The 72,089-nt window shown below is 40.7% G+C and overlaps 2 pseudogenes across 1 annotated transcript; both read left to right on the forward strand.

The window, feature by feature from the left end:
* The first annotated feature begins 23,528 nt into the window (after positions 1 to 23,528).
* On the forward strand, positions 23,529 to 24,688 carry LOC147632282 (uncharacterized; annotated as a pseudogene).
* Positions 24,689 to 68,050: 43,362 nt separating this feature from the next.
* LOC147632283 (uncharacterized) lies at positions 68,051 to 72,080 on the forward strand (annotated as a pseudogene). Its single transcript, XR_015267184.1, has one exon. The product of XR_015267184.1 is annotated as an uncharacterized LOC147632283 (transcript).
* The last annotated feature ends 9 nt before the right edge of the window (positions 72,081 to 72,089 follow it).

Below are 72,089 nucleotides of genomic sequence, written 5' to 3' on the forward strand. Positions count from 1 at the left end.
AATCTATGTCTGTTCTTTCAGCGCATCTCTACTCCTTACTAAGCATATGTCTGTTCCTCTAGCTATGTGTGTCTGTATATGTCCGTACCTTCTTGAAGAGAACACCCGTACCTTACCTCACATATGTTCGTACCTTTATAAAAAACTAAAATTGTCTAGAGGGAGATTCAACACCATCACTTTCCACCTTCATGCACCTACGCTCAGAGAAATTGGTGTGAAACAAAACCCTCCATTCGACGACGTAGAGCCTTCCTATTCTCAATTATCGGTGAGATCAGACCCTTCAATCAACAGAGTGTCTAGTCAAACAATGTTAGTCCTTGACAGCACCAGTGAGAGCGAGGAGCATCCTAACACGGGACGCACTACCCCTGACCTAGAGGCAAGAGGGTTGGTAGCCCAATGCATGGACACACCACTGACCCCCCTCAAGCAAGACCCAGAATCCCCTACACATTTTTCGTTCCCTTCCAAGGCGAATGCCCGTTTAAAAAAATTATCTTGGGAAATGCATAATCAAACAATCCATATCCCAGGGACAGGGGCATGGAACGTCAACCAAAAAGAGAGTCCACACCGCCACTAGACCATAGACCTGAGATAGGATGACAGAGTGAAAGTAACCTGATCTAGACTAATCCAACAATCTGGGGGGGCATGCCTACCACTTGGATGGTAGACTCATACGAAGATCATAGGTATATGCCCAACCTAGGACAAGAACCCACTCACCAGAGACTAGAAACCTCACCTTGAACAATTCTATCAACATGTAGCACCTAGGTACCAGTAATACCCACCTCACGGAATGTATCCCGGATATCATATGGGACCCTGTGAAGTTCAAACTAGTTCACCATTGAGGCAAGGACCACCAATGGTATACTATCCACCCAGACCATATCCCCCACCTATCTTACCCCAACTCGCACCAACCCCAACCATGGCAGGATTGACTCCGGAAATGTTGGAGATAGCCATGGAAATAGGGAGAGGGTAGCTGCAAGATTAACACCACCAGCACCCACTCAGCCGGCACAAGGGCCTAGACATGAAAGAAATAAACGTGCCCCATCTCTAAATTGATCACCAAGTTTGATGGATCTGGAGATCCCATACTACACCTAGAAACGTTCAATCAAATTTGTGAAGCATTTGGCCATGTGGATGACCAGGTTAAGGTGAGTGACTTTGGCCTCACCCTAGATGGAAAAGTTGGGCAATGGTTTCTATCACTGAAGGTAGAGGATAAAGCCACCTTTGAAGCCTTGAAAGAGGCTTTCAAAGTGGGATACTCAGGCAAGGAACCTGATGGAGCCCAATCAAACAATTACACAACGTAAGATAAAAGGATGGAGAATCCATCTGGAATTATATCAATCGGGTGAGATACCTCCATTCTCACTGTAATGATAGAGACAAGTTCTCAAATGAAAGGTTGATTGGGAGGTTCCTTGAGGGCCTCAAAGATGTACCGTTGCACAACTCCTTATATGCTCTAGCCCACACCTCCTTTGAGCAATGTTGTAGGAGTGCTATGGACTTTGAGGATAATTTCAAGGGAACTCATTCCCAAGAAGTGCATGAGGGCACATTTGAGGCATCCTTCAAAACTACCAGGACAAGATCTGAAGGGAAAGGGAAAGAGACATCTTAAGGACAATAGGTGGAGTAGCTGGCAGTAGCCTTGATGCAGCAAATGGCCCAACATTGGAGAACAAGCCAAGGTCAGGATCGAGACAGACAACCCCATATTTACCCAAAGAGGGAGTTAGTATGGTGCTTGATTTATGAAGCTAACAGTACTACCATGGAGTGTCCACATTTGAGACCTCAACCCACTCTCTACTGCGCTTTACGGCCAAAGGTGGGGCAATCTTCATGTCTTTGAAATCCTCCAATTAGTGAAAGTGAGCTTTACAATCCAGTCAAGTGACTTGGTAAAACAATACAAAAATGTAGCATGTGCCATCTTCTTCCATGGACATTGCAATCATAATACAAAAATTTACCTTATTCCTCCATCACTGTTGCGAATGCACCTCTGTTGTCCTCAACAATCCAACTCACGAACCTGGTATTATAGGATTAAGGCTAAGGAAGTTCTTGAGACCATTGAAAATCATAACAAGGTAACATGGAATTCTGATCCAAAGCAAAAAATTTAAACACGTGAAAGTGCAGAAAATCATTCACGACATGAACAGTTTTCTGACATTTCACACCGTGAATTGTTCTCTGCAATCTCACGGTCTCAGAAACGAGTCAATAGTATCTGACCAAAATTTAATTGGGGTAGAAAAATAGCTTATCAAATCATATTCACATGCACTTAAGGTCTAGAAAGCTCATCAGAGACAACCTCACTCCTAACGATAGTGCATCAAATCACCTAGGATCTTCCTATCAAAAGAGTGTGGGTTTAGGCCACTCAGTAAGCACTCAATTGAGTGTCTTAAGGAATTTGACCACCATCGAAACTAGTAGTGAAGAATCCATGGAAGAAGGGTTGCGATATTCTGGGTTTGGGGAAGAGGAGAAACCACCCTCCCCTACTACCAGATCTAGCGGTATCATTGATATAGCCCGCATATTTTTTGGTCTCCAAACCAACAATGATGAAAAGGCATAATCTGCGATGGGCATGGGTCCGTCAACTAGCGTTGGACTTGGTCCAAGCAAGAAGTATCTATCCAAATTTCAAATTCAAGGCTGTCAAACACTGGCACCCCCCGAATGAAAAGAGATATGGAAAGCACAGCCAAGACTAGTTAGGTATTCTTCCCAACCTTAGAGGAAGTGGAATTAGATCTGAAAAGGATTGAGGTAGAACGGCAGCTACAATACTTGAGCTTAAGGAAACAAGAGCTCGATACTCAAAGGGCTAGAGCCAAACAAAAGGATATGGGAGGTGTAAACTTATTTCATCATAGGGTAAAGAGCCGGAGATAGTCATGGGTAAGAGTGAGGAAGAAATTCCAAACTTAGAACCCATTCCAAACTTTGTAACCCTAGATGAAGGGGATAGGGAAGTGTAAACTTATTTCATCATAGGGTAAAGAGCCGGAGATAGTCATGGGTAAGAGTGAGGAAGAAATTCCAAACTTAGAACCCATTCCAAACTTTGTAACCGTAGATGAAGGGGATAATCTACCAAGAGAAGTGGGGGTGAAGTGGAAGACCGCCTATACACCAAAAAGGACATCAAGTAGATGATCAATCATCCCATGTTCCTACAGAACATGGAACTCTTAATTCTACAAAGGTGTACAGAGGCGACTAATGATGAGCCATTCCAAAATAAAGTGGCCGGACCATCCCATAGACCAGAAATGCCTAGAAGAGCCAACATAGGAAGAGGACGAGGTCTAGGTAGGGGGGAAGCATTTCCTCAAAGACCAAGGGCGGATCCAACCATAGATCTTAATGCAGCCACAAGGATGGATTTGTTGAATATGGCTACGGAAATGGGCCGAGGAATGGTCAGGGAACTAGGCATAGTCAATGATGTAACAATGATTCATGCTTTCTCACTGACCCTAGAAAGAAAAGCGCATCAATGGTTCCGAACCCTCAAACCTGAAGATAAGGTTAATTTCACACAGCTCAAGAATGTGTTTGTGCCCAGCTTTTCCAGAAGTGGTGACAAATGGAGTCCTATGGCACAGCTGCACAACATCAAACAAAAGGAAATGGAGTCGATGCGAGACTATGTATCTCGGCTAAAGCAATTAAATTCAAGGTGCAAACTACGAGAAAGGCTAACTGATGATGATCAGTTATTGCCTTGCTTTTGGAGAGGAGTTAGAGACCACAAGATGCATGATTATAGCCCGACCAGCTACTCTGGATGCATGTTGTAAACTAGCAATTGAATATGAAGACAATATGTTGGAATTGCCAAACCGGAAGATGTCAAAATATCTTTGGCAGCAACGACTTCACGTGTTTCGAGTCACCAAGAGATTAGAACTCAGAGCAAGCAAGCCAGAAACATGACTGTGGATGAACTCAGTAATGCAATATTGGAAAATTGAAGGTAAAGGATGGAAGAGAAACATTTGGGCATGGACATACCCATCTTTACCCCCACTGAGAGAATTTGTGTGGTGCTCTATGTGTAGGTTGAATCACACTACTGTGCTGAATGCCCACAGTTAAGAGCAAGTCCACTACTCTATTGTGCACACTGTGTAAAATTAGGGAATCATGAAACCTCCATGTGCTGCAGATATCCAAGGTTCCAAATAGTAGCACAGCTACCGGCACCTAGAGCTCCGTTGACCTTACCAGCACCACCTATGTAAATCATTGCAACTGCAGGATAGCCAAACTCTTCCTATTTACCTAGGGGGATGTTTTGGTGGGTATAGGACACTTAACCTCTGCCGCCACCTGTTCTATCACCACAACCACCATAGGATAAAATCAACCAAGTATTGATTCAAGAGCCATCACAGAAGATATGGATATGGTGCGTGAAGTAGAACTTAATGGAGAGTACTATGAGGAAGCTACGGAGATTGCACCAGAATTCTATGTTGAAAAGATGCAGGGGGGGAGAGAGCTTGAGCTCTTGCAAGCACACACACACTCACAAAACCCTAGTAGAGAACACACAAGGTGAGAGGCTGGAAATCTTCTTCTTCTTCACTCAACACTCAACACACCATATACAAAGATAAGAGTACACACAATATGAAAGGTACTCAACCAATACATACACGGGTTCTCTATAGTGTGAACCCAACTAAATGAGCTGGCGCTATAACTATGCCAGTCTCTAGAATGGCTGTCACATAGCCTGTCATCCCACTGGCCGCATATCACCCAAGATCTCACCAACCATGCCAGTGGTGTAAGTGTGGGGCCTATCCCCCAGGCGGGTCATCAGTGTCCACCGCCTCACTAGACGAGCTCGATATCTCAACACTCCCCCTCGAGCTCAACTCCATCTCATATACCCCAAGCGAAGCCCTGAATCTGCAGAGCTTCTCTGTACCCAATGCTTTGGTGAAGATGTCAGCTACCTGATCCTCTGTGCTGACATAAACAAGGTCAAGGTCTCCTGCCAAGACCTTCTCTCTGACGAAATGGTAGTGAACCTCTATGTGCTTCGTACGAGCATGAAAGATTGGGTTCCTGGCCAACTGTATACTGCTAATGTTGTCATAGAAAATGACAACTTGTCTATCCACACTGATAGACCCAAATCTGCAAGTAGCTTCCTCAACCAAGCTACCTCACATGCTGCCATAGCAGCTCCTCTGTACTCAGCCTCTGTACTCGATAGAGCAACCGTAGGCTGCTTCTTGCTGCTCCAAGTCACAGCAGCACTCCCCAAAGAAAACATGAATCCACTGGTAGATCTTCTGTCTGAGATACTACCAGCCCAATCAGCATCTCTGTACCCATATACACATATCTCTGTCCCAGTCTCATAGAATAGTCCACAATGTAAAGTAGACCTCACATACCTCAGTATGCGTCTCAATGCATCCAAATGTGGTTTCCGTGGAACCTGCATAAACTGACTCACCAACCCAACAGCATAGCTCAAATCTGGCCTGGTGATCGTCATGTATATCAAGCTTCCTACTATGCGCCTATACATAGTAGGATCCTCCAAAATCTCTCCTAAATCTGCACTCAACTTGCCATTCTGATCCAATGGCACAGAAATAGGCTTACAGCCTGTCATACCATACTTGGACATGTCCAAGCCATACTCTCTGCAGTAATCCAATACCATGTGGTGACCTAATCACCTCTATGCCCAAGAAATATCTGAGCTCCCCTAGATCCTTCATCTCAAACTTCTGTCTAAGCAAGATCTTTACATCAAAGATCTCTGCATCATGGTCCCCCGTAATCATCAAGTCATCTACATAGATAACAACAAGCACAACCCCTCTATCACCATGTCTCACATACAACGAGAAATCTGCATTGGCTACATGAAAGCTAATAGTGACAAGATATTCTGAAATCTTATCAGACCATGCTCTTGGTGCTTGTTTTAAGCCATACAAGGCTTTCTTCAACCTGCAAACATGCTCGGGGTGACTCACATCCTCATAACCAGGTGGCTGCAACATATACACCTCTTCTTGCAAATCCCCATGCAAGAATGCATTCTTTACATCCATCTGATGTAAAGACCATTGCTTTGACGTAGCCACTGCTATCACAACTCTCATTGTTGCCATCTTGGCAACTGGGCTAAAAGTTTTCTCATAATCAATGCCATATGTCTGTGCATATCCTTTGGCTACCAATCTAGCCTTGTACCTGTTTATGCTTCCATCACTGTTATGTTTTACTTTGTACACCCACTTGCATCCAATGGCTTTCTTGCCTTCAGGCAATTGCACTAAATCATCCCAAGTTTCATTTCCATATAGTGCATCCATCTCCTCATCCATGGCTTTCTCCCAACACACATTTCCAACAGCCTCATCAATGCATGTGGGCTCTACAACCTGCACAACCTTTGCCATATATGCATAGTGATGTGCCACATAACCATCATAGGTAAACTTCTGCACAAGATTTTTTACTCTCCCAGATCTTCGCAGCTTTTCATTCATGGCTTCCATAGCCTTCTTTACACCAGGTGTTCTCATAGCTAGGATCCCAAGCTCCTCATCAAGGCTCATATCTGAGCCACTAGACTCTCCATCAACATGAGAATGCCCTGCAGAAATGTCAGGCATACCAAGGGGCTCAACCACTTTCTCTTTTCCTTTACATGATGTACTAATCACATTTGCAAGACTGGTATTATGACGCAGCCTGCCACTCCATGGTCTATCAATAGACCCACTAGATGAGGACTCTCCTGGTCCACTCAAAGACAGTGATTGCTGACCTGCATTCTGTGCAACCACACTTCCACTCACATCAGCCCCAACAGCTTCTTTTTCAGCAACATACCAGCTGCTCATCTCATCAAAGACAATATCCCTGCTTACCCTCAACTCACGTGTAGCAGGGTTATAACACCTGTATCCCTTTTGCTCAAGGGAATATCCAATAAACACACATTTTTCAACTTTTGGATCCAGCTTAGTTCTCAGCTCATCTGGCACATGCACATATGCAATGCATCCCAAAGACTTTCAGATGAGACAAATCTGGTTTTCTGCCAGTAAACCTCTCCTCTGGAGTTACATCATGTATGGCTACACTTGGAGTCCTGTTCATGATGTATACTGCTGTAGAAACGGCCTCAGCCCAATAGCTATGCGGCATATTCTTCTCTTCCATCAATGCTCGCGCAATCTCAGCAATGTGCCTGTTTTTCCGCTCAGCAACTCCATTTTGCTGCGGAGTGTATCTGCATGTAAACTGTCTCTGAATACCATTCTGCTTCAAAAATTCAAAGAACTCATTGGAGAAGTACTCTCCCCCTCCATCTGACCTTAGGCACTTTACATATTTTCCTGTTTGCTTTTCAACCAAAACTTTGAAATTCTGAAAGTGAGTGAACACCTCACTCTTTTCCTTCATGAAATATACCCACACTTTCCTTGTATGGTCATCAATAAATGTCACATAATATCTGCAGCCTCCCATAGACATGGTCTTCGTAGGACCCCATACATCTGAATGCACAACATCTAGTGCATTTCTGCTCACATATCTATTACGTGGAAATACATGCTTTGTTTGCTTTCCAAATTGGCATGCTTCACATATTCTCTGCATACCTTCCACTTTAAACTTTGGCAGCCCTGTCATAATTCCTTTAGTCTACATAGACTTCATTCGCTGCACATTCACATGTCCAATTCTTTTATGCCAAATGTTTGTGTCTGCAACAATTCTTGAACCATTTGCAAACATCGCAGCACTCATTTTAGGCATGTCTACATTTAACGTAAACATTCTGTCCACTCTGTTGCCTTTTGCAACCAACCTGCACTTGTCTTTAAAGTCTTCAACATAACAACCATCATGGTTAAACCGAACCTGCAAACCCTGCTCAATCATCTGGCCAACTGAAACCAGACTCTTTGTTATGTTCGGAACGTGAAGTACATCTGCAAGGTACTTCACTTTGCCATCCTGCATAGACAATCCTGCATAGACAATGGCACATCTCCAACATGGGCAATTGGATGAGCAGTGTCATCTCCTGTTTCCACAAAACCTGGTCTTTCAAGGTTTTTCATCTCCTTGAACCACTCCCCATGACTTGTCATGTGGTTCGAAGCACCTGAATCCACATACCATACATCATCTTTTTTTGCACCTGAATCCACATACCATACATCATCTTTTTTTGCTGCTTTAACATTTTCAGACATGGCATTCACGACATGCTGCATAACAAACAACCTTTCATTATCCTCATTATTTCTGCTTGAGGATGCATAGTTGTTTTGCTACACTTTCCCATTTTGCATGTCAGCCTGCTTCTTATAACATTCTGCCTGCACATGTCCAGGCTTACCACAATAATACCATTCACGTGCATCATTATACTGCCTTTGCCAATTTCCACGGCCTCTTTGACTCCTCCTGCCTCTGAATTTGCCTCTTCCACCTGTGTGTTGTTGTTGTTGTTGTTGTGTATTCTGGGACTGTTGTTGTTGCTGCTGCTGGCCATAATTCTGATTACCTATTTGGCCACCTCCTTGACCGCATCCACGGCCTCCTCTACCTCGTCCTCTTCCTGAACTTGTGTAGAAGGCATGTTGCTCTGAACTGTTTTTGTTTTGTGAAGACTGTTGGTCTTCACCCAAGCTCTTCTCTTCTATAATCAGCATAGACACCAAATCTGTAAAGTTGAGAATGTTTTCCCGAGTCTGAATAGACGTCTTGAATGCCTTGTATTGTGGCTCGAGACCACGTAGACAGACTTCCACCTTATCATCATCATCTAGTGACACACTAATAGATGCAAGGGATTCCAAAATACCCTTTATCTTCAATGCATAGTCATTCACAGACATGCTCTTTTTCTCCACAGTATGAAGTTCGTTCTTCAACTGTATCTTGCGTGCCTTGGTATTTGTTTTATAGAGTTTAACCAAGGTGTCCCACGCCTCCTTGGGGGACTTGGCATCCTGAATGTGCCCAATCATGGTGTCCTGTATACTAATGGAGAGCCAATACATAACCTTCCTGGCTCCTTGGTTCCAGTCTTTAAACTCTTTCACATCTGCAGCAGCCGGTATCTCCGGGTGCCTCTTCATGCTCACCTTCTATGTAGTCCCAATAGCCCTTTCCCATCAGGAAATTCGTCAACCTGAACCTCCAAGCATGGAAGTTATTCTTGTCAAGCTTCTCAGCCACAATCTGTGTTATGCCATCATTTGACATCTTGCCAGACACACAATTTTACCAGAACCAGCACTCTGGTTTGTCCTGCACAAACTGCTATATTTCTGCAGCGGTACTGTAGTACTCTCAAATGTCACACCTAGTGACTTCAATATGCATACATACACCCAATGGCAACTGTTGACCTCTTTGCAGCACCCACAGTGTCTGCACAGTCAATCTATCTTCCTCCAGTTCTTAAAACAAAGTTCTGTAGAGAATCGATGACGTACCCGGCCGCAGTGCTTGAAATCGCCTGCTTTCTGAAAAACGGAGGTCCAGACGTGCCCGAAACACGTTTTCGGCCGAAAATTCTGTCTGATAGGACGTTATAGTTGCCCTATAGCTTTACTCCCATGAAGAAAGCTCCTCAATCAGAGATCGTTTGCCGGTGTCTCCCATAGAGCTCCCGCGACAAGGGTGTAGTCACCAACACAAATAGGGAAGAGTAGTTGAAGCTCTTACCCTCGTACTGCTTCCCGCGACAAGGGTGTAGTCACCAACACAAATAGGGAAGAGTAGTTGAAGCTCTTACGCTCGTACTGCTTCCTGTGGTTCTCTTGCTTGCAACTCAACCCTTAGCACGAACCAGGCTCTGATATCATGAAAAGATGCAGGGGGGAAGAGAGCTTGAGCTCTTGCAAGCACACACACACTCACAAAACCCTAGTAGAGAACACACAAGGTGAGAGGCTGGAAATCTTCTTCTTCTTCACTCAACACTCAACACACCATATACAAAGATAAGAGTACACACAATATGAAAGATACTCAACCAATACATACACGGGTTCTCTATAGTGTGAACCCAACTAAATGAGCTGGCGCTATAACTATGCCAGTCTCTAGAATGGCTGTCACATAGCCTGTCATCCCACTGGCCGCATATCACCCAAGATCTCACCAACCATGCCAGTGGTGTAAGTGTGGGGCCTATCCCCCAGGCGGGTCATCAGTGTCCACCGCCTCACTAGACGAGCTCGATATCTCAACATATGTCCTATAGAATAACTCTTCAGTACCTGTGTTTCAAACCACGGTACAGTGGAAGGGCAAGGACATAAATTTAAACATGAGGAGAGGACCGCTACAATGTTTTGGTTTGCGTGGGGGACCGCATCGAATCTGAATGTCCAAACAAGAATATGGTTCATACGCACCGAACCCAATAATTGACTGCTCCACCCACCAATGACATGCCAGTACTTATACTAAATGTGGGATTGATCATTTGATCAAAGATTGTCCATATCGCGCAAGTGGGATTGATCATTTAATCAAAGATTGTCCATATCGCGCAAGTGGGATTGATCATTTGATCAAAGATTGTCCATATCGCACAAGTGGTTTGAATTCCACTTCTAACTAGGCCATTGTCCGGACCATTAGTGTGCAACCTAGAAATATCATGCCACTCAATGTCCTCACACAAGCCTAGGCCCCATTGGGGGACAAAGGGAAGAACCCAATAGATGCAACCACTTCCAGAATTGGATGGAAAAGGAGGGTGAAAAAAGTGGGTAAGGGTGACACCACGGTCACAATCCAAGATGGATCCGAAGAAGATACGATTGACACCAGATCCACCCAATCAAGAGAAGAAGGGGATCAAGCGATCAAACAAAAAGAGCCTGACCTAGAGATGCAAGGGAAAAGACCATCAACCCCTAAAGGAGTTAGTGAATACCCAAATGCCGAAGATGAGATAAGGAAGCTCGAAGAAGACAAGGACCTAGTAGAAGAGTGTCAACGACTTCATGAACCCAAGTTAAGAGCTAATCGGGTCAGTGATATAATGTATCCAAGAAATGAACCAACAATGGAAAGGGAATTGGACGTAACTACTCCAATTCCATAAGATATGGAAGAGGGATCTCAAGGAAACACAATGTCAAGAATGTTTGAGGAAGATGCGCAGGATGAGTCCATCCATTCAATCCCTAGGGATGGATACAAGACACACACATGGAAGGAACCCTCGATTTCCAGAGAACCCAAACACATAGGGGGCCTTGGGACCATACTGTCCACTTCTGTGCAAATGCCATTGGGACAACTGCTACTACGTAGTTCACCAACATTATGGGAAAACATATAAAGGAATGGGTAGAAGGCGGACTAAGGCCAACTGACACTATAGAGGATGTTTTGTCACCGCTAGTAGAAAGAGCCTTAAAACACACAAGGGAAAGAACAACTAGAGTCATCAATCAAGATACCGGTTAATCAATTGGGGCACTATTACAAAAGTGACGACACTAATGCTACAATCCCAATTCATCATAACGGGTACCAGGCACTGGCTATCCTGGATGGTGGGGTGGGGGTTAGCATCCTCACAAAACGGTGTTGGGAAAACTGTTGGGAAAACTCAATCTAAAAAGAGCAGATCTTATCATTAAAATGGAAAATAGAACATCTTCAAGGCCCATTGGGATTTTAGAGAATGTGAGACTCAAACTCTTTACGTTTTGCTACCATCATATATTTATAGTAATGAACTTTCTATGCCAACCAGACTTTTACGTTTTGCTACCATCATACATTTGTAGTAATGACTTTCTATGCCAACCAAACTTATATGACATAATATTGGGGAGACCCTTCATGAGGGAATCCCAATTGGTGCATGATTGGGCATTAGATCATGTGTATGTGCATAGGGATTCACAAATTCTAAAGATAGATCTAAGAACATGGAAAGCACACCCCATGGAAGCGCAACTGTTCGGTAATGATTCAATCACAAGCGAGCGGACCACATCCATACAAATGTGCCAACCCATGGTGGAGAATTCCAAAGTGGAAGAGGAAACGAAAATGTATGCATCACTTCCTCCTCTGGATTTTAGTGAAAACTGGATGCATGTACTAGCTACCATAGATGTGAGGCAACACTGAGGAAAGAATATGTAGAATCTGGAACTATTTCCACTACCTTTGCATGTATGGTCAATTGGCAAACCATTGATGAGGAATCAGAAGAGGACGTCTATAGCATAGAAGGGATTGGATCACAGGGGCGTACCAATGCCCAACACCTTAGAAGATGGCGAAAGTAGAAACGATATATTTCTCGACAAAATGCCCTACTATGAAGAAACAATATATTGCTCGACAAAATGTCCTACTATGAAGAAAACCTATGGATGCGCAGTGGCTGAGATACCTCGAAGCCACTAAGGTACACAACGAGTTTTCTAAGGATTGGGGTAAGGAATTGAGTAAGATATCACTTGAAGGGAAACATAGGGAGGAAGTCATTCTTTAAGAACCAAAAACGTTGAAGCTTACGAAAGCTGAGCACTGAAAACGAAACAAAGCTTTGGTAGAAGCTGAGCGAGCAAGAGGCCATGAAAGTTATGGCTAAAATAAAAAAGTGAGAATGAGGATAAAACAAACTTGCTTTCAGTACAAGACCATTTCAAAACCTACACAGTTGATAAACGAAAGGTGGTCTGACTAATGGCAAAAAGAGTTAAGGAAGATGGGTTGACCACATCATACGATGGCCCAGCTGAAGTCAAGGAAGTTGATATTACGAGACTAGGGGAGGAATCCAAACCTGTTTATATCACTATAAGGACTTGACTTCAGTTGATGAAAATGAGCTTGTTACTCTCCTTAAGGAGTTTAAGGATTGTTTCGCCTGGAACTACAAAGAGATGAAGGGTGTACCACCTAAGGTGGTGCAACATACGATCCCAATCATGGAAGGATCAAGACCAACCAGGCAAAAACCATACCAGATGAATCCTAAATATGCGGCAATTGTAAAGGAGGAAATTGATAAACTCATGCTGCGGATTTCATCTATGAGATAGAACATATGGATTGGTTGTCACTAATCGTAATAGTGCTAAAGAAGAATGGGAAACTTAGGGTATGTGTTGATCTTAAAAAGGTCAACCCAGCTGCTAGGAAGGACCATTATCCATTGCCCTATACGGAACACATTTTGGAGAGAGTAGCTGGTGAAGAAGCTTACAACTTCTTGGATGGATTTTCAAGCTACAATCTAGTGTCTATAGCACATCGGAAGACTAGAATAAGACAGCCTTCAATATAATGTGGGGGACGTTTTCTTACAAAGTCGTGCCTTTCGGTCTCACCAATGCCCCAGTAACATCCAATGATTAATGTGCACAACCTTCAAAGACTACTTACGCAGAAGTGGTTGTTTAGCAGAGAAAGACTTATTCTTTCTTGATTACTCCTCTTGTAAAAGTAAGCCCACCAACTCTTCAAACGAAAGTGGTATTTGATTTCCATGTATTGACAGAGTTAGTGATGCGTAAAAGTTTATGTAAGAAGGTGTAATGAAGTTATTGTTTTAAAGATCATCTCATCTATGTTCAATAATTTCTTCTGCAAGTCCTAAACCTTAGTGAGATTCTCTATCATACTATCTCCTTCTTGCATATCTAGCTTGTCCAATTGCTTCTTCAAGTAAGCAATATTGGCATCAATCTTTGATTGATACATAGTCTAAAGAACTTCTCATGCATGTTGTGTTGTTCTACATGATCTGATGTGTGGTGTAATTGACCGCTTTATTGTCAAAGCAATCACAGACCTAGCATGTGCACGTCCTTAACATCCCATCACTTTTACTTAGGACTTGGAGAGGTACCGGTGCAGTAAGTGGTGGTGGCTATGCTTCTCAACGCTCCTTACCATGGCCACACGTGGCAGGTGCAATACCACTAGGAGGATGAAATTCCTCGCCCCTCACCCACGGCCAGGCGTGGTAGGTGCAGTACCACCATGACAAAGCTCATCTATGGAAACATGATCCCAAAGATTCTTAGCAACAACCAAGATGTTCTTTACCATAAAACTCCATTGGGAGTAGATGGTTCCATCGAGCTTGTCCTCTCAGGACAATACCCCAAAAATGTCTTTATCTTGAGCTTGAGCCATACTGTCACATCATGCGCTTGGCAAATGAAACAACAAAACCACAAAAGCTATACACAAAGCTTCTCACCAAATCTCTGAGAATAAAATTCCATTTGACACAAAGCCAAGAACTGATGCGTGACAAAAAAAACCTGTTTACGTGTGTGACTAGAGATCCTTATAGTTGAAACTTATCCGAGGCTTTCCAAAAACCAACTTCTGATTTGTTGGCTCAAAACAAAATTTTGAGGGCACGAACAGCTTTGAAAGTGGGGTAAAGCCCAAAACACCAGCCAGGATATGTGCTCAAAAGTCTCCTAGATCGCCAAGTTTGCAATTAGGACCTTGAACCAGAAAAGCATCTGAAAAGTGCACATGCAAGATTATATGCGAGTACAAAACCTTAAGGAGATAATGCGTCCTTTCACACAAGATATCCAGGGGGAAAAACCCAAAGGAATAAAAAGTGCCCTTGGTATGCTCCATGTTCACACGTACTACCACTACACGAGAATCCTACAAAAAGAACCGTAAAAGAAAAATCTTGAGCTGAGGGTGGATGCAAGACATCTCCAAATGGTTCAATAAGTGGAATGCAAATCACTGATGCCTCCTTGGATCCCATGATCAATGAGGCATTCCTCCAACGACAATGCACGGAGGATCACACTTCATGTGCTACACTACTATCCACACTCATCCCTGCCTATAAGGCCACGTACATTCTTCTATGAGGAAAGAGAGGTTCCCGCACCCATCCCCATCTTGGCAACGATTTGCACATTGGCATGGCAATCCATCTTAGCTTCCATTCTCTCGTTGAGGAACGGGCAATGCACATTATGCCCCATGCGAGCGAGCCTGGTTGACCGAGCGCACCACACCCTTCTTGAATGTCTGGCCTTCGCTCCACTTCTTGGACCTCTTCACCAAGGCACACACCATCATCTCCCCAATTTTCCCTGTCTCATGTGGCTTATTTTTTGGACCAATGAATGTGCTCTTAAGATTGGCATTGGTTCTAGCACTTACCCTAGATGTTAAAGGGAAATAGAGACCATCCATCATCTCTTTATTACTTGCCCTATGAACTATGATGCTTTGCATCTCCTAAATAGTCTCATCTTGCCCTTCCACCCATCTGTTCTAAACTGGAAAGAATTGCTATTAGGAATCACGTTTCGTTGTTCAACAACTCTATTAAAGTTACATACTTATGGAATATGTGGATGCATAGAAATCAGTTTAGTGTTTCAACATAAAAAAGTTGACTTGGTACAAGGCCTGAGGCATTTCTTGACTATGCAGATGCGTAGTGCACTGAAGGAGGCAAACAACAAAATGCAGAATGAAATTACAGTACTAGAGGCAGGTTAGGCTTGTTGAGATATCGAGCTCTAGTGAGGCGGTGGACACTGATGACCCGCCTGGGGGATAGGCCCCGCACTTACACCACTGGCATGGTTGGTGAGATCTTGGGTGATATGCGGCCAGTGGGATGACAGGCTGTGTGACAGCCACTCTAGAGACTGGCATAGTTATAGCGCCAGCTCATTTAGTCGGGTTCACACTATAGAGAACCCGTGTATGTATTTGGTTGAGTACCTTTCATATTGTGTGTACTCTTATCTTTGTATATGGTGTGTTGAGTGTTGAGTAGAGAAGAAGAAGATTTTCAGCCTCTCACCTTGTGTGTTCTCTATTAGGGTTTTGTGAGTGTGTATGTGTGCTTGCAAGAGCTCAAGCTCTCTTCCCCCCTGCATCTTTTCATGGTATCAGAGCCTGGTTCGTGCTAAGGGCTGAGCTGCAAGCAAGAGAACCACAGGAAGCGGTATGAGGGTAAGAGCTGCAACTACTCTTCCCTATTGTGTTGGTGACTACACCCTTGTCGGGAGCTCTACGGGAGGCACCGGCAAACGATCTCCGATTGAGGAGCTTTCTTCGCGGGAGTGAAGCTACAGGGCAACTATACGCGTTTTCGGACTGAATTTTTTGGGCCGAAAACGCGTTTCGGGCGCGTCTGGACCTCCGTTTTTCAGAAAGCAGGCGATTTCGAGCACTGCGGGTAAGTCATCGATTCTCTGCAGAACTCTGTTTTACGAACTGCAGGAAGACAGATTGACTGTGCAGACACTGTGGGTGCTGCAAAGAGGTCTACAGTTGCTATTGGGTGTATGTATGCACATTGAAGTCACAGGTTGTGACATTTGAGTACTACAGTACCGCTGTGCAGAAATTACTGTAGGTTGTGCAGAAAAACCAGAGTGCAGGTTCTGGTAAAATTGTGTGTTTGGCAAGATGTCTAATGATGGCATAACACAGATTGTGGCTGAGAAGCTGGATAAGAATAACTTCCATGCTTGGAGGTTCAGGTTAACGAATTTCCTGATGGGAAAAGGCTATTGGGACTACATAGAAGGAGAGCATGAAGAGGCACCGGAGATACCGGATATAAATCCGACTGCTGCAGATGTGAAAGAGTTCAAAGACTGGAACCAAGGAGCCAGGAAAGTAATGTATTGGCTATCCATTAGTATACAGGACACCATGATTGGGCATATTCAGGATGCCAAGTCCCCCAAGGAGGCATGGGACACCTTGGTAAAGCTGTATGAAACAAATACCAAGGCACGTAAGATACAGTTGAAGAATGAACTTCATACTGTGGAGAAAAAGAGCATGTCTGTGAATGACTATGCGTTGAAGATAAAGGGTATTGTGGAATCCCTTGCATCTATTGGTGTGTCAGTAGATGATGATGACAAGGTGGAAGTCTGTCTACGTGGTCTCGGGCCACAATACAAGGCGTTCAAGATGTCTATTCAGACTTGGGAAAACATTCCCAACTTTACAGATTTGGTGTCTATGCTGATTATCGAAGAGAAGAGCTTGGGTGAAGACCAACAGTCTTCACAAAGCAAAAACAGTTCAGAGCAACAGGCCTTCTACACGAGTTCAGGAAGAGGACGAGGTAGAGGAGGCCGTGGACGCGGTCAAGGAGGTGGCCGAACAGGTAATCAGAATTATGGCCAGCAGCAGCAGCAACAACAACAACAGTCCCAGAATCAACAACAACAACAACACGCAGGTGGAAGAGGCAGATTCAGAGGCAGGGGGAGTCAAAGAGGCCGTGGAAATTGGCAAAGGCAATATAATGATGCACGTGAATGCTACTATTGTGGTAAGCCAGGACATGTGCAGTCAGAATGTTATAAGAAGCAGGCTGACATGCAAAATGGGAAAGTGCAGCAAAACAACTATGCATCCTCAAGCAGAAATAATGAGGACAATGAAAGGTTGTTTGTTATGCAGCATGTTGTGAATGCCATGTCTGAAAATGCTGATGCAGCACAAAAAGATAATGTATGGTATGTGGATTCAGGCGCTTCGAACCACATGACGAGTCATGGGGAGTGGTTCAAGGAGATGAAGAACCCGGAAAGACCAGGTTTTGTGGAAACAGGGGATGACACTGCTCATCCAATTGCCCACGTTGGAGATGTGCCATTATCTATGCAGGATGGCAAAGTGAAGTACCTTGCAGATGTACTTCATGTACCGAACATAACAAAGAATCTGGTTTCAGTTGGCCAGATGATTGAGCAGGGTTTGCAGGTTAGGTTTTACCCTGATGGGTGTTATGTCGAAGACTTTAAAGACAAGTGCAGGTTGGTTGCAAAAGGCAACAGAGTGGGCAGAATGTTTACGTTGGATGTAGACATGCCTGAAATGAGTGCTGCGATGTTTGCAAATGGTTCAGGAGTTGTTGCAGACACAGACATATGGCATAAAAGAATTGGACATGTAAATGTGCAGAGATTGAAGTCTATGCAAACAAAAGGAATTGTGACAGGGCTGCCAAAATTTAAAGTGGAAGGTATGCAGAAAATATGTGAAGCATGCCAATTTGGGAAGCAAACAAAGCATGTGTTTCCACGTAACAGATATGTGAGCAGAAATGCACTAGATGTTGTGCATTCAGATGTATGGGGTCCTACGAAGACCGTGTCTATGGGAGGCTGCAGGTACTATGTCACTTTCATTGATGACCACACAAGGAAAGTGTGGGTATATTTCATGAAGGAGAAGAGTGAGGTTTTCACTCACTTTCAGAATTTCAGAGTTTTGGTTGAAAAGCAAACAGGAAAATATGTCAAGTGCCTAAGGTCAGATGGAGGGGGAGAATACTTCTCCAATGAGTTCTCTGAATTTTTGAAGAAGAATGGAATTCGGAGACAGTATACATGCAGATACACTCCGCAGCAAAATGGAGTTGCTGAGCGGAAAAACAGGCACATTGCTGAGATTGCGCGGGCATTGATGGAAGAGAAGAATATACCGCATTGCTACTGGGCTGAGGCTGTTTCTACAGCAGTATACACCATGAACAGGACTCCAACTGCAGCCATACATGATGTAACTCCAGAGGAGAGGTTTACTGGCAGAAAACCAGATTTGTCTCATCTGAAAGTCTTTGGATGCATTGCATATGTGCATGTGCCACATGAGCTGAGAACTAAGCTGGATCCGAAAGCTGAAAAATGTGTGTTTATTGGATATTCCCTTGAGCAAAAGGGATACAGGTGTTATAACCCTGCTACACGTGAGTTGAGGGTAAGCAGGGATGTTGTTTTTGATGAGATGAGCAGCTGGTATGCTGCTGAAAAAGAAGCTGTTGGGGCTGATGTGAGTGGAAGTGTGGTTGCACAGAATACAGGTCAGCAATCACAGTCTTTGAGTGGACCAGGAGAGTCCTCATCTAGTGGGTCTGTTGATAGACCATGGAGTGGCAGGCTGCGTCATAATACCAGCCCTGCAAATGTGATTAGTACATCACGTAAAGGAAAAGAGAAAGTGGTTGAGCCCCTTGGTATGCCTGACATTTCTGCAGGGCATTCTCATGTTGATGGAGAGTCTAGTGGCTCAGATATGAGCCTTGATGAGGAGCTTGGGATCCCAGCTATGAGAACACCTGGTGTAAAGAAGGCTATGGAAGCCATGAATGAAAAGCTGTGAAGATCAGGGAGAGTGAAGAACCCTGTGCAGAGATTTACATATGATGGTTATGTGGCACATCACTATGCATATATGGCAAAGGTTGTGCAGGTTGTTGAGCCCCCACATGCATTGATGAGGCTGTTGGAAATGTGCATTGGGAGAAAGCTATGGATGAAGAGATGGATGCACTATATGGAAATGAAACTTGGGATTTAGTGCAATTGCCTGAAGGCAAGAAAGCCATTGGATGCAAGTGGGTGTACAAAGTCAAACATAACAGTGATGGGAGCATAAACAGGTACAAGGCTAGATTGGTAGCCAAAGGATATGCGCAGACATATGGGATTGATTATGAGGAAACTTTTAGCCCAGTTGCCAAGATGGCAACGGTGAGAGTTGTGATAGCAGTGGCTGCGTCAAAGCAATGGTCTTTACATCAGATGGATGTAAAGAATGCATTCTTGCATGGGGATTTGCAAGAAGAGGTGTATATGTTGCAGCCACCAGGATATGAGGATGTGGGTCACCCCGAGCATGTTTGCAGGTTGAAGAAAGCCTTGTATGGCTTAAAGCAAGCACCAAGAGCATGGTCTGACAAGATTTCTGAATATCTTGTCACTATTGGCTTTCATGTAGCCAATGCAGATTTCTCATTGTATGTGAGACATGGTGATAGAGGAGTTGTGCTTGTCGTCATCTATGTAGATGACTTGATCATTACGGGGGACCATGATGCAGAGATCTTTGATGTAAAGATCTTGCTTAGACAGAAGTTTAAGATGAAGGATCTGGGGGAGCTCAGATATTTCTTGGGCATTGAGGTGATTAGGTCACCACATGATATTGGATTACTGCAGAGACAGTATGGTTTGGACATGTTGTCCAAGTATGGTATGACAGGCTGTAAGCCTATTTCCGTGCCATTGGATCAGAATGGCAAGTTGAGTGCAGATTCAGGAGAGATCTTGGAGGATCCTACTATGTATAGGAGCATAGTAGGAAGTTTGATCTACATGACGATCACCAGACCAGATTTGAGCTATGCTGTTGGGTTGGTGAGTCAGTTTATGCAGGTTCCACGGAAACCGCATTTGGATGCAGTGAGACGCATACTGAGGTATGTGAGGTCTACTTTGCAATTTGGACTATTCTATGAGACTGGGACAGAGATATGTGTACATGGGTACACAGATGCTGATTGGGCTGGTAGTATCTCAGATAGAAGATCTACCAGTGGATTCATGTTTTCTTTGGGGAGTGCTGCTGTGACTTGGAGCAGCAAGAAGCAACCTACGGTTGCTCTATCGAGTACAGAGGCCGAGTACAGAGGAGCTGCTATGGCAGCATGTGAGGTAGCTTGGTTGAGAAAGCTACTTGCAGATTTGGGTCTATCAGTGGATAGACAAGTTGTCATTTTCTATGACAACATTAGTAGTATACAGTTGGCCAGGAACCCAGTCTTTCATGCTCGTACGAAGCACATAGAGGTCCACTACCACTTCGTCAGAGAGAAGGTCTTGGCAGGAGACCTTGACCTTGTTTATGTCAGCACAGAGGATCAGGTAGCTGACATCTTCACCAAAGCATTGGGTACAGAGAAGCTCCGCAGATTCAGGGCTTCGCTTGGTGTACATGAGATGGAGTTGAGCTCGAGGGGGAGTGTTGAGATATCGAGCTCTAGTGAGGCGGTGGACACTGATGACCCGCCTGGGGGATAGGCCCCGCACTTACACCACTGGCATGGTTGGTGAGATCTTGGGTGATATGCGGCCAGTGGGATGACAGGCTGTGTGACAGCCACTCTAGAGACTGGCATAGTTATAGCGCCAGCTCATTTAGTCGGGTTCACACTATAGAGAACCCGTGTATGTATTTGGTTGAGTACCTTTCATATTGTGTGTACTCTTATCTTTGTATATGGTGTGTTGAGTGTTGAGTAGAGAAGAAGAAGATTTTCAGCCTCTCACCTTGTGTGTTCTCTATTAGGGTTTTGTGAGTGTGTATGTGTGCTTGCAAGAGCTCAAGCTCTCTTCCCCCCTGCATCTTTTCAAGGCTTACCGCATGGAAATGGACATTAGCAAAAAGCTTGGTGTCACACTAAGAAGAGGGAAGTCATGGAAATGGCGCACAAGGATCATCAAATCATTAAACTACAAGCTTCTTTGTGTACATGAAGTTTTTTTTTCTTTAAATGTTCGTTTTGTGGTAAGTTAGGCTTGCTCATAAAAAGTGCAAGTTGCGAGGCAGAATAAGAACGCATAGCTACAAACATTCTTAGCATGTTCTTTTTCGAGAATATCTATCGAAAAATAATGGGATTGAGCGGTAGCCCATTTGGGAAGGGTGTTAACGGGATCAAACTCCCTCGGTGATTCCTAGGGGCCTCTCAGCTCATGTTTGAGTAGTCGCTAATGACTTAAAAAAAGAAGAAAATGAATTGAAAAGAAAATTATTGGGATTAAGGCGCGACAATATGTACATAGAAAATTCCAATCTTTTTAGACAAGTTCTATGTCAATTTTTCACTCTTCATAAAGAAGAAGAAAAGCATTTAATGCCAAGCCCAAGGATTATGTCAAGAAGGCCTGATATTACATAGGTGCTAGAGTAAGCATGTATCAAGAAGGGGGCCTTATGGAATGGTCATGACACAATGTTCTCAAATTTTGTAAAATCAAAGTGTACTTTTTACTTGTGGGATGGCTGCTGTGTATATTTGCACAACATTTTGGAGGTTTACTTGTGAGGTGCATGTGACAATGGCTTAGAATAGAGTTCATTAGGTGCGGAGATTCATATTATTACAATTGCAACACATTTTTTGGAATTAGTTGACATGCCATACAGTGGCTATAGGACTCTGAGTACATTCAAGAACCCGACTCCCAAGTCCCCACCCACCTTTTCACACATTGATCAAATTATGTACATCAAGTATTTGTGGGGTCTAGGCTTGTGTGAGGTATGTATGTATGTATCTGTGGTGTCTAGGCTTGTGTGATGTATGTATGGATACCATGTATGTGTTTGCATGATTATTTGTGTGTGTGTGTGTGTGTGTGTGTGTGTGTGTGTGTGTGTGTGTGTGTTTTTTGGGGGGAAGGGGGGGCGGGGGGTGGGGGGAAAAGATATTAGCACCTCAACAAAGATACATTATGGCCTTTTTCTTTCATGGTGGAATGAGAGGAACCCTCAGTGGCACCTTCTCGAAGTGATCATTGTTGGGCTTTTATGCATTAATGTGTTTGAAACAGCCAGGCCTTAGAGGTTTGAGTTGTTAAAAACCTCTCCATAGTAGGTGTTTGAACATTGGAAGGGGTCAATGTGTAGGTTTATGTAAGCAAGAAATAATTTCAAATTTAGCACTTAAGAGGTCATTTAATAAGCAAACACTAATGTGTAATCAGAGCTCTTGAGATTGTGTTGGCAAACATTTGCAACTCTATTGTTATTCACCTTATTTTCCCTTTGATAGGTTAGAGAATCGTTTGGGACTTTCCATTGAATTGATATTCGGACTCCACTTACCTGAGTGCACCAATAATCCACCGTTGAACATGATTGGGGTAAAACAAACCGAAACATCCACTTCTCAGAGCATAGCAATAGCACATGTCAACACCGGTTGTGATGGCTAATAAGACGGTTGTCCTAGAAGAAAGAAATGCTACTTCAATATCAGAGTCCAAAAAGAATAAGAAAACAAGAAGGAAGAGATTCATAAAAGACAAAAAGACCAACCCTAGTTCCAAAACAAACATTGGGATGGATGAGGATCCTGTGTACACAAATAACACAAATGTTGTAGACTCAGACTCTATTGCCACAAAAGAAAACATTATGCCAAATGTAATTGTCATACAAAAAAACCATGGAAACCAAAACAGAGAAACCCATGGAGAGTCAAACGGGAAAATGAAAGAAAAACCAAAGGAAAAACCTAAGAAACACTAAAACCTACACCAAAAGAGACTCCAAGAGAAAACAAAAAGGTGCAAAGACAAATTGAAAAACCCAAACAAGTCCAAACTCAAACACAAAAACCACACAAGATCAAACCATGAGCATATTTTGACCCCAAGAAGAAAATTGCTCAGGTCAAAGAATTGGTAGGTTTGGTAGAAGAAGCTTAAGGGAAGCTAGAGCTTGTGCCTCAGCATGTGAAAATTGCAGACACAATCAGTCCTACGCACATACAATTTCCAAAACACTGCAAATCTTTAAATGACCCAAGTGCTATCCATGAGGAAAGTGAGTGCTTTTCCACTCCAAGCATAAATCCGAACCTTTTAAAGCGTATGTATAATGATGGAGTACCTGATCCCATTGAGGAATTGGAGATTCCATCTTCACCTGCTCCATCTCAAGGGAGGGAAGTGAGGGACAACCCATTAAACATTGCCAAATTGATGGATTTTATGTCTTCAAAAGTGAGGACAATTATCATGGCCAAATTGTGTGGAGACTCAGCACCATTCATAGCTCTAAAAGCTTTTCTAAATGGAGAAATTAATGTGGGATTACCACCATTTGCTGACATGTATACGTCCTATTCACAGGTTAGGACGTTAAGATAGACAACACCCCTATCGTAGAAGAGGAACAAAAGGCAGTTTGTTGAATACTGGTCAACAAGCTTGCATAATATTTTGAAGGTGATGAGTCTAATACAACTCTACCTGTCAAAACTATTGGGAATTGATAGGTAGACCCAAGCTTAACACAATAAACATAGTTGTCAAAATGGCCAATGGTACTCTTGCAAAACCCATTGAAACATTGAAGATCTTAAGATCAAGGTGCTTGGACATAGGATTAGACACACATTTATTATTATCGATTTCTCTAAGTAACCTACCACATATGCAATGATCTTAGGATGTCCTTTCATAAGAGAAGCTCAAATGGTGCGTAACTAGTCTAAAAAACATGTCTACTTGCAATTCCATCATTCAATCATTAGAGTTGATCTTGTGACTGTTCGTGTGCATCCTTTAGGGACTCAAACCATATTTGATAACCAATCAAACACCACAATCCATTCAGCTCCATTAAAATATTGTTACACTTGTTGCGAGCCCATGGATGTAGGGAAGGACTCGAGCCATATTTGATAACCAATTAGACAACACAATCCATTCAGCTCCATTAAAATATTGTTACACCTGCAAAGAGCCCATGGATGTAGGGAAGGACTCTCCCTATATGAATATTCTACCAGGAAAGGACTCTCCCTATATGAATATTGTTACACCTGCAACAAGGAGCCCATGGATGTAGGGAAGGACTCTCCCTATATGAATATTCTACTAGGAATGGATGCGTCTGATGAGGTTGATTGGGTACACTTAGCCTCACGATAGATACATGGGGTAATAGAGGAACAACCTATGTTACACTTGAGGGAGAGGAATTGCCCAAAAAATCTCATACCTATACACATGTTGAATGCTAAAGAATCAAGTGAAGACTCTTCACATGAGGATTATGAGACATGTAGCATAGGGGACTCTCAAAGTGAAACCTCAACCTCACACAACACAATTGAGAGTGATTGTGAGTAAAGGCTAAATCTAAATGGGATATGCCTTCTTTATAAAGTCCAAAACAAAAGAAAGAATGCAGAAAACGTGATAGGTTCAAAGATGCAAACCTAGACCCAACAAAATCCTATGTTGGAGAGGTCAAATAAGAACTACAACACGCATACATTTCATTGCGTGAAGTTACAGGTTAACCTAGCTCGTACATTTCATTGCGTGAAGTTACAGGTTAACCTAGCTTAGGAAGGGAGGAGTTCCCACTCATTTCTCTATCTTAAATCCCATCTACATAGTTTACTCCTCGAAATAGCCATCATTCTAATCACAAGGAGCCAATTGGGAAAACCTAATATTATAAAAATTAGTATTATCCCAATATGTACATATCTTATAGCATATATACATAATAAAAACATAAAAAACCCATAAAAAATCAAAAATCAAAAAAGTAAGAGAGAGGAGCTAATCTTTTGACAAAGAGAATGTGTAAAAACCCTATAAACTAACATGCATCTAAGTCCTTGGTTGATGAAAACCTATAAAAGGCATCACCAAGAAGTTAAGTGATGTGATGAAAACCAACAATTTGGCATCACTTGAGGTACTTCACAAGCTTCACAAGATGCATCTCCACAAGTCTTCAACAAATTCACTTTGGCATACCCTACCTCTCCGAATTTGGATGCGCCACATTTTCCTATATTGGACAAAGTGCTTCATCGCCATATCTTCACAACATCGACCAATCCTTTACATGTTGCAGAGAGTGTATTGTTGGTAATGCTGTTCCTATTGCTAATTTGGTAGCAATATAAGTTATTTAAGTATTTTATCATAACTTGATTGCTACTAACATCCATCATACTAAACTCTCATACTTGTTGGCATATGGGAATACGATAACGTACGAATGTAGCAATGGAAAGACCACAAGAGGGCTGGGAGATGGAGGAATGGCTGATATGTGCCTTGATGAAGAGATGAGGGGGAGACAGTGCCAGATGTGAGGGAAAGCTATGTGCTCAAGGAGAGTGTGGTGTTTGGATTCTCGAAGACGCATCTGGCATGATGTACATAGGTGGGAGAGATTCCTCTCCCATCCCTTGACATCCCGTCTTGATCCAAAGAGAGTGCCACACATGTTTTCAAATTCATAATAGGCTCTCTTAGGGACTTTGAGATGTCACATAGTGCGTTTATGGCACTTGTAGTTGGCTAGCACCTCAAGACCAAGATACTTGAAACTCTCTATCTCCTTGATGGGTGCATTGTTCTAGATAGCAAGCGGTTTCTCCATGTGAAGTGTTTTGGAAAGCATGACATTTGTTTTTTGTACATCGATCGTCGTCAAGCCACTATGTGAGCAAAAGGCATCAAGGATCACCATCATCCTTTGTGTATCTTTTGGCGTATGTGCTAAAAGGACCACATCATCTGCATAGAGTAAGAGCATGATTACCACATTTTCGATGATGACTACCTTGATCCCTTCTTGGTGTGCATACTCTTCAACCATATGTTTGAGTTGGTCTCAATACAAAGCCCAAAAGTATAGGAGAGAGTGGGAAACCTTGTTTGACTCCAATGTCACTCATCAAGAGAGTTTTGGATATACTTTCTCCCATATGCACTTGACAAACAATTCACTCACAAAACCTTGCTATGGCATGCATGTACATGAGAGGCACTTGGAGCACTTCCATCCTCTTCCTCCAAAGGTTATCCCGTAGAACCATGTCAAAAGTTTTCTTCAAATCCATACGGCAACAATACAAGCCTTTGCCTGCCAACCTACTCTCTTCCATTGGAACATGGAGGGTAACAAGATAATCGATGGTGCTATGTGCCCGGTGGAAATCGGACACATAGCACGTTATGCACCCTCCATGAGAACATGGAGGGTAACAAGATGATCCATGGTGCTATGTGTCAGGGATCTAATTTTCTAGGGAGATAAAATGTAAAGAACTTGTAAGAATTGATTTAATTCAAATAATTCATCAAACATCACATGCTCAACATATTCAAGAATTGAGAGAAAAATAAATAAAAAAATACTTAGCTCATAAAGCAGATTGGGTGCAATCATCCCCCCTCATGTGTGTATGGCCTATTTCCCCCACACATGAGTATTTACGAGATACTTTATTCCAATTTAGGCCATAGCCTCCAAAAATACAAAAAAGGTGATTTTCTTACACGACACTCTCTTATCTTCAAAAATAGAGTGTCCATAAATTGAGGCTTGGGTTTAAAGCATATCACACTTTACAAAAATATTAAAGATCAAGTCTATGCTTAATAAACTAAGGCTTTTCAAATAAATCAAAATGTGCATAAGCTAGCACATGTATATACAAAGCTTGTTTACAAAAATGGTGTGCCAAGTAATAAATTTGTGCAACTTCTCCTCAATCTTCGAAATCCTCTTTGCCTATAAAATAACCAACAATAAATTGGTGAAACAAATATTCCATAAGAATACAAACCATAGCCACACACATGTTTTCCAGGCCTACGTAACCCGAGAATCACCCCTACATACGAACCAACTGAAACAAACATTGGAGACCCAAACATATTCAATATCCACTAAACATGAAATGAATTATGAATTTGCCAATGAGAAGGTAGTTCAAGTTTATATGCAACATAATTAATTTTGTGAATCACCTTAAAAGGTCCATAAAATCTTGGGGCAAGCTTAACAGCTGGGAATTTGTCAACACTCTTAAGTCGACACTTTTCAATTCTTAGAAGTACATAATCTCCAAGTTCAAAAGATATGGCTTTATGTTTACGGTTTGCTTTCTTAATATATTTTTCTTGAGCATGAGCAGTATAATGTTTTACATCATTGAGAATGCTACTAAAATCGATAGTGAATTGATTAGCAGCTTCGATTTTGTGGGAAAGTCTAGTTGCCGAAATAGGCAAAGGTTTTCCATACACAGTTTCGAAAGATGCTCGACTAGTAGCCGAATGAGGAGTACTACTGTAAGCAAACTGGAGAAGGTGAATGTACCTATCCCATGAATGGGCAACATAGGTTCTAAGTAGATCCAAGATAGTACTATTAGTAACCTCAGTTTGTCCATTCATTTAGGGATGGAAAGCTGTGGAAAAATCTACTTTAGTGCCTAAGTTGGAGAATAGTGTGATCCAAAAGTTACTACAAAATCTTGAGTCTTTGTCAAAAACAATGACTTTTGAAAATCCGTGATGTTGTACAAAGATTTGTTTGATAAACATATTCGCAGCTTGTTGAGAAGTCAAAGTTTTCTTACAAGGTGAGAAATATGCTTGCTTACTTAAACAGTCAACTATAGTCCAAATCATATCATTATGACTCGATGTAGTAGGTAAACCTTTGATGAAGTCCATGTATATTTGTTCCCAAGTATCATTAGGAATCGGTAGAGGAGTAAGGAGTCCTTGGGTTTTACCTTTGTAACTTTTAATTTTCTGACAAACAGAACATTCAGCCACAAATTTTGCTACATCTTGTTTAAGATGAGGCCAATTGAATTCTCTAGAGATTAATTGTAGAGTAGCTGAAACACCTCGATGACCCATATATGGTGGTTGATGCATTTCCTCCCCAGTATGAATTGTCTGAAAGGTTGTGTAATACACTATCTCTTTTGGAAGAAAAGATAACCATCATGGCATGAATAATCACCAATAGGATTCCAATTATTGTCTCTAAGCTTAGTCCAAACTTCAGTAAAATTTGGGTATGTATCATAGGATTCTCTCATAGGACTCAATGGTTGACTTTGAATAACAAAAATATTGTGAACACTAGGACGTCTCCTTAAAGTATCTGCCACAACATTTTCTTTGCCTGGTTGATATTGAATCATGGGTTGAAAACTCTAGATAAATGAAACCCATTTGATATATCGATCAAAGATCAATGGTTGGGTCAACAAATGACGAATGTTTTGCTAGTCTGTCTTGATTAAGAATTCAAATCCCATTAAATAATGTTTCCAAAGTCTTAATGCATGAACAACCGTAATTAATTCTTTTTCATATATACTATAATTTCTTTCTGCTAGTTTAAGCTTACGACTTTCATAAGCAATGGGATGTCCATCTTGCATAAGAATAGCACCAAAGCCTTGCCCACTTGCATTAGTAGCTACACGAAGAATGGTCACTGAAAATCTGGTAGTGTAAGAACTGGTGCATGGATTAATGCTTTCTTAAGTTCAGTGAAGGAATGATCCTATCTACTAGTCCAATCGAAATGTCTAGCTTTCTTAAGAAGTTCAGTCAAAGGATGTGTAATGTATGCAAAATTTCTAACGAACTTCCTGTAGTAGCTATATAGTCCAAGAAAAGATCGAAGTTCATAAATATCACATGGTCTAGGCTAATTAGCAATGCTTTCGATCTTTTTGGAATCTACTTGAATACCATCAATAGAAAAAATGTGTCCTAGATATTCAATTTCTTCTTGAGAGAATTTGCTCTTTTCAAAATTGCCATACAGTCGATTCTCTTGAAGAAGTGAGAACACTTTTTCTAAATGATGTTCGTGCTCTTGACAATTCTTACTGAAAACTAAGATATCATTGAAAAACTAGTACTACAACAAAGTTTTGATATTTCAAGAATATCCTATTCATCATTCTGTTGAAAGTAGCTAAAGCATTAGTCAAACCGAATGGCATAACTAAAAACTCATAATGACCAGTTTGGGTTTTGAATGTAATCTTGAAGATATCCCCTTCGTCCATTCGAATCTGATGATAACCGGACTTTAGGTCAATCTTGTTAAGGACTTGAGCTCCCTTAAGCTTATCTAGCAAGCCATCTACTCGAGGTATCGGATATCGATTCTTAATAGTAATCTTGTTTAGTGTACGATAATCGATACACAATCGATATGTTCCATTCTTCTTTTTAACGAGAAGAACTGGAGCACCAAATGAAGAACTACCGGGTCTAATAAATTCTTTATCTAATAGTTCTTCGACTTGGCTTTGGATCTCTTTTTACTCAAGCATGTTGACTTTATAAGGAGCTTCACATGGCAGTGAGCTGCCAGGAATTATCTCAATTCTATGGTCTTTTGGACGAGGTCTTGGTAAGCTAGGTGGTAAATCATCTATGAAGCAATTAGAGAACTTAGAGATGAAAGGGTCATGAGACACATTTGATTTGGGGTCACCCTGAGCAGTAAGCTGGTTGACAAAAATAAAAAAATATCTTCTTCTTTTTTCGTACAGCTCTTTTTTTGCTTGAGTATGAGTCAAGAATGGGCCTAATTCACCATTGGTCTGACATTAAAGACAAATTTCTTGGTCACCTTCTATTAACCACATGGTATGTGTATCATAGTCAATCTGGGATTATGCTCACGTCTCCATGGTATACCTAAGATGACATCCACACCTTGCAGTAAGCTGGTTGACAAAAATAAAAAAATATCTTCTCCTTTTTTCGTACAGCTCTTTTGCCTTGAGTATGAGTCAAGAATGGGCCTAATTCACCGTTGGTCTGACATTAAAGACAAATTTCTTGGTCACCTTCTAAATTAACCACATGGTATGTGTATCATAGTCAATCTGGGATTATGCTCACGTCTCCATGGTATACCTAAGATGACATCCACACCTTGCAAAGGTGCCACTAGGAATGTTCTTTTTTCTTTTAGTGAACCCATCTGTAATTCTAAATCTTTAACCTCTTTTATGCAGTTGTACTTAGTACCTTGAAATGCAGCTTTTACTTTGTAACTAGAGTACAATGTATCTAGATTAGGTGCTTTCAATGCTTTTTCAAAAATGAAATCATGCAAACTACTATCATCATGCCATATAGAAATCAATTTTCCTTTTATTTTGCCTTGAATTCTCAATAAAGCATGAATTGAAAACTTACCTTCATCTGAATAGTCGAGATTAGAATTACCCTCTTGCTTGAAAGAATCTTTGTCGTCTTTGAAAGATTTGAATTCTCCTCTGAAATTTTCTCTTTTTGGCAAGGCCCTTCTTCTTCTTCTTCTTCTTTGAATCCCCTTGAATGCTTTAAAGGTAGGCTTTATAGGCTTTTAAAGCTTTTAACTTTGTATAGCTTACAAAGTTGTAATTACGTGCTCTCTCTTCTAAGGGTACTGCCAAGATGCGCCACAAAAGGAGAAGAGACATTAAAAAAAAAAGGCTTTATACTATAAAGCTTATAAAGCTTTATGTTTTAAAGCTACGCAAACGGAGCTGGAAAACCCGCGCAGCGCGGCTGTGGGAAGGAGAGAAAAATTCAGGCCGATTTCCGCAGTGCCACGGCCATGAGGGAGAGAATGAGTTGAATAATTTATTTATTTTTTTAATTAAGCCTTGCTGTCGCCCGATTGAAGAGAAGGGGGAGAAGAGATTTTAAGCTTTAGGAAAAAAAAAAAGAAATTCAGCCTCACAGGAAAAAAAAAAGCCATCAAACCCACTTTTTCCAAAATAGATTTATGGGAGATTATACACAGTCCAGTATGGATTTCTTCTTGTTGCAATAGTTTAGCAATCCAAAAGCTAAGCCTGATTCCTCTTCAATTGTAGACTTCATCCATGCAAATGGATCCAGAAGACAGTAAGAATTTAGGAAAACCGCTTTTCATGGAGAAAGTGGTTTTGTGGTTTTTATCCTTTGGTCTTTGCCCCTTGGGTAATAGATGCAACCCTTCCAAAAACCTTTGAATTAAGCTTTTAAGATTTCAATTCTTGTCTCCATCTTCCTAGATCTAGCTCTCATACCACTACACCACTCTATCATATCTAATTTTCTAGGGAGATATGATTTAAAGAACTTGCAAGAATTGATTTAATTCAAATAATTCATCAAACACCACATGCTCAACATATTCAAGAATTGAGAGAAAAACAAATAAAAAAACACTAAGGTCACAAAGTAGATTGGGTGCAATCATCCCCCCTCATGTGTGTATGGCCTATTTCTCCCACGGCCTATTTCCCCCACACATGAGTATTTACTAGATACTTTATTCCAATTTAGGCCATAGCCTCCAAAATTAAAAAAAAGGTGCTTGTCTTGCACGACACTCTCTTACCTTCAAAAATAGAGTGTCTACAATTTGAGGCTTGGGTTTAAAGCATATCAAGCTTTACAAAAATATTAAAGATCAAGTCTATGTTTGATAAACTAAGGCTTTTCAAATAAATCAAAATGTGCACAAGCTAGCACATGTATATACAAAGCTTGTTTACGAAAATGGTGTGCCAAGTAATAAATTTATCAACTTCTCCTCAATCTTCGAAATCCTCTTAACCTATACAATAACCAACAATAAATTGGTGAAACAAATGTTTCATAAGCATACAAAGCATAGATAGCCACACACATGTTTGAAGTAACTTGGAAATCATCCCTACATACGAACCAACTGAAACAAACATTGGAGACCCCAAACATACGTCAATATCCACCAAACGTATTATTCATAATTTGCACAAACGTAATTTGGCTTGACACAAAGATAATCCAAGCGTATTATTCAGAAAAATAAATAAAAAAATATTTAGCTCACAAACATAATTTGGCTTGACGCAAAGATAATCCAAGCATCCCCGAATTATCTAAGAGGATAGAATAATATTCTTAAGAGGGCTTAAAATATATTCACATAACACTATATGCCCAGTGGAAATCGGTTTGACCATTAGCACGTTTATTGTTGAGCTCCGCCCATGCACTTATCTTCGTTTCCATAATGCTTCCAAAAAAATTTGCCACTATGGTGCCGACCATAATAGTGTAGTAGTTACTCACATTGTTTGCATCTCCCTCCCTCCCCTCCCCTATGCAATGGTTTGATCCAATTCATGGTCATGCCCAATCATTGGGCATGCCATGTTGTAAAGCAAGGTTAAACATTGCGCAGATCCATCCATGTGTTTCTTCTCCCGTGTACTTGATCATTTTTGGTTTGAGACCTTGAGATGTATCGCTTTGTGAGTAGACATCTTTTCAAGCCCAATACAAATATCCTCGATAATAGTGAAGAAGGAGGGGGTATGTGAGAGGTGGCAATGGTGAGGCATCTTACTTGCTTCTACTCGAGAGTAAAGATTTTTGCATTGCACATACATGTCTGTGATAGTGAGGCTCCAATAATCTCCTTTTTCATTCCTCCAAAACTTCCCACATTAAGAAAGAGTATGTTGATGATATTTCTCTTTCTCAAGGTACGCATCAAGAGCAATCAAATGGGCTCATACAATTTGGCATTCTTTATCAGACCAACCTTTGCAGGCACTACGTTGATGTGCATGTTTATCTATTTGTTGCTTTGTGGCAGAGCATTTTTCAAGAGAGGTGTGTATGCCTAACATGTGGAGAGCCTTCCATACCATGCCCACAACCATAGATGCCTACATTGGGCGCGTTTGGAATCCACGTGGAGGGAACTGTGCCTTGTAATGAGATGGCTCTCTAGATATTCAAACATTTATCCCAGTGGAGGTCAATGCATAGTGCATAATGATCTGATTCAGAATTCCATGCTCCGAGAGTGAAGCGTTGTACATATGGCATTAACATTCTATGATATTAGAAGATAATAAACAACACTATCCCCATTGTACCTTCTACATGTGAAACTGTTAGTGTCTTTCCACTGCATGCTATTGCACATGATGCGGATCAGTGCTTTCCCATAGTGGTTAGGCTCTTTGGTATCCATGGAGACTTGATCACCAATGTGAACCTTGTAGTGTGTGGCATGATTTCTTGCATATCAAGTTGTTTTGACGCCATGCGCGCATTCATGTATACCATGATAATAAACTCCCCTTTGCATTTGTAGTGTGCAATTTCTTCTTTCAACTCGGCATAAGGGTGATCCCGATCAATATGCACATAAAAACTAGAATCTTGGTGTGGCATGTAGCATCCTACCACAAAGATGAGTGAGCCATCGGCAATAGTGAGTTGTGTCCACAAGAATGATTTATGTATGTCCTCTTTGACAACTATTACATCCAAATGCAAATCACATTCTACCATACATGCTAAACCTCCATTACCTCTGCATTCCGCTACCAAAACAAAGTGTACGCAAAATTTTATCATGCCGTACAACTTGAACAAAACTACAAATAAAGAGAAAAAGCCTAAGCATTATGGGAGGTGGAGGCAGGGTGGCTGCAATTCGAGGGTTGGAAACTCCTAGATGATGGCTTTAGCATTGCAGTATACCGCCCATTTACTTGCTTCACGAGCTTCTTTCACCTTCTTAAGTTTTTCGCCATTGTATTTGAGTTGGGTAGGGGTCAACTCCTTGATGATCCTCATAGCTTGGTTCCTTGAGAAGGCGTGATTATTGTAGACGCCCCATTTTAGGCTTGAACTTGACGATGCCATGGGGAACACGCTCGTCTCACCCACCTATCACAGTAGAGATGGTTGCTCATTTCCTCCACTGCCTCGATGTGTGCTGGAGGCTTGAGTATCTCACGGTCGATGTGTACTATTGTTGAGGGAGGAAATGATCTTGTGGAAGTTAGCCTTGTCAACAGCAGTCCACGATTGTGTCATGCCCTCAATGTGGACTACTTTGAGAGCGGCTTGCTCTTATAAGCAATGCTCCGGGATTGTTGAATCTACCTTTGGGTACACTTGCTTGTTGTTGGCGATGCGTAGGGCCGCGTTCTCGACTTGGGTCACCACACCACACCATGAGGAGGGTGTTTTCCACGAGCTATGAGAGGCAGGGGTTCTCGGAGAGAGGCCAAAGACATGTCAACCCCTCTCGGAGATGGAGAGGCTCTAACCCTTTGGAAACCTAATCACCAACTTTTTGTATTGTGAAAAGGACAGTCACCTGTAAATAAAAGAAAGCCCTAAGGATTGTGGAGAAGAGGCTTACAATGGCCAGGCGAGACCCAAGAGTTGCGGACTATGGACTTCCCCCCAAACCCACTTGCACCACAATCTTTGTGTAGTAGACCTGCTCCCGATTCTCGCTACCCGCTGTTAGCTGACTGTCTATGCACTCAAGCTACTGCCTTCTATCGCTACCCAAGAGGGCTCCTTTGCTGAAGGTAATCTGTCGACGAGCTTACACCTAGGGGGAGTCGTGACGCGAGAAGAAGATCCTCTAGCTGCCTCGTCACTCAAAGGCACGGGCTCTATAAGATTCCCTCCAAGAGAGATCCATGGCTCTATAAGATTCCCTCCAAGAGGGATCCATGGCTACAAATAAGCATCGCGATCCCGACAACTTTGGAACGTTGATTCGCTGTCAAAAATGAACTAGGGGAAGCGATCTTGTAGGGTGAACTAGGAGTGAACTCTAAGGGAGGGGGAGGGGCTTGGGACTTAGAATTTTTTTGAGAAAGTACAAAAGAGGATTTGAACTCGCTACTTGCATTTTGGAAGTGAAACATCTAAGCACTATGCTGTACTTTCTAGCAATAGGAAGTTAGGAGCGCAAAATATTTTTTGATTCTGCTAAAAAACTAATCTTCCAATCCCCTTATTCACCCCTAGTTCACCGTGAGTTTATTCCTCTAGTTCACTTTTATATCAAACAGTGCACATTGTTCCCGATCATGACCCCTAATTGTAGCCGTAGATCCCTCTTGGAGGACCTGTGCCATTTAGTGATGAGGCTCTAGCTGTGAAGAGAGAGAGAGAGAGAGAGAGAGAGAGAGAAGAAGAAGAAGAAGAAGAAGAAGAACCAGCAATTAGCACTAATGATGTGCCCATGTGAGGTAGGAGCAGTTCTAGTAGTGTGGCTTGGAAGTATAATGTGGGCAAGATGGGGTGAACCATGCCTATAGTTAGGCCTAAGGGGCACCTATAGAAAGGGCACCCACATGATAAAGCTGGGCGTCATAAACAGTTGTAGTACATACAAATGGACAACCAAGTGCCCTAAAAAAAAGACACGTCCACCACAAACATGTCCATGCAATAGTAATGCTATATAAGCCTCAAAATTACAATGAGACAAATGGCAAAAATAAAATAGAAGGAATTGAGCGGGTGATAGGGAAGATGGCCGTGTTGAAGTTTTGCATATTTAAAAAGAGAGCCAAAAGTGATCAACATGCATCATGTACAAATAAATAGTACTTCAAGCTTATCTAAATGTCATGGGATTATGTCTACATCTTCTAAACTAATAGGCGTGAATTGTGCATTGAATTTGACTTTCTTATTGGCAATAAGCCAATGCACAATATCACGAATCACAATGTCTGTCTCACTCCCAGGCTTTTCGTGTACTTTGAGTAGTTTTTAAAACTACTAGTCTCCTTCTTTAGATTGACATATGTACTCTTGAGAGAAAAGTACATGTCTTGAATTGTATGCACTCTCATGCACTTCAATAAGGTTGTCTCCATATCCTCCTCTGAAATGTGGCTTACCTACATTCATGATAATAAATATATATAACTTTAAAGAATATTCAATTTACCTAAATGAAAACATTCAAAATAACAAACTTATAATAATATCACTTACTTGTAAAGGTTCACATGATGCCTCTACATTTGACTTTTCAATGTGTTCTAAATCCTAATTGAAATAACAAAATCAAACCCATCATGTTAAAAATAGGAGAATCATAACATAGTATATCTATCTACAAATTAAAATGGTTTTCGGTCTAACATTTTCACTCTTTTGGTGAATTCTTTCTTTCAAGTGAGTTTTCATTTTCTCACTCACCTTTGGAACAAGCCAAAAACTAGCAGTAATAATTACAAAAGAAAAAAGAGAAAGAAAAACAAATAGGAGTACAAAGAGATAGCAAAAAACTTTTGTAATTTTTTCATTACCTTTCACTTTTTCTCAGTGAAACCTCATTTTTATACTTAGCCAAAATCAACATTGGATCCTATATGTACAACAAAATCTTAGAATAAATATTGAGTACTTATTCAAATATACAAAGAAAAAACTTAACCAAACCTTGTCTTCACTCGACATATATACTCTTGCTTCTTGATTTCTTATGGCTCTCACTCTTTTTGATGTGTCATGATGTAGTAGCTTAGTCAAGGAACATTTATTCTCCTCCATTGTTGTATTATAATAATCCTGGTTTATAAGAAGATGTTATCAAAATAACATAGAATTTTAAAAATAGTAGTTGTAAAATCAAATCATTATGTGGACTAAGAGGAATACACCTCATCGGATATACAATGCTACAGCCCTTCAAAGATATTTATCCCGAATATAAAGTTATCCATCTATATAGAAGAGCATATGTTTAATAAAAAACCAAAAGAAATCCTGCTTAGAATAAAATCACTTCTATAATATGCATTCTCCATGGGATGATCATTTTTTATCGCATTAATGTAAGGAGTGCTAGCTTGAAGCTCAAAGTTTGTTTATAAAGTTTACATTTGCAATAAAATATTTCAAACAAAGCGTTCAAAACATGTAACATTGCATAAGTTACTATGCATGATTCAAAGAAATAAACATTACACATTCTCATTATGATACATCATTCTAGCTCTTACCTCTTCATAAGAATGATTATATATATTCTTGAAGATTGAGTGTGTTAGCTTTAAGACCATGACATGGAAAATAACATTAAAGTTAAAATTAGAACCACATAAATATATAATATAAACACACAAATGTAAAAAAGAGTTTTACATAGGAAAAGAAAATAACAAGTTTAGTTCTTTTACCTCTTCATTAGAATTAATATTTCCTTAAAGAGTGTATATAATATAATATAAACACACCCATGTAAAAAAGAGTTTTACATGGGAAAAGAAAATAACAAGTTTAGTTCTTTTACCTCTTCATTAGAATTAATATTTCCTTAAAGAGTGACTGCAAGCTCCAAGACCTATGAATACAAAATGACAAAAATTTGATAAACTATATACTAAGCTTCTTAAACCATAATGCATATAATATACATTAACATTCTTAAAGAATAATGTATAACACACACACACACACACACACACACACATAGAGTTGAAGCATAGAATTAATGGTTAAAAAACTATGAAATATACTTACATGAAGTGATGAGCTATCATCCATGTCATTACTTGCTTCATCTATGGATTGAATCAATTCTTGTGCTTTTAATGTCTCCTTCTATCAAACACAAAATGTCAAATGCATTAGATTAGCTTTTAATTATCAATCCAATTATTAGTTTCTAAGAGAACATTCATAAGCACAAACATTACATTGTCATTGGTACTCTTCTTCTTATTGTACTTTCTATTTACTTGTCTACTTGAGACCCACCACCTATAGATATCTTTCTCCAACCAAACATATTCATCTCCAATGAACTTTAGAGTTGTAATCTCATGATGATGCTCACAAATAATTCTCTTGATCTTTTCTTGTGCCTCTTTGTTATGTGAAGATCTTTACGAGTGTTAATTCATTAAACCACCTCCAGGCTCTGTATAAGGCAGTAATTGCCAAGTAAAATGGCATGTTGATCCTCGAAGCACTTCTCTAACATGTCTTTCCCATAGAGGTTGTTTTAGTCTCTACTCACAAATTTAGGTGCTCGAAACACCTCATCATATGTAGGTGTAGGACTAACACTTGCTAATACTTGTTTGGCTAAGAGAGTGTGAATAGCAGGTTCCTTATCTTTAATCTCCCCATTGCATGCATAGCCATATGACATAGAAAACAACGTGAATAGCATCCATAAACTAATTACAAACACATTAGTATATCTTTATATATATAAGATTACAACATTTAAGATCGTTAAAAGGTGTGTACCTTACTTTAAGGTTGGAGAAATTTTAATATCCTTTATCATTGTGCTCATGAGACCTAAGAAATTTTTATCTTCACACACAGCATTTTCTTTAGCAGTGCCTACATGTCCACATTCATAGTTGCCATCTCCAACCTGAATAAATTTAATCCAAGGAGAACATATTACAAGCAAGCACATCAAATGAAAGCTATAAGGAATAAAATGACATAAGAAAAAAAACACTCCTTATACATTGAAACATACCAGGGATTCTTAGAGTTACTTGAGTTCCAGAAGTATTATTGATGATTGGAACGACCTTTGCTTCTCCCTCTATTATCATGCTCTTTGTTTTGATAACTTTCCATTTATCATTAATTGATACACATAACCACCAAACCTTCCAATCATCTTCCTACATTGCTACCTTCCATCTCTTTTCTTGTTCATGAATCATTTTTAACCATGCTACTTTCATTTGTTTTGTTGTGTAACTCATTAGTCTAATAACTATATATTTTAGATCAGTTGAGGAGAATAATACATCAAAAAGAGATTTCAATTCAACAATATCATTCTCCTCTAGCCAAGGTGGAATGCATCCAACACAGCCTGGATGAATCAAGCATGTTCTCAATCTTAAGTCTTTTATCTCGTATGCAATGAATTTTTTACCATGTTGAAAGGGAATAAAATTATAAAGTAAAGAGCTAATAGGCCTTATGCCATCCCATGTATATGGCAAACACACATTTTGCAACACACTCATGGCAGTGGTACAATCAGCATCTAAAGTTTCAAATCCTCCCTCAACCACAATACATTGTCTATAGTAGTTAGCTCCAAAAAAATAGTCTTAACTCACCATACACTGAAATGAGATAAGAGATGTTATGCATGCTTTCCAGTATCCCACCATGCAGACTAATGTTACATCTTTATCGCACTTCACCAACTTGATGCCCAATCTTATAGACCTCTCCCTTAAATAGGACTTTCTTATACTCTGTTACTCTCTCAATCCCCCAGTTTAAATACTACTCAACATACCTTCTTTCTTCAATTGTTGCATCCCTCTATTTTAGCTTATTCCTGACACTAACAATACCTTTTCATCAATTACTCTTTGGCATGCACTTGCTATGACATTCATAGTAGATAAGGTCCATGATTCTTTGTCCTTTACGATGGATGATACATGCATAAACCCCAATGCATGCCACTCAGGACATTCATAACAACCATCAAGAGCTCGATGAACATTCTTTGGTGAGGCAAAAGTCTATCAACATCTTTTTGAATTTACATAAATATCCATGTAAATAATCTTCTTCAGTGATAGTTTACATAAGAGATTTCATTATCCTTGTTATTGGTTTTGATTTTTGCATAGATTGAGACCTTAAGCTCATATATATATATATATAACACCAAAATCCATCATAACTACCATGATGTAAAATATCATCCAATAATTCTCCGGAACCTATATCCATAAATCACAAAATGAATGTAAAAGGAATTACTAGTATATATGTTAGGAATTACAAGTATATATGTTAGGAAAAAGAAGAAAAAGTGAATTGAAAAATTCAGCATACTGCAACATGCTCTAATGGGACTGATTAATTTGATGCAAGGATCTCCTCTGACCTTACTCTCCAAAAGGCGAGCAATACTTTGTCGATTTCTTCTTGTGACCAGCCATTATCATGAGTGTAGTTATAGAATGCTTGGGTAATATCTATGAGCAAGAGATCCAAGTCATAAAATTTCTTGGGAATACCTTTAACTTCACACAATACATATGGCAAACACCGTTGCACAAAATTTTGATTTTCTTCTTTCTTGTAACTCTCAAAATACTCGCTAGGAAACCTTGGCCACCATCAACCATATCGAATCAAATACGGTGTGACTTTTATCATTTTGTGAGTTGCATCATCTATTTCTCTCCTCACTTTATTGTGAATAAATAACATAGGTATTACTCTAATCAAAGATTTCTTCCCACAATTGAAAACTTGGATCTCAACCACACCACAATTCTTCTAGGTTGTCTTTGATGCCTGGAATCCATCCCAATGCAATAATAGAGCAAAATTACATGGATCTCCCTATTCATTCAATAAAAGACACATTAGAGTGTAGTAGTAATATAACACACTTTAATATATACATTTAGAGAATATAATATACATACAATAAATAATATAATATAACACACTTTAATATATACATTTAGAGAATATAATATACATTTAGAGAATATAATATACATACAATAAAAGTATTACCTTACAAAGTCTTCTGAGGCCTTATATTGGAGCTCAACAAGCCTTAGAAATAAACTCGTACATTTTCTCATTTTCATCCCAGCCCTCTAGAAGTGCTTCAGATTATAGTGAAGAAGGCCATGCTCAATAAGCTTCTTTACAATGAACATTATAACATATCAAGGGCAACTCAAAATATGAATCTTGATCCCAAAACTCCTTAACACTATTACACTTATTACCATCCCAAAAATCATAAATTCTTTTAGAATCATGAGAGCTATTAGATACCAACCATCTCTCTTTATTTTGCCACATTTCCAAGAATTCATGGCACAAAGATATACTTTTTGCAACAAGTAGCTTCAATTGTTCACCAATGGGAATATAATCAAAACATAACATATCCTTTCTAAGCATGGCACACTTTGAACACTTCTCATTGCATGTTAAGTAATCATGCTTTATTTTTTTCCTTGGTGACCATGAGCATAATATGTCCTTCTGCTCACATATTGATAGCCAAGATGTGAATGCATGCACTTTAATTACATCTACATCTTAGACTATCATCTATTGTTGCCATCTGAAATATAAATCATATATTATTATAAAAATAAAAGATATAACTCTCTCTCTCTCTCTCTCTCTCTCTCTCTCTCTCTCTCTCTCTCTCTCTAATTTATTAAAGAAAGGATCTCAACCTCAAAGATAGTTCTAAGGTATTGTAAACTAATCCCACACAATGGTGGTGAGTTCTAGTGGCCCTTGATCTCCTTTTAGAGACAGTTGGTTCACAGTTGTACATGCTGCTAAAGCTTGACTTTTAATCGCCTCATAAGCGACCATTCTAGCCAATGCTACAGGTAGTTTTCTTGGCCTCACCAATGGCTCCGCTACAGTTTGACTCCTTCCTAAATATGTCGATAGATGACCCCAGCTCCAGCCACATCAGAATCGATGTTAAGGAAACTCCTTCTACCCCTCCTTTTGAGATTCTCCGTGTTAGCTATACATACAAAAATACATACATATATATATGTGTGTGTGTGTGCATGCATACATACATACATATATAGATATGTGTGTGTGTGTGGATACATATATATATATATATATATGTATACATACATTACGATATATATATATATATATCTATATATATATGTATGTATGTATGTATATGTATACATACATACATATACATATATGTATGTGTATGTGTATATGTATGTGTATGTGTGTGTGTGTGTGTGCGTGTGTGTGTGAATCCATTAGGGTTGGATCCTCTTCCTTGCAGTATGGTATTGTCAACTTTGTGTCGTTGACCATCATGATGGCCCTATCGCTAACAAAGCACAGTGGTGCTTGGGTAGCAATAGTCCATTTATGCCCCAAGATCAAATCTGCTTCCAACACATACTCAACCACAAAAAACTTACACATAAGGGGGTTAGATGCTATATACATTGTTTGTTTAAAGTACCCCAAACATGGCATGTTGATGTCTTTTGTGAATGGATTTCTCTCAAGATGAGCGTTGAGTGTTGGTTAACCTAACAAATCCCATAACTCAAGGATCATGAGATTGTGTTCTCGTTGTTGTGGATGAAGCTATGCTTGGAGTGTGTTGATTTTATTGTAAAGTTCAAATCCAATTATAACCTTTGGGATATTCTAAGTAAGATATGTTGGGAGTTCCAGGTTCTCCAAGGTCTCTTCCTCCTGTAATAGCAATTTCATAATGCCTGCAGGAGTGTTCAAGGTGATTGTTTGCATGGATTCTTTAATTGAATTCCACGAATCACTTATCCACCAAGTGCTACTCAAGATGACATCATACTCAAGGGGATCTGGGATAACATGGAATCTAAATTCTACATTTCCACTGATTTGAGTAGCATAGCTAAAGCAACTTTGAACTTCAATGTTTTGTCCATTGGCACCTCTTGCAAGACCACCATTGTCTTTAGGGATGATTTTAGGTTGTCCTAATGACACCCAAGTGTCTATTGACATGATTGACTAGCTCGAGGGCTAATCAATGCGCATTTGCGCTTAACATCATTGCCCATAGTGAAATCTAACCATACCATGATAGAACCTTTGAGTGGAACCATGGATGTTCTCGTATCCGATTTAGTTTCATTTTCCCATTCACTTTCATCCTCTTCATGGCTCTCAGCTTTTTCAAAAGTGCCCATTGTGTACAACGGCACTTTGGGTTCACTAACCCCTTTAAGTAAGGTATGTTTGGAAACTTGCAAATCCGTACAATCCTGTTCTATGTAGATCTTGATATCTTGGTAGAACTCATGGTTAGCTTGTAAATGTGCAAGGGATGAAGCTATGCTAGCTTCACCACAAGAGAAGAGCACTCCTCCAAATGAGGATTGGAGAGACTGCTTAAATTTCCTAAGAGATGCATCGAGTACTCCGGTTTTTATATTTTGGTTTCTTTTTTAGGTTTGACAAAATGAGGTTCAATCACAACTGGTGATCCTGTATTACACTCAACAGCATGCACTCCTGAGCTTGCTTTTTGTGTTTCTCATATATCATATGATCATGATTGTCAATTTGGGGTGGTTGGGGCGAGTTCTAGTTTCTTGATTGGATTGGGCAGTACGCTGAGTGATGAGTCAAAACTTGTTTCCTCCTCACTTTCCTCCTCACTAAGTGATGTATTAGAACTTGTTTCATCTTCTGACTTTCCTTGGATTGTCAGGTTTTCATTATGTTTGCCCATGCGATGAGAATGAACTTTCTTTCGGGCTTTTGTATCATGTATCGCACATGTGGGTTTTGTGGTTTCAGGGGTAGCCTTTTAGATGGATGCATTTGCATTATGTGTATTTGGACTATTTCTGTTTGAGGCAAGGATGGTTGTAGTATTGATGTAATTGTAGGTGAATTAGGACATTGAGATGTGTCTTGACCAAAGGCCTAGGGTACACACATTGGGGATTGGGATGGACGTAGTAGTGATGGCAATCGAGATGGCAATGAACACAAGGCATTTCGCTCATCACTTTGAGAGGCATTAAGGATGTTTGGTTTTGAGGGAGTTTATCCTCTCTTGAAGATTCCGGTTCAAAGCTTTTAAGCAAGGCTGTGTAAAATTCAAGGAAAATTTTGAGATCAATTTTTCTTTGGCCTTTGCGTTACTAGGGCTAGATGAGGAACATCTCATATCATGATCATCATCTATCATGTTGTCATCTAAACGTATTACTTCTTTACAACATTGATCGAATATTTTTGGATTGGATACAATGATCAAGTTGTGTAAGATGTTTTTCTTTATTCCCATCACATGAAACATCTTTTCAATTGAGAATCATTTAGTTTCTCCCATGGCTCACATCGTGAGTCCAAGATTTCTATCCGAATAATAAAATCTCTAATGGTTTCATTTTGTTTTCGCTCAATCGAATAGATTTCTCTTGCTGCACTCCACCGATCACCTTGTCTTGAAAAGTCGTGGATAAAGGCTTTTTTCAAGGTCCTGAAGTTTGTCTTAATTGTTGGCATCAATGTGATGAACCATTGACTAGCCTTTCCCACCACTAAGCAAAGGTTCAACACATGTACCTTGATGGGGAAGTTTGGATTTCCAAAGGCTTTACATCTGTGTTTAAACAATTACATGAATTGAACAGGATCAGTCGTTCCATCGTACTTGCCCATGACTTTGGTAATCTGTACGGTCGTGTTTTTGGATGAGTCATTGAGGCCGTCCGTGTATAGGTGCTAATGTGGTTAGGGTCTCATTTAGTCCTTGGGCAACCCCTCTTCCTAGATTATTCAATATGTCCAAGGTTTGGGCATTTAAGGGTTGCAAAGGGTTAGTATCTAACACTTCTAAAGATTTAGGTCTTGTGGTAATGCTAGGCAAGGGACCAAATCTCAAAGGGATTGATGTGACGGGGGATGTAAAACCCGATGGCACGCTTGTTGTCGGCATGGTAGATGGTATAGGGAGTTGCATTTAGGGCATGGATCGCAAGGGCTCGAAGATTTCAGCCATTGGGTTCACTTTAGGGTGGACCCACGTAATCCCTCTATTGTTGCCATATCTTTTGACGTTGCCAATTACTCCTTAATGAGTAGCACACACTTTTTTTTTTCTCTTTTTAGATTTTCTTACAGCCCGTTACAACCTTAGGAGGCCTAGTGCGCCTTTCTCTAGGTCAAACGAGCGTCCGTTTGTCTTAATTTACTTAGGCGCTAAGCGCACCTAAACGACCTCTTAGAGATATTTTTTCAAAAAAAGTGCGTGCTTCTAGTGTCTCGGATGGAAGATGACGTTTTAAAAGCGCATGTGAACGCCCTTAGGATGATTTTTTTCAAAAAAAGTGCATGCCAGTAGCATCCTAGATGGAAGAGGAGGTCTCAAAACCTATTTTCCATCCACTGTCCCAAGATGAAATTTTTTTTAGAAAGATTTTTCCTGTTTTGCAGCCCGTTTTTGAATGTGTTTCAAAAGGAATTTGGAAAAACACTCTATGAGAGAGTTGTAGTTATTTTGGAGTACTACAACTTTGTCTCTCTCACTTTTTTGTGATTTTATCGTTTAGACACTCAAAAAGTAGCCCGAATATGATACTTGATCTTTTCGGGTGATTTTTAGTGTAGGCTCGTTTTTTGCCTCGATTTTTGGGTCGAATTTTGTGGCTGCTGGTTGGAGACCAAAACGATGGATTTTGCCCTCAGACACTCGTGAGGACCAAGTTCAAAGAGCTCGATGATGTAGACACTCGTTGAGGACCAAGTTCAAAGAGCTCAATGTAGGCTCTTCGATGAGCACTAGAATGTATTCATCGGACTCACAGTTTAGGAGAGATACAGGCCTCCAAATAGGATTTCACGATTTTTTTTGCACGCGGGAAACTTTCACGACGTAAAAGTATAGGATGTGAGAGTGAGTATTTCACGGATTTGTTTTTTCACGCGGGGAACTTTCACAACGTGAGTGTGCAGAGGGTCTCATGCCACGAGAGTTAGGGATTTCACAGATTTTTTTTTTTAGTATAGAGGAGAATTTGAGTTTCCTTGTGTGGAGGGAATATTTTTTAAATTTAAAATTGGGGAGATATGGGTATTTTCCCAAAAAGGTAGGCGGGAATTAAAAAAAGTCAACATTTTTATATCACCACCTTACACCCTTCATAAATGACTCCCAAAAGTGGCCATTTGCTAACTAAGGGGTATCTTTTCATTCAATGCTCATTAGCCTTAATGAGTTATGATAAACAATGCTTAAGACGATTAATTATTTCACTAATATTTTTTTCTTTTAGACTAATTAAGAGCTCTAATTAATCACTAATCACTAATTAATTCACATTGGATAGGACATGAAATTACTAAGCTATGTTATACAAAATTAAGCGAAAAAGATGAAAATTCCTCTAATTGATGAAGAAACTGATATAATTAGGTGTTTTGATGCATCTAGATGCTCTCAAAACACTCAAGAACACTAATTTTGACCTTACATGATCAAATTTGACCCCAAGAAACACATTTTCTAGTGTTTTTGCCTCTTGAAGTGGATTAATCATCCCTTAATGACAAAAAACAATCAATTAAGAAAGATTAGTCAATTTCAAGAGTTTTTTTAAAAAAATTAAATGATTAAGCTACCCCTAATATTTGCTAACACTCTAATACATTCAAATCAAACAAAAAACACATAAATCAAGCAAAAATTAATGATTCTAGTTTTAAGTTTAATTCTAAAGAGAGCTAAAAATCACAAAATTACAATCTAATGCATTGTTTGATGCAATGGATGCAAACTAAACCTAATACACTCTATGTGCACACTTAACAAACACTAAAAACTAGATTAAAACTAACAAAACAACACATTTAAGCCAAAAAATCATTCTTTCAAAAGATAAAAAAGAGAGCTATTTCTCACAAAATCACACACAAATCTCCATCAATCAAAACCACATCTTTTTCATGGAAAACCACTAATTAAGACAATGGGCAATGGTTTTGCATAGATTAGAGAGAAAATGGTAGAAAAAGCCAAGGGATGGCTCCCCGACCGACAATGGTGCCAAAAATATTATGGCTTACCCAAAACCTCGTCGAAACACATCCAACAAGAAGATTGCCTGGTGAACCATAACTATCGTAGGGATCTTTCCGATGGCCGAGCTCGTAACCCTTAAGGTCTCTAAGCTCCGGAAAAAAGCTCGGATGTACAAGCTCGCATAAAAATCATGCCCCACGGGAACCTTTCTTGTTGTTTCTTTATTTTTCCTTCTAGGACATGTAACAACATTGACATTCTAAAACAAAAGAAACTTATAATTTAATACCACCACTAAAAGACACGTGTTGAAGCTTACCTCCCTCCCTATATATAGTTCTCTCTACCTTCTTGCTTTATTCACTAATTTTAGCTTTACATTCCTACTCTGTGTGTGTGTGTGTGTGCGTGTGTGTGTTCTCGAACTTTTGGTTTCTACATAAAATGCATGTAAATAAAGCATCATACCTCTTTATGTTTGCTTGCATTCTTAGGAAACTCCCCCCCACCCCGTCAGGCGCTCCTCTTTCTCTCATATTTGTATATAACTTTTCCCACCCTAGGTAGTTGTGTTGTGTCCCTATAACATGACAAAAATAGTATGATCAACTTATTTATATTGGCTTTCTTGCATTTTTAGGACATCTTCCTTGAAATGCGATTTGTTTGAGAAAGTGTATGAAACAAGTACACATCTCATCTTTTGAAGACCCCAAGGGTTATAAGACAGAGAGCAAGGAGGGACAAAGAGTGATTTGGTGAGGGAGGTGGACAAAGAGAGGGAAAAAGAGAAAGAGAGAGAGAGCTTTGTCCACACAATGCCTGACCTACAACAACACAGAAGGTGTTAGGCACTAACTTTGGGGTGGTAGCAAGATAAGGGTGACCACATTTGGTCCTTGGGCACCCTCGTGATTCCCTTAAAACATGCACTTCTACAACTTAGAGGGTCAATCTCTCATGAAATTGCCAAAATTTCATAACAACTATGCAACTCAACAATCAACCTTTGCAACAACATAAATTCAATCCACCTATGCAATGTCATATATCACAAAAGTACATGACTAATTATATCCATATAGCTAGATCAACTTAACAATGAACAACATAGGTTGCAACATATTTGTCTAAATTCAAGCCACCTATGCAATCTACATCATGAAAACACATATACATAGTATGCGATAAGACAAGGTCTATAAAAGGTCCAAAAACTCCATGAAAGTGACCACAACACTATTTCTCATTCACATCATCATTGGTTGGGACATCTGGAAGATCCATCAATAGTGTATCGACAAGATAATGTCTTTCTCAACACATAAGCAATGGTGAAGTGATTCCCTTGCACACTTCCTCATATTTCCAACGCTAGCAACAAGTCAATGATGGCATCCCCAAGCAGTGTAAATGCGTGTAAAAGCCACCTACCAAGAAGAGTGTGATATACTTAGTAAATATGATGAGTTAATATATCAATATGAAAAATGATGAGCTTTCTAAAAACTCGAGTCTAAAAATTTGGTTACTTTAAAAGTCAAACCAGGTACCATAAATATCAATACACACATGAAAAAATGGAGTAAGTCACCACATGGAGAATTCTTTGCACAAATCAGGTATACTACAGTAGAAATAGCTTGTAGAGCAGTCAATCTTCTCACTCATGTGAAATACATTGACATACATAATAGGATAAACTCTCGTGCTGTTTTTATGGTGGCGAAAGGTTGTGAGGAGGATTGGGCACATATAATCTTTAACACCCTCACTACTTATTGTGTAGACCATAGGTCCCCAGACCTACTTCAGGCAGGGGGAGATGTTAACGGCATTTCCAATGGCGGTTAACTGGGAAATTGGCTTAGGCAGGCCCACCAACATATTTTTCAAAGGCCGTCTAAGCAAAGCAAATGGTCGTCGTTCATCAGGTTGTTTCAAAAGGGTCACTTGTAATTTTTGAACCGCCCGAGCGGGTTTTTTAGCACTTCATGTAACATTTTACAGATTTTTTCCGCTCAAATAAGCGCATCACGATGTAAACAAGGGATGTCCGATCTAAGTGTAATGCTAGCATCACATACACATGTACACTAGTAGGTGTAGAGACACATAGTTCTCATTTTTACACTAACCGCCCAAGTTTGGGTGCTTGGCAACTTATAAGTTTTGTATAAATAACAATGTAAGGAATGAGAACACACACTTCCCTTGTACAATCTTAGCGATCTTGTATTATCTTCCTCTTACCCTCTTTCTAGAGTATGTGAGAGTGTGTGAGTGAGTTGCTTGTAGGTTATTGGGTTGCATCACCATAGCTATAGAGTTGTGAGCGGGTTTGTCCAAGGAGTTCTACATCAAATACCGATGGTGACAACAGTGGAAGCGATTTCAGAAGGTTAGCTCTGCAACAACAAGCGGTTGGAGAGCCTCCATTGGGAAGCTCTAAATGGGTCACACCATCATCCCCACGACAAAGGTAAGCATTCTATATTGTGTAATGTGTTTAACATTGTGGAGAGGGTACATCTCCTTGTGACTCCTTACTGTGTGTAGAAAATAGCTTAACACACACATGATAATGTGGCCAATCTTTTTACAAAGGCCCTTTCCAAAGAGAAGTTTGAGACTTTTTATAAAGCCCTTAGTCTCTTTCATCTTGCATAGTAATCTACCCACATCTTTGTACCATCATACTTGTACTCCAGGGGGGTTTGTCAGTATTTATGCTTCATCTATAGGAGTACTTCATGTGGTACACAGTTTAACAACAATAGTGACAGTGACAAAGGCAACAATGGTGAGTGCGAGGGCGACAATGATAATAATGAAAGCAAAAAAAGTGGCAATGAGGGTAATAATCCACTAGCCTAATTTTGGTGTGACATAGACGACTTATTAAGATAAATAAAATTTCATTCTCAACGATCTCAACCTCCCCTTTGTTTTCAATCATGCCTTTGACCTCCTTGATTGTAATAGCAAGATCATTTGCAAAAAAACATGTTTGCAGGTTTAATAGGTAATTGCGTTTGACAACCTAAAAAGGGTTCCCACCACAGCGACCATGTGATTTTTTTATAACTTTTTAAAAAAATTTGGAATATTTTATTAGGCAAAAATAAAATTCTTCTTCTGAAAAATACTCCCCCTATTTTGGGCTGAACTACAATCTCGACATAATTTTTTTATGTTTTTATTTTATTTTATTTTTTTGATATTTGCTTTTATGTTATTTTTATTTGTTTTCTACTACTATTTTTTTCAATATTAGTTTTTATTTATTTTTAAAAAAATAGTTTTTTTTCTTTTTATCTTTTTGTTTTTCTAGTAATATTATCTATGATTATAAAATTCAATATATTTATATTAAATAATAGTGAGAATATTCATACTAGAAAGTAGAGATAAAATTTAAACATAACCTAACTAATATATATATATATATATATATATATATATATATATATATATGAGAGAGAGAGAAGAAGAAATAGCTCTTTTAACGTCATAGGAACAATCCCAAGAGACCAAATATGATCTATCTGACGGGAGTGAGATTCGAACACTCTATCGGACGAGAGAGAGAGAGAGAGAGAGAGAGAGAGAGAAGAGAGCGCTTAACAAAAACAAAGAAAGTGAAATATCTAAGGACATTGAGTGGAAGCCACGTCAGCCCCAATTACCCACATATGCTTGAAGACTTCAAATTTAGGCTTGGAGAGAGAATGCAGGGTTGGAAAAGGAGGGATAGCACAGAGGCGGAAATGAAGGAGGTAAAAGTGGTGGCTGCTGGAGCGGTGACGAGCGGTGGCAGGGATGGACGTGGTCGGCGGCAGCACCTGTGTAGATGGCAGCTAGGCAGGCGAAGGGGAGCTGCGGGAGGAGCAGTGGGGCGGGCAGAAGCTTCTGATGGCAACAATGGGAGATGACAAGGTTGTAAGGCTGGAGCTGTGGGCAGGTGGCGGGAACGGCTCGAACAAGCGACGAAAACAGTGGCGGGCAGTCCACGAGTGGGCAGGTGGCGGAAACGGCTCTAGCAGGCGACGGAGGCAAAGTAGTGGCGGTAGTGCACGAGTGGGCAATAGCTGAAGCCAGGGGAGCTGCGGGAGGAGCAATGAGGCGGGCAGGATCTTCCGATGGCAACAATGGAAGATGGCAGGGTTGCAAGGCAGGAGCTATGGGCAGGCGATGGAGGCAAAGCAATGGCGGCAGTACATGAGTGGGAAATAGGGTGAAGCCAGGGCGTAGAGGAGCTGCGGGAGGAGCAATGGGGCGGGCAGAAGCTTCCAATGGCAACAATGGGAGATGGAAGGGTTGCAATGCAGGAGCTACGGGCAGGTGTGAACGGCTCAAGCAGGCGACGGAGGCAAGCAGTGGTGGCGGCAATGCACGAGTGGGCAGGTGACGGGAACGGCTCAAGCAGGCGACGGAGGCATTAGCTATGGTTGCAGCGCACGAGTGGGCGGCGTTGGCTACAGGTGGCTGGAGTGGATGGTGGCAACCACAGAGGGAGAGGGAGTCGGGTAGAGAGAGAGTGAGAGAGAAAAAGGATCAAGGAAAGAGAGAGATGACAGAGGGGAGAGAGATTGGAGAAGGAAAGGTAGGGTAGAAAGAGAGTGAAAGGAAAGAGAGTGTATGTGCAAGAGTACATGAGAGAGGGAAGGAGGAGTGAGGGGAAGGAGAGAGATAGATAGAGGAGGACGAGAGAGAAGAAGTAAGGGGGAGAGAGAGAGGGCTGAGGTTGAGAGTTAGGGGAGGGATTCGAGTAGAGAGAGAGAGAGAGAGAGTCATGAGGGAAGTGGGTGAGAAAGGGAGTTGATTTGAGAAGGGACGAGGTAGGAGGGAGTCGAGTCGCAAAGGGGAGTGGGTGAGTTGCGAGGGTAGGCTATAGAGGCGACAGAGCAAGAAAGGGAGTCAAGTTGTGAGGGGAGATGGTAGGAGGGAGTCAAGTCGCAAGGGGAGTGGATTAGTTGCGTCGTGAGTAGAACCCTAAGCAACTAAGAATAAATACTTGTAAAGAGAGGGACACAATAAACAAGGTACATTCTTGTCAATATGTGTGTGAGAGTGTGTATCTAGTAGAAGCCTTTTGGAACCCACCAACCATATATCCACAAAAAGGCAAGAGAAATAGGCAGAGAAAGCAAGTGTTGTATTAAAAAGCTTGGGTGCTATTACATCGATAACCCTCAGTAAACTTACTAGCTATCACTAATTTAAATTCCAAGAACTAGAAAGTTATGACCTTGTTAAATAGAAATGACAATTGATATAGAATGTTACAACCAAAGTAGGTTTAAGAACAAGGTAATGCTAGATTTGGAACATTGCTTGAATTTCGAAACCATGACAATTGATACAGAATGTTACAACAAAACTAGGTTTAAGAACAATGTAATGCTAGATTTAGAACACCACTTGAAGATACAAGTACCAAGTAGAAGCACCAAAATTGCAAGTGTCATAGTATTGACCATGTTAACTACTACCTCATCTCAACACCGAAGGGCAGCAGGAGTCTGCTTTACTTATTGTCAAAGATTGCTATGATGGTGCTGACAAGCCTGGTTCAACATGTAAGCATTTGGTCAACTTTATGGAATGTGCCAGATTTGTCCAATTAACCCATGCAATTTGTATTTTGCATGAGCGCTTTCCAGTTGTCCTTTTGCCAAATGTCTATGGAAAATGTGCCTCAGGCTACCACTGTGTGAGTTACAAGCTTAGAATAGTGTTTGCACATGCATATGCGGCATAACAGGGTGTGGGACTTGATTTTTAACTTTGGTCACGTAATGTGTGAAACCTATGGCCAAGTATAGAGGTCGATTTGTAACTCTCACAAGAAAAATTCTCTTATGCATATTTCAAGAGCTCAAGCTTATTCTACTTTCTCTCCTCTTTCATCTACTCCATAGTAAGAGAGCATGTGTGCTTGAGTGTGAGATAGAGTACTGAGACTGGTGTGGGCATTGAAGCATGCAATTGTGACCATGGAGCTCTCCATCGTGCTCAAGCTTATTCTACTTTCTCGTGCTTAACCCTTTTGACACCACTACACCGAGGACTTTGGCATTGGCTATCGATAATTGCAGCTCGGTAATTCAATTTGCGTCTCTAATTACTTAACTTTATGTTGATTTGTTGGAACGAAAGAGTGTGTTTGAGTATGGTTGTGGTTGAATTAAGCTAGAATTGTTGTTTTTAATGCTCAAAAGATGGTCGATTAGGCGCGAGATGCTTGCTAGAGGCATTTGATAGGTGCATGTGCACAAATTTTCATCAATTTTGAGCTTTAATTTGTTGATTTTTTATATCTTTATAGAAAGAGAGTAAATATTTGAATCTAATTTTACCACGCATAATCTCCATGTGCATGTGTAAGACTTGGCCAAGCTATGCATGCCACGTCATGCATTACAAACTTCTCTGAGGTTTGTATGCTATAGCTAGACTTTGTGTATCATAACATAGCCATGTAAAAGTAAGACACTAACCATAGACTATGGCTAGGGTATAATTAACAAAGAACAAATAAAAGATAAAGTTTGATGTAGGAGGCAATGGACATTCTAGCTCTACATTTTTTGCATTGACTAGCTCTAGATCATCGATGGTTGTTTCCTCCTTTCCGATGGTTTCTTTCCCTCTCTTCTTGATAGAATCTGCTACGTGCACTCGTCCCACCACCTACGTGATCTCAATACTTGATGAACCCTCATGCAATCATCCTAGCACCCTTTAATGCAATCATCCTAGCACCCTTTAATGCATACACAACCATGATCATTATTTAATTTTTCCATTTTGGGGAGAAGAAAATGGTTCAAGAATTTGGGAAAAAACTAGGCCTTGAGTCTTAATACACTACCAATATTTTCTCCTTGTTATATTTTACAACAATCAATTAGTGACTCTTCTTGCCACGTACTCTAACTTGGTTGCAAGAAATATTTGTTTGCAGCAAACATCAGCAATGAGGAAATAATGCCATTTTTTATAATTTGAGACATGATAGTCATTAAGTACGAATTCCAATGAACCATTTCAAAAGGATATCTTGAGGATTCATTATAAGCATTTCAAGCATTCATGTTTTCTTGAAAACATTAGAAAATTTAAGATTATTATGTGTACGGTTTTTGATAACAACAACCCACATATTTTAACACTAAAAAGAAACTTTCATTGAAAAGTAATCCAAAACTTTACATTATATACAAAATCGTGTGAGCAACTCAATGTTCATGTCTAACAAAGCATCTACTTGAATAAAAAATACACACGATAGCTCATTTGCACACTTAATTTAAGCCACACTTAATTTTATATAAAGCTGAGGTTATGACAAAAGGTTATACTACTTGTGACATCAACATGCAAAATACAAGATCATATCAAACAAATTGTTACAAACATAATCAGATTTACTTATTGTTACATTAAGATCCAATGACATCACATATCACCGTAATTAAAACTTTGTCTCGTGTTGACTTTTGGTCAAAATTGGATATGAAACCCACTTTTTAATATATCTTGATGTAAGGCAAGATTACCAAAGAAATCCAACCCACTACTTGCATCTCCTCTTGTATCTCTATCGTGGCTTTTTGCTAGTTTGAACTCAGATATAAGTACTATAGGAAGGACCATTTCGATGAATAAGTGCAAATAATAAGAATAAAAAACAAAGAAGTTTTAAAGATCTCTTCTTAATGTTAAATTAGAAGCTGTGGTTAACTACCTAACCAGGCTTGAATGAGATGGATTGAAGTGGCATTATTGTAGCATTGTATGGTAGTGATGTGTGTAAACACACTTAAGACCGTCAGGGCACTTTTTCCCTCACTAGGAAGTTTTTTCCCCGTGCGTATGTACACCCTCTTATCTACTCATCTTGGGGTGTGTACTTATCTTTTATATCTGGCACACATTTTTTCATTCTAATCTAGTGAGTTTGTGTGCTCTCAAGCTTCTCTATCTTGTGTGTGTGCATTGTTGCAACCCTAACCCTAATTCCAACAATTGGTATCAGAGCTAGCATCCTTGACACTTGATCTAGTAGTCTGCCTCCCTCACGACCCTATTTTTATGTCTCCGGTTGAGATATCCTCTTAGGAGAAGAAGGTATATACTATAGTGTGTTGTATACAAAGTATACCATATTTCGAGGTCCGCAGTGCGATTTGGGAGCGTTTCGGGCACTTTTTGGGCACCGCAAGGTTTCTGCATACGTTCTGGAGAGACATCATTTTTTGGATTGGTTCTGCTCGATTTTGGGTGTTTGGGCTGTGTATTGGCACAGATTTGGTGTGCAGCAGCATCTACAGTGTCTTCAACAACATCGACCATCATACTTTTGCTAGTAACACTCTATTCTCTACTTTGTGTTATTTTTCGTACACTTTGCAGGTGATTCAGTCAATTGGCAGTTATCCAGGGTTGCATTCAGTGAATACTGAGTACTTGCAGTGTGTTGTTGAAAGATTTTGCATTTGGTAGAAAGTCATGGCTAGCAGTAGTGATGTATTCAACATGTTGTCTGCTCTGAGGACAAACTTGATGGGACTAACTACCCATTGTGGTCCTATATAATGAGGCATATACTAGTTGCTAAAGGCCTTTGGAATGTGGTCAGTGGGGTGGTAGTGAAACTCGTCCTATTTCACAACTACCAGTGAAACCAAGTGTTGCAGCAGGTACATCTGAAGTAGAATCTGATATAGATGTGGCTCCTCCACATGCACCACCAATACCTCCCACTGCTGCTCAAATGAGATGGGATGGAAGAGATGCACAGGCACATGCATCGCTTGCACTTTCTGTGAAGCGAAGCATTATTCCTCATATTCGGTCATGTAAGACTTTAAAACAGGCATGGGATGCACTTGCTGCATTATACTAGGTGCGCAATGAAGCATGTGTTGCATATCTGCGCAAACAGTTGGAGTTTGACCACATGAATGAGGGAGACTCAATGGACGGCTTCTTGACCAAGGAGCAGCTTGCTAGTGTGGATAAGATATATCCTGATAGTACATTGGTGCCCACAGTTCTCAATACATTGCCGGATTATTATCAGAGTTTTGCCTTTCCCTTAGACTCATGATGAAGGGAAATCCAGATGCCCTTACATTTGATGAGCTGGTTTCAGTACTCTTGCAAGAAGCGCAGTCTAGGCAAAACAAATCTGTTATACGAGTTGGTGTGACGAAGCTTTTGTTGCCAATCAGAAAGGCAAAGGTAAAGCTTCTTCGCATGGTGGCTATAAGCCAAAATCAGAATCCTTAGGTAAAGATGCAGAGAAAGAAGGTGATAAGCCTAAAAAGAAGGGCAAGTGTCACTATTGCAAGAAACCAAGGCACTATATAAATGAGTGCAAGAAAAGGCTAGAGAAGGAGAAAAAGAAAGAATCGGGCATGGATGTGGCTGATGCATCTACACCAAGTGCAGAGAAGAAGGAATCTGCAAGTTTTTCTCGAGATGATTAGGGATGGATTGTACATTGCAGTTATGACCCTTCTGTTCATGATGTATGCATGTCAGTGGGCAGAATTGGATACTTGGTACTTTGACGATGGTGCTATTAAGCATGTTACTTTACAAAAAAAATTATTCTCATCTCTGGAATCTGTCCCAAGTGCAGGAACCGTCACATGTGCAAATGGTTCCTCATATCCTATCAAAGGAGTTGGTAGAGTTGTGCTCACTACTGCAAATGGGACGCATTTACTTTCTAAAGTTTAATATGTGTCAAGCATTAAGAAGGACTTGCTGTCAGTTTTAGCCTTAGCCTTGTTAGGCTTGACGGTGAAACTTGTGGATGACAGATGTATAGTTCAGGATACAAATGATGGTTATTCTTCTATCATTGCCTCAGTAGTAGGTACCTTGTTTCATGGCCTATACAAGATGGATGTATTTGAGAAGCTGCAGCATGATGCTTGCTCAGTCTCTACGACTCGTGCTATGAGTGATGCAAAATTATAGATGCATAATTTGGCCATCTGAATTATGGTAGTTTGTTACGCCTTCAAAGGCATGATATGGTGTCTGAGTTGCCAACTCTTGAGACCCCTACTAAACATGTCTGAGGGGTGTATTCTTGGTAAAATGCATCGGGCATCATTTCCAAAGGATGGATCCGTGAGAGCTATTAAGAAATTACAACTTATACATAGTGATGTATGTGGTCCTATGAGGACACCATCTATTGGAGGATATCTCTACTTCGTCACTTTTATTGATGATGATTACTCCATATATATCTGGGTGTATACATTAAAGTAGAAGTTAGAGGTTTTTATGTGCTTTAGGCACTTCATATCCATGGCTGAAAATGCATGTGAATGTAAAGTTGGTACCCTTCGTTCAGATCGAGGGGGGGAGTATATGTCCAAGGAATTTCATGCATATATGGCTGAAAAGGCATAAGGCATCAATGTGCAGTGCCATACACACCTCAACAAAATGGTGTGACTGAGAGGAAGAACATGTCTCTCATGGAGATAGCACGATGTATGGTGAAAGCCCAAGATTTACCTCATGGTTTTTGTATGGTTTTTGGTTAGAGGCAACTATGTGCGCAAACTATGTGTTGAACAAATGCCCTACCAAGGCCTTGTGGTCTAAAACTCCTTATGAAGTTTGGCATGACAAGAAGCCCTCTGTGGCTCATTTGTGTGTTTTTGGTTGTCTTGCTTATGCTCTTGTGCCTGAGCAACAACGCAATAAACTTGGTGATGATAAGGCAATTAAATGCATATTTGTGGGATTAGAAAGCAAGGGATATAAATTCTACCATCCGGCCTCAAAGCGGATTTTGGTAAGTAGAGATGTTTTTGTGTTGAAAACTGAGTTCAGCCCATGCTTTCATGCAAAATACAGCAGAATGTATGCTCATAGGACATGTTTGATTCGCTCCTACCTTTGTTTAATGGAGGGCAACCACATGTAGAGCAATTGAATGCTCAACCAAGTGCTGAAATTCAACCTTTGCAGGTGCAAAATAAGCTTGCAAATCAGCCTTTTAATGAGGCAGTTATCGAGGATGTAGTGGATGAGGAGAGAGCAGCCATAGAAGCATCTAGGCGTATGCCAAAATGGCTTGTGCAGACATTGAGAGATAGCAGGTTGGTAGCTCCTTTACCTAGCAGAACTCCTGCAGGTTCTCATCATGCATATTATTCTCATGTGGATCATGTTCTCATTTCTACTTTATGTAATGAGGAGGAACCTGTTTCCTTTGAGAAAGCACAGGATGATGATCATTGGATGCATGCTATGCAGGATGAGTATAACTCTATACTCAAGAATGACACCTGGTATTTGACAAATCTACCTCATGGCAAGAAGGCCATTGGTACTAAGTGGGTTTACAAGTTAAAACACAAAGCAGATGGTAGCATTGATCGCTACAAGGGTAGACTTGTTGCAAAGGGGTATGCCCAACAAAAGGGCATTGATTATGATGAGACCTTTGCACCCACATCTTGTATGACTACCATTAGGTGTCTCATTGCTTTGGCAGCACATCATGGGTGAAATGTACATCAGTTGGACATTAAGACTGCATTCTTGAATGGTGATTTACAAGAGGGTATCGCAACCTCCTGGTTTTGTTGTGAAAGGAGAAGAGTCTAAAGTATGCAGGTTGAAAAAGGCTCTTTATGGCCTTAAGTAGGCTCCTAGAGCATGGTATGAGAAGATTCATACATACTTGGTTACAAATGATTTTTGCAACAGTCCAACAGAGAGTACCCTCTATGTGAAGGGGAGTAAGAACACATTTTTGGTCATCGTTCTATAAGTTGATGACATGCTACTCATGGGACTCGATATAGATCAGATTTCAGCCTTTAAGGTTGATTTGTAGTCATCGTTTGAGATGTTAGATTTGGAGCCGTTGCATTACTATTTGGGGATTCAGTTTATGCAGCACAATGATGACATTGTTATGCTGCACTGTGGCTACACCTATGGAGACAGGTACTCGACTTAGTCTTCAAGATGGCCAGTAGGCTCTTTTTATGCTAGTTTGTATCAGCAGGCTATTGGATCCCTTCTTTATGTATGCAACACGAGGCCAGATATATAGTATACAGTTCACAGTTGAGCAAATCTATGCATAGCCCAGGTACGAAGCATTAGTAGGCTGTTAAGAGGGGTTTTCGCTATTTACAGGGCACTCAGTATTTTGGATTGTTTTATCCAAAAGGGGGTGAGGCACAGCAGCATGCTTTTTAGTGATTGAGATTGGGCTGGATGTTATGACACACGAGTGTCCACTAGTGGGTTTTGCTTTTGCCTTGGTGATTCATGTATAAGCAGCCTACAGTGGCCACTTCCACCTATGAAGTTGAGTACAGAGCAGCTTTTATAGCTACAGTTGAGTGTGTGTGACTCATATGTCTTGTGGCTGATTTGGGTGTTGGAACTAGCACTATGATTTTCACTGATAGCCAGAGCGCCTTAGCAATTGTGAGGAACCCAGTGTTAAGTGCTCACACTAAGCACATTGAGGTGCATTACCACTATGTCAGGGAAAGACTCTCTGCGGGCGGCAGAGATCAGCTTGGTCTATGTGCCTACACATGACAACATGGCAAATTTATTCACAAAGGCTCTTCCTCGTGAAAAGTTCAAAGCTATTCGTAAAGCTTTGGGCTTACTGCCTTTTCATGATTGATCAACCATACCCTATACATGTTCACATCATCACTTCTCCACGGAGGATTTGTAGCATTATATGGTAGTGATGTGTGTGAACACACTTAGGACCGCGAGGGGACTTTTTCCCTCACTAGGAAGTTTTTTCCCCCATGCGTATGTACACCCTCTTATCTACTCATCTTGGGGTGTGTACTTATCTTTTGTATCTGGCACACATTTGTTCATTCTAATCTAGTGAGTTTGTGTGCTCTCAAGCTTCTCTACCTTGTGTGTGTGCTTTGTTGTAACCCTAACCCTAATTCCAACAATTATTCTTTTCTCTCTTCCACATATGAAAAGAAAAATTTGTAAGCTCTCTCTCTCTCTCTCTCTCTCTCTCTCTCTCAATTGCTTGCTTCAACATGGAGGGCACACCTCTCTCTCTCTCTCTTTCTCTTTATATATATATATATCTCTCTCTCATACATAACCCCCCTCCCCACTCTCTCTCTCTCTCTCTCTCTCTCTCTCTCTTTTTCATAGCGATATGTTACATGCCACATCAAGACTAACTTTTATGCACATATGGATTGGGATCACCCCTACGTTGAGTTAGAAGAGGACATTGCATCTTTCAAATGCAAAGGGAAGGAGGTCATTGTCATAGAAGACATGAATGCACGAATGGCCATGAAGCAACTCAATATCTATGACATTATGCCACATACTACAAGGTACACTTTGGACCCTTGCGTTCATGATCAAGCCTCCATGGGCACACTAAAGAGTGAGACCTTTATGGAAAAGAACTCCTCCGCATGTGCAATAGCAGAGACATGTTAGGGAATATCTCAATGGAAAGACACTAGCAGTTTTATATGTAAAAGACACAATGGAGACAATGTTGTTGATTACTTTCTTCTCTGAGAGAATGTTGTGCCCTATGTATAATGTTTCATTCTTGGAGCATGGAATCCGGAATCGGATCATCGCATGCTATGCATTGACCTCCATTGGGACAAAATGATCTAGAGAGTGGGCTTGACATGAGGCAAAGCCCCCATCCGTATGGATCTTAAACAAGCACCAATGTATGCATCCATGGTCGCGAACATGCTATGGAAGGCTCAACACATACTAGGTATGTATGCCTCACTTGAGGAACAATGGGGAGGGTGGACATGCGCAATGTTCAACCTTGCTCTACAACATGGCATGCCACACAATTGGACCACAAATTGGGTCAAGCCTTTGCATAAAGGGGGTGATGTGAACGATGTAAGCAACTATTGCCCCATTATGGCTCGGACCGTCATGCCAAGCTCTTTGGAAGTGTTATGGAAATGAAACTAACCACATGGGCGGAGATTAACCACAAATATGCCCAAGGTCAAGTCAATTTTTGCCAGGCCCAAAACACTATTAATCACCTTGTGACTCTCCGTGTTCTCATGGAAGAGAGTAGGTTAGCGAGCAAAGGCTTATACTATTGTTTTTTGGACTTCAAGAAAGCCTTTGACATGGTCCCATGGGACAATCTTTTGAAAAGGATGGAAGAGCTTCAAGTGCCAAGTACATGCAAGCCATGGTAAGGCTTTATGAGCGAATAGTTTGTCAAGTACGTATGGGTGAAGGCATCTCTGAAACCCTCTCGAGTGACATTGGAGTCAAACAAGGATGGCCTCTCTCCCCCCACTCTCTTTGGGTTATGCATTGATAGACTTGGAACATATGGTTCAAGAGTATGCACACCAAGAGGGAATCAAGGAAGTCTTGGCAATGTAGTGATCTTGCTCCTTCTTTATGCGGATGATGTGGTCCTCTTAGCACATACATAGCAAGATGCACAAAAGATGATGGGGAGTCTAGATTCCTTTTACTCCCATAGTGGCACTAAGAGGGAATGATGTGGTCCTCTTAGTGCACACATAGGAAGATGCACAAAAGATGATGGGGATTCTAGATGCCTTTTGCTCCCATAGTGGCTTGACAGTCAATGTAGAAAAGACAAGGGTAATCGCATAGAGCAACCACTCATTATTTATAACATGCGCCCATTAAGGCAGTAGAGAGCTTCAAGTATCTTCGCCTCGAAATTCCTCATAAACCCACAAAATACTCATGTCAACACACACCCATGATTGAGTTGTGTAAAGTGTGGAATTGATCATCTAATCAAGGACTAGAGAGTCTTTAACAACCACCAATCCAACCATGGGACTCTGAATGATTAGGGTGCGATCAAGGGTGGTGACAATTCCACTCAATGTCATAACTTGTGGACAAGCACTAAAGACCTCGAAAGTCAACGGCGGCTAAACCTACTACGCAAACGACGGGAAGGATTAGAAGAGCAAAGAAGGTGGGACAACGGCGGCTAAACCTTCTACGCAAACGACGGGAAGGATTAGAAGAGCAAAGAAGGTGGGACAAGGAGAATCTGCAGTGGTAATTTAGGATGGTTCGGAAGAGGGAACGGTCGAAATGGCATCCACCACTGAGTCAAGCAAGGAAAAGGCACCGACAAGAAAAAAAGAAGAAGTAACATGGAAGGAAATCGAACTAGTTGAAGAAACCTAGACATCGAGGGGAGTGGGTGAATACCTAAATGCTTAGAAAGGGATCAAAAATTTGGAGGCCACACAAGCCTTAGTCCAAGAAGGTCAAAACATGTTTGAAGGAGAGAGAGAGAGAGAGAGAGAGAGAGAGAGAGAGAGAGAGAGAGAGAGAGATTTTAGTCTTATACAAGCTAGCAGGTTGAATTTGGCCCATGAGACTCCACCATTGGAGTGGGTGCATGAGTGGGATTTGAATCGGGATCTCTCACTTGAAAACCTGATGTGTAAACCACTATGAAAGCACTCCACAAGGGGGGAGAGAGAGAGAGAGAGAGAGAGAGAGAGAGAGAGAGAGAGAGAAATTTTATAGTCTCAGCACAAGCTAACAGGCTTAATTTAGCCCTTGAGACTCCACCATTTGAGTGGGTGCATGAGTGGGATTTTAACCGGGATCTCTCACTTGAAAGCCTGATGCGTAAACCGAGAGAGAGAGAGAGAGAGAGAGAGAGAGAGAGAGAGAGAGAGAGAGAGAGAGAATATATTTACATGTGTTGACTACTAGAGAGATGGATTTTTCGTAGCTATCAACACTTGAGAGAGAATTTATGGATCAACAATTTTTATATTCCCATTGTCTCATTTGTTGCAAAAAACACATGTTCTTCTTTGGGTGAAAACTTGGCTCAGCCTTATATGATTATAAGGGTGAAAACTTGACTCAACCTTGATTATAAGGGTGAAAACTTGACTCAACCTTGAAGAAGAGAGTAGGAAGAAGGCAAGGTAATAGTGTGTGCATCACATGGAATCCAGCTAATGAGACTCCAAAATCTATGGAGGTAGATTTAGGTCAATTGGGTAAATTAGAGTAAGGCCTCAAGTTTAGAGCTTTCCTTGGTGCTTGCTTTAGATGTGGGTCCTCAAGTTTAGAGCTTTCCTTGGTGCTTGCTTTAGATGTGAGTCCTTTGGACATGCCAAAGATTGCCCTGACTTAGAATCTATGAGGGACGAGGCTAAAGAGGTTAATCGGGGGGGAAGTGACAAAGAGAGAGTACCTCTGGAAACTCATAAGATAGAGTCTAAAGGGAAGGAAATAGTGTTAGAATCTGGGGAGAACAAGATGGAAGGGGGTTGGTGGGCCAAAGCTAAAACCAAAACCAAGAGAACAAGATGGAGGGTTGGGCCAAAGCGTGGGCCAAAGCTAAAACCAAAACGAGTGTCAGGCAAACTAAGACTGAGGCTAGGAAGGCCCAATTTAGTCGGGGTCCCGAGAGTAGAAAGAATGGGAATGGTGAGAATTTGAATTCTATCATCTTTTCTAACCCCTTTAGCCAATGCTAGAAAGAGATAATTCTATGTTGGTAGAACAGAATTCGGGTGGGTACTGAATGAAACAAGAAAGGATTTTGATCTTGTTCAGAGTAGTCAGAGGGATGGAGAGGAAGCGGAGATGGTCCAGGAAACTACATTCAATACTGAGTTTAAGGGGTGCACATAATTCTATGTTGGTAGAACAGAATTCTGGGTGGGTACTGAATGAAACAAGAAAGGATTTTGATCTTGTTCAGAGTAGTCAGAGGGATGGAGAGGAAGTGGAGATGGTCCCGGAAACTACATTAACATGAAGAACAATACTGAGTTTAAGGGGTGCACGTGGAACGTGAAAGGGATTAAAGATAAGAAGAAAAGTGCTATATTTTGGGAATTAGTGAAGTCGTGGGGTTTGCTGTTTTGGCTGTACAGAAGCATAACCTTTTTCGGAAAACCTCTAGGATAAATAGTTTTAGGGATTGGGAAATCTTCTATGGTGGTGTTAGCTTAGGTTATAGTGGGGTCATGACTCTACTTTAAGAGAGATCTTAATACTAATACTATAGCTAATCATCTTGAGGGAAGAATATTGGTTGTTGAGATTGTAATAGATGGTGAAAGAATATGGATTATTAATGTGTATGGGGCTCGTAATCATAAGGCTAGGAGCAATATGTGGAATTGGATTGCCAGGATAAATGCTCAAGTTCCTTGAATTGTATTAGGGGATTTTAATATGGTGGAAAAAGTAGTTGATAGATGTGGTGGTAGTGTTGTTCTTATAGGGAAGGAAAAAGGGAAATGAGAAGAGCTTAGAAGGGGACTGGGGCTTAAGGATAGTTGGTATCTGGGTGATTGGAGAGATAAACCGGGGCACACTTATTTTAGCCTTCAATATTTATCCTCCTCATCAAAAATTGATAGAGTTTTCTTTAGTCAGCAGGCTTCATGGGTGCCCCATACTTTGAGAGTGCTAGTGGATTGCAGTTCTACATTGTTTGATCATCTTCCTTTGAAGTGGAGATGGTCCTATTCTGATGGGATTGACATGGATTTGTCTCATTTTCCAACAAGGACATTGAGAGTGAATAATCTACTTCTGAAAGACCCCCTCTTTGTCGAATATACTGAAGAAGCCATTAATAAATTAAAAAGGAGAAAGGGGGTTGAGGGCTCATGGAAGAAATTTGCTAATGAGATGCAAGGGATCATTAGAGCTGTGGGTAAATTGAGGGCCGAGGAAAGGAGAGGTGAGAGAAGAAAGTGGTATGCTTTGTTAGAAGATCTGTTTTGCTGAAGAGGCAGACTATAGGACTGGATACTGATGACACTGAGTTGTATTTTAAGTGTCAGGCCAATATTAAAGTTGAGAAGGATAGATGCTATAGAGAACATGAATATTGGGCTAGAAAGAATCTATTCATCAATAACAGAAAAAAACCTGGCAATAGGCTTTGTAAACTAAGAATAAGTGTGATAAAGAGATTGTGGGGAATATTTTGGATGAGGATGGTAATCATGTGAATGATACTAAGTCATTGGCTTTGAACTCGGCAAAATTTCTTGGCTCAACCCTGAGTCTGAAAGAGGACTACTCCTTGAGGAGATTTCAAGCTAAAGATAGATTGCTAGGTCTTCTAAGTCAGAAGGTGGACCCTGATAAAGCTAAGTGGCTAGAAAGAGATATTGATGTTGATGAGTGTTGGTGTGCTTTGCTAAAGTTGAGTAGGGAGAAAGCTCCAGGTTGGGATGGTCTTTCAATTGAGTTCTTCATAGCCTTCTGGCCTTCATTGAAAGAGGTGGTGGGTGACATCTACAAGAAAGCCTTGCGAAGCTCATCCCTAATCAAACTGCTTGTCAGTAGGTTTGGGCATTGGAGGCCTATTACTTTATTAACAGTGATGTACAAAATTCTAGCTAAGGTGATTGCCCTCAGAATCACTCTTGTGTTGCAAGAGGTTATCTCTAAAAAACAGCATGGCTTTATCAAAGGCAGGTCTATTTATGATAATATTTTTGCTGCACTACTGGGTAGAGATGTGGCCATTAAAACTTAGTAGAAATGCATTATGATGCAATTGGACTTAGAGAAAGCTTATGATAGGATACAGTGGTCATTCATTGCCAGGGTGATGGAAAAACTGGGATTTGGAATTAAAATGGCTACATGAATTTATACTCTCCTTGGGTGGATATTGTAAAGTGCATCTTAATGGAAGAGTTGTAGGGGGATTTGAGATCAAAAGGTTAGTTAGAAAAGGTTGCCCATTAGCCCCCCTACTTTTTGCTATTGCATCTCACCCTTTAATTTTATCATTAGAACTAGCATGTAGTGAAGGGAAGATTACAGGCTTGAAACTCAAGCACAGTGAACAGCTTGTAATTCAATGTTTTGCTGATAACTCTCCTATTATTCCTAAAGGCTGAGAACAACAATGTGAGATGGGCCCTAGAGCTAGTACAGGAGTATGCCAATGCCTCAGGCTCTAAATGTAACATTCTGAAATCTAGAATCATAAGGCTGTCTGAAGACAATGACTTTGATCTTCAAAGGTGGGGATGTGAGGTGGTGCAAAAGGGCCAAATTGTCAGACTACTTGGTGTTCCTTTTGGGGTTGGACTTACTAATAAACAGCTGGTAATGTGGGCCATTAATAAAAATTGAAAAAGTGGGAAGGTTTGAAAGTTCCCTTCCATAACACGATTGATATCCTGCAACTTAGTTCTGAATGCTTATATCATGTTTCTAAGTCCTTTGTTAAAGTTTGGGAAGTGTCATTGGAAGGAAATCGTTGGCCCTATCAGAGACTTTGTGGAGAAATGGCAATGGTAAGAAAAGAGTCCCTGCTTGGCTGGCTTGGGATAAAGTGTTAGTGCCTAAAAAGGAAGGGGGCATTGGTATTATTCATGTGCCCACTCATTGTGTTACCAGAAGGACTCTAATGCTCCCTAGGGTGTTATCTCAAAATACTACTTGGGCCTTAATAATAAGGGAATTGGTAGAAATGGCTGATGTTTTGGCTAAGGGCAGATGGGGGAACTTAAACTGGAAAGATAAACTGTTTTCATATGCTCCTCTTAAAAATCACATGCTCAGATTTTTGTAAAATACTATGTAATTACTGGAAAGATAATTTGGGCTTCATGGCTTAGGATGGTGGTGGGAGGGTAATTGGCAACTCCATGCTGTCCTTGGGTCTATGGTGGATGCATAAGTTTAATCCCCCCCTAGCTTTACTTGATATAGATGTGGCAAAGATTCTCAACAACAAAGGTATTAGATATCTGGCTGGAAAGAAGGTATTAGATATCTGGCTAACTACTAGGACAGGGATATGGCTGACTACTAGGACAGGGATCTGGCTGACTACTGGGACAGGGATCTGGCTGGAAAGAAGTGAATCTCTTATCTTTGGAGTTTCAATTAACCAGGATAGAGAGAGACTTGATGACTCAGGTGCTTGAGGTGTTGCATAGTGAATTATGTTCCTCAGCAATTGATACTTCAGTCTGGATCAAGGATTGGACTTGGATCAACGGTGTCAAACTGAAGGAGGGAAAAACTAGGGACATTTATGCATTAATAAGAAAGGGGGATGCCAATGTACTGTATTGCAACAAAATATGGAATGTAAAATGGAGCTCCTTTAGCTAGAAAAAGAGATGGCACTTGATCTGGAATTACCAAGTCCCTTTTTGTGGAAGGTTAGCATGTGGGCATTACCTATTGGTTATAAACTGCAAAAAAGAAACATGGCTAGTGGCATTTGCCCTAGGTGCAGGTCTTCAATAGAAAGTGGCAAACATTTGTTCTAGGAATGTCCAGCTTCTAAGGAGCACCTGGTGCAAAATGACTAAGTGGATAGAGAGGGGTCTGAACATGCAAACCTTTTGGGAGGACTGGTTACTTGGGAAGTGGACAGTCAGTGTGATGAGCTCAGTGGGCTGGTGTTTAACATTATTAGAACTTGCATCTTATGGGAAATCTGGAATAGCATGAATGAAATTGTGTTCTTGAGGGCTACATGTACATGATTGCAGGATACAAAGCTGATGTATAAATGTGTATGCATGTGCTGGTCTGTATGTAATGTAAATAAAATTAGATCTCTGGGATTGGATTTGTTGATTCAGAACTTGCAGAGGAATATGCTTTGAATGTTTCCCTGATTCTGGCTAAGCTTCATGCATACTAGGGTTCTCTCCCTAATGATGGATTGTTGGTTGCAGGTGAGATGTTGGATTGAGAAGAAAAGGCCTCCTAGACTTGGATCTAAAACTCAGAGATGGTATTGCAAGGAAAAACAAATTGATCACACATTTGTTGCGTTTATTGAGAACCCGGTTGGCACTAGACCCACAGTCAAGGTTTAGTCAAAGCATGGGGAAATGCTAGAAAAACAGTCCCCCTGTGGTGGCTGCACTAGTGAGGCCATGATGGAGGCTTGCTTATTGTTTGCTGGGGTATCAACTCTCGTGGGAATATTCTTGTTTCTTGTGTGAGGATGAAAGATGGGAATTCTTATGTAAAATTTTGAATGAGGTTAAAAAAGAGTAGATAGTAGAGTTTATGGTGTATTTAGATTTAAAACAGTTAATATAAATAAATATTATTGGTCAAAAAAATAAAATTGACTCAACCTTATATTATGATCGGAAGGGTGAAAACTTGAATTACTACAAGGCTTTCAATCAGATTTGGTCACTTCCAAGAGTCAAAGAAGTGCTCTCGCTTTTTGAAACAGACACTATCCAAAGCAAAAATTTGACTGTTGTGGCTTTAGGTTTCGAATTAGACTCTAAACCTCTGGAAGCGTTTTCAATTTTACACATTTTAGCCAAAGAGGTTCCGGTTTTACTGCTTGGAGCAAAGAGGTTGATCTTTTGTGGCTATGGTTTTCTGTGGGAGGCGATTAGGGTTTTTGGTTCGACTGACTGTACTTTTTTCAAGATATTTTCTGTTTGCGAGAATGATGTGGCGTGGCTATGCAGATCGCAGATGTGATTAGGGTATAATTGTGATGTATTGTGGCTATGGAGGAGTTGCAAGCAAATAAGGCTTTGATTTTTAGAATGAGGGTATGACTGCAAAGAAGGAGATGATGAAGCAATCGGTGTAGACAAAAGGGACGTATTTTGGAGGGGCATGAAGACAGAAAGTTTGTGGCCTTGCATCAAAATTAGCAGCTATCTGGTTCAATTTGCAATTATTGTTTAGGATTAGACATCTTGGGCAATGAGGCTTTTACAAATTTTGAAGTATTCTATACTACTGAGAGGGCATTGAAAGTGGATGTTATGGTCGTGTTTACAGTGCTTAACAAATCTGGTTTAGGGTTTCACCTGTAGCAGAAGGCCAAATTTATTTCACAGAGTATGATGACAGGATCAGGTGCTTTCACTGGCCAGTGTATATAGGTGTACCAGAATACAAAGCAGGCATATGAGATGGCAGTAGGTAAAGGGGATCTGATGATATGGTCGTCTTTGATTCAAGCTAGGCTTTTTGTTTGAGACTACAGCCCGGAGCTTTCTATCATGGCACAACAGAGATTGGTACCGCCGAGGCTGTCTCTCCCTCGTCCCCATCCTTTCCAACCACAGCTTAGCACAAGCAAAACAGCCAGATTGTACCCCATATTTACACCTACGCCATCGAACAATGCCCTCAAGTTCTCCCCTTCACCCACCCCCACCCCTTCCAAGCGTCCTCGGGCACCTCAAGGCCCCCTTTGGCTCTTCACCTTGCTGCACCTGCTCTCCCTTTATCTTCTTCATCAGTGGTTATCTGCATCCCCCCTGCCTCCACCGCTTGCCATTTTTGCTTTCTTTCCCCTCTTCATTGCTGCCCTGTGGGTCGGCAGGTGCAGTCTTCTCAATTGGGCTTACTCCTTGTCAGCGGCTCTCTTCTTGGACTCTCATGCTTTTTACGCTTTGAGGGTTTGCGATCATGTGGCCCTTTGGAGACCATCTTTGCAGATTTCGCAGGCTCCTTAGTGGCCAAGGTCTTACTGGATTCTTCCAACAAAAGTTCAGAAACTGTAAGGAAGGCACGCGGCCTTGTTGCTTTGTTGGTGGGTGTGTTTTTAGTCTCTCAGGGATGGGCAAGGGTGTCTTGCTCCCCGCTTGCTGTGGATGTCAGCTACAGAACACGCATACGGCTCACCAACCAACCTGAAAATTGTGTAAAAGTGTGGTCGATACTTGCACCCTTTCTAGGTGGGGTTTTGTCAGCTGTTCAGAGAATAATAGGAGCAAGAACTGCTCTCAAAAGCATAGGCAAGAAGCGCATCCAGGTGCTCTCTTCTGCGATGGGTTCACTTGCTTTGTTTCCGTTTGCCTTATTACAACTAGCATTAGCACCCAGACAGAGCCCTTTGCAGTATGGCTCTTCATTTTGGTCTGTGGCAAGCATTGTCGCATTTGGGATGATCATTGCATTTTTCAGCGAGTTTTACATAGAGGAGAAGCTTTTCTTGCCAGTCCATTCTTTCAAGGCATTTCAGATACTAACATGTTGTCTTTGTGCGTTGGAGCTCCTTTATGGACTGGGCATCTCTCTTGTCGGTTTCCTGTTTTGCAGCCTTGTTCTTAGCATTGGAGTTCAAGAGCTAGCTTTGTTACAGGGCCAGCTATCATGGGAAGAGCTCGGGGACAAATCTTACGGGTCCTTGGTGTTTGCATCTTGGATAAGAAGGCCTTTGCAGCATATCATCTCTGATAAGAAGTCTCGAAAGATCGCCATTTTCCTCCTTATAAATACAGGTTTTATGGTAGTGGAGTTCTTTTATGGCTTTCTCAGCAATAGTCTTGGCTTAATATCAGATGCATGCCACATGCTTTTTGATTGTGCAGCCTTGGCAATTGGTTTGTATGCATCATATATATCCGGACTTCTGGAGAACTCAAAGTTCAATTATGGGTATGGGAGATTTGAGGTGGTTTCTGGACATGCAAATGCGGTCCTCCTAGTATTGGTTGCATCACTCATTGTGTTGGAATCCATTGAAAGGATTCTTGAACCACCAGAGATATCCACGGAAAGCTTGCTGGTTGTCTCAGTAGGTGGTTTGCTGGTGAACATTGTGGGATTAATATTTTTTCATGAGGAGCACCATCATGCTCACGGCAGTGGTGGTCATAGCTGTTCACATTCTCATTCAAGCCACAAGTCTCTTCATAACTCTCATTCAACCACTAAAGACACTAAGGTGGATTTTTCCGCCATCACTTCTGATGGCACCTCGCAACCACCCTTTCATAACCATCATCAACCTGTTACCACACAGGATAATGGCCATTGGTTTGCAACAAGTGGGGCAGAGCAAGGGTATGGAAACCTTCATGAGTTGAAGGATCATTCTTATACAAATCATCCCCATCATCATGATGCTCACGATGTCCATCATTGTGACGCACATGATGTCCACCATCATGATGACCATGAACATCATGATTGTCAAGGTCACAGTTCACAGAAGGGGCATCAACACAAAAGCTATCATGATCATCAGGAGCATGGTTTTGAGCAGGAATGTCATGGTCATCATGATCATGACCATCAGCGTAAAGATAGTCACCAGTGTGCGAGCGAGCATGAACATTCTTCTCATCATCATGATCATGATGATCATTCTCATCATTACAACCATACTTCCCCTCACCAAGAGCTCCATGACACTCGGCATGTTTGCAGTAGTGGCCATGTACATCATCATTCAGAAGGACATGATTGTGAGAGTCACAGGCATCAGCATAATCACGACAATGAAGATGAGGATCACGCACATTCACATCATGATCACAGCCATGAGCATCATCATAGCCATGTTCCCCATGATCACAGTCATGATGACCATCACCATCATCACCACATGGATCATAACATGTATGGCATTTTTTTGCATGTTTTGGCAGATACATTAGGTAGTGTTGGTGTGGTTACATCTACCCTCCTCATCAAGTACAAGGGCTGGCTGATAACAGATCCTGCTTGTTCAATCTTTCTGTCTGCTCTTATAATAGGGTCATTAGTTCCCTTGCTGAGAAATTCGGCAGAGATACTGCTGCAAAGAGTTCCTAGACACAAAGAGAGATCTTTTAAGGCAGCAATTAAAGGAATCGCAGGACTAGCTGGTGTACGAAGCGTAGGAAGAGCACATATGTGGAGTTTTACTAATACAGAGATTGTGGGCAGTTTCCATGTGCAACTTTCAGCTGGAAGCAACACAAAGTTGATACAAGAGAAGACCTTAAGACTGCTGCATGAAGCTGGGATTGAGGATCTCACATTGCAGATCGAGGAAGTTTCTTGAGCAGCGTTATGGTAATGCGAGGAGCAGAATTGCTGTTTGTGGGGGATTGGAGGTATTCTTGAGAGAAACAGTATCGGATAGTGCACACGGGCCATGCACTTTGATTATTGCTTACACAGCAAGAATAGCCCTTTGACGCTTTTTTGATTACAAAGAGTTACAAAAGCATATTGGATGATTCCAGGTCATGAATGGGCAATGATGACATGGTCTTTCATGAGCCAAGCTACCAGTGTAACTTGTGCTGTTGATTAGCGATGTACATCCTGCTGTCCCTGAAAATGCAATGATGCCATTTGTAGCAGGTTCCTGTTATTTGGCTGGTATGCACCATACACAATCGTGCTTTTGAATATCCATGAATTACATATCATAAATGAAGCTCTCTTATACAATAGCTGCTGTG

Source organism: Cibotium barometz, chromosome 13 (genome assembly GCF_041138505.1).
Source record: "Cibotium barometz isolate CiBa-2024 chromosome 13, ASM4113850v1, whole genome shotgun sequence".
NCBI lineage: Eukaryota > Viridiplantae > Streptophyta > Polypodiopsida > Cyatheales > Cibotiaceae > Cibotium > Cibotium barometz.